At 39.9% G+C, this 72,089-nt stretch overlaps 1 protein-coding gene across 1 annotated transcript; it reads right to left on the bottom strand.

The window, feature by feature from the left end:
- Positions 1–23,653: 23,653 nt before the first annotated feature.
- On the bottom strand, positions 23,654–53,567 carry ANXA5 (annexin A5). Its single transcript, XM_010346717.3, has 13 exons — positions 53,463–53,567; positions 53,181–53,224; positions 42,330–42,414; positions 40,624–40,718; positions 39,367–39,480; positions 37,641–37,731; positions 34,471–34,550; positions 33,948–34,004; positions 28,676–28,769; positions 27,678–27,773; positions 25,608–25,666; positions 25,252–25,374; positions 23,654–24,184 (listed from the first exon to the last, which is right to left on the bottom strand). Exons 2-13 carry the CDS (start codon positions 53,187–53,189, stop codon positions 24,122–24,124), a joined length of 966 nt encoding a protein of 321 aa, XP_010345019.1. The 5' UTR covers positions 53,190–53,224; positions 53,463–53,567; the 3' UTR covers positions 23,654–24,121.
- Between the last annotated feature and the right edge of the window lie 18,522 nt (positions 53,568–72,089).

Raw genomic sequence — 72,089 nt, 5'->3', positions numbered from 1 at the left:
GTATTTTTAGTAGAGACGGGGGTTTCACCATGTTGACCAGGATGGTCTCGATCTCTCAACCTCGTGATCCACCTGCCTCAGCCTCCCAAAGTGCTGGGATTACAGGCTTGAGCCACCGCACCCAGGCTGTGGTTTCTGTTGTCTGCAACTAGGTCCCCTCCCACTGTCTTTTTATTTTTTTCTCTCCACTTAGAACCTGAAGAAAACTAACACTACCTCTCCGTGAACCTATTTTACTGAAAGAAGAAAATTCTAATCATTCCCATTTCTTCGCATTACCCTCCCCTTCTCTGGGATTTCCATCACTCCCAGAGCATTCCATGTAAACTGGACCTTTTTAGCTGATGCTTTTCCCTTGGAATCCCTTACTCTTGTTTAAAAAATAAAAATCTATATAAAGAGAAAAAGTCAACCTATATTTTCCTAACTGCTTTGGGACTTTGTAAAAGGTGAAATGTATAAGCATGTTAGTATCTGGAAAGAATTTTTAAAGCTCCCCCTCTGCATTCCACTGTTTTATCAAATATTCTATGTCTTGACTATTTTGTATTACGTATATCTATATTTGATTTACAAATTCATAACTGTGAAGGTAAAATCAATTGATATCACAACACCAAGAGCCATTACCACTTTTGCAATAGTTTCTCACACCTGAGCTGCTTTTAAGGTATGATTTAGTTAAAGAGGACCAAATGAAACAGACCAGAAATTCAGAGGGAATTATGGTCCTCTTTCTGTGACAGTGCTTCCTTCATCAGAGAATATAGTAGAGTGGATATTTGTTATACGTTGAGGCTGCATAGCAACCGTGCACATCCTTGCAGTGTATGGGAACTTGTTGCCACAAAAAGCCTCACCTCTCCAAGGTAAAGGTCAGCAAATATCTTTCCCTAGTCCCTAGCAGCCAGGACTCAGACAGTGAATGAGGGTCTTGCCCATCACCTGGTCAAGACAAAACTAACAGATGAAAAAGCTGTATAAAATTCACTCCTACAAGGGAAATATGATGTGACAGACATTCACTCATTTTGAGGAGACCAGATGGGAATACTCAAGGCCAGGTAATAGTGAACTGCCATATCTGAGTCTATCAGCACCAGAGTATGGTTTGAGCAATTTCCTGGTAGTCCAAACATACCAGAGATTTCTATGACCCATACAACTCATGCTAATAAACTTATATTCTGCTATAACTAGTAAGAGAAGGTCCTTTTGACAACAGATAACCTTGAATGATAGTAGGAAAAATGCTCACAAAATGAATTGTTTTATTTTATTTTCTGTAGAACAAAGAAACCTACCTTGATATGAAATACCCAATCCTAGTATATAAAGTATACTCAATAGTCCTGCCTACATAAAATACCTCAAAACCACAAATAAGCATCATTTATTATGGTGATAACCATCTCTCAGATTGCAGGGGGTTTTAAAAACATTGAATCTCACTGAATTCTGTTTGCATTCATCTGCAAGGAAGAGAACTAGTAGCATTGTTTAGTCTGAATTGAACCATGCAAACAACATTATGTATTTTGTGTGATATATTGTGCCAGCAGTTACAGTTTAATAAATCTTATTCAATAACTTTTGCACTGCATCAACCTTACGGAGAATAACCTTTTACAGCACTTGCATCACATTTTTATTTGTATAAAATAAAAACAGAACTAAAGTTTATTTCCTGTAAACCATTTTGTGAGTCTTTTTGTACACTTCCAAAATACCAATAGCCACTTTATTATTTTTCTTTTGCATTTGTTAGCATCTTTGAGCCACACCAATATTTAGGAGATTTATGTGGTATCTGAAACTCATTATGATTTTGTGTAAACATAGCTCACCCATTTCTGTATAGCTCATATTTCTATGCCAAGGCAAAGACCCAATAGGGATCATTTTTCTTTGACAATTTGATTTAGCATAAAAGAATATATACAGGCATTACACCTGTAAAAAGAAATTCCATGTAAATAATAAATATTAACCCCCCCAATTTGGTTTATATTTTCATCCACCTATCAAAATTTCACTGCCATTCCCTTAATTTACATTCTTACCAGTTTGGTCAGGATTCATAGTTGCAGACAATAGAATCTTCTTTATCTGACTGATGCAAAAGGAAATAGTAAGTGATATGAATAGTTCACAGAATTGTTAAGAGAGCTGAGAAAACAGACTATGATGATTTCATTAACCACAACACAGAACTAGACCTCTTGGTGAATTCCTACCTTGACCCTGCCTCTACCCCTGTGGATTTGTGGCTGAATTAGTGAGCTGGTATTAGGGCTGTTCCTATGATGACAATTCTAGCTCCAGAATTACATCATCTCTTCCACTCTTCTCCAACAAAATGTAGCCCCATGTCTGCCTCTCTCCCTTGTAACTCAGTTCCATATCAGTTTTCTGTAAGGGCAACCACACAAAGGATGGACCCTAATGCATATATATATATATATATATATATATATATATATATACACACACACATATATGTATATATATATACCACATTTTTATTATTCATCCATCAATGCACATTTAGGTTGCTTTTGCATTTTGTCTGTTTTGACCAATGGTGCAGTGAACATGGGAGTGCAAATATTTCTCCAAGACCCTAATTCCAATTCTTTTCGATAAATACCCAGAAGCCAACTTTTTGCACGATTTGGTGGTTTCATTTTTAATTGTTTAAGGAACTTCCACTCTGTTTACATAGTGGCTGCACCATTCTATATTTGCACCAAAGAATGTAGAAGGAATCCAATACCTCAACATACCAACACTTCTCAGCTCTTGAGTTTTTGATAAAGGATATCTTAAAAGGAGTGGGGTGATATCTCATTGTGGTTTTGATTTTCATTTCCCTGAAAATTATTCATATTGAGCATTTTTTCATATTGCTGTTGGCCATTTGTATGTCTTCTTTGTTGGAATTTCTTTTCCAGTCATTTGCCCATTTTAAATTGAGTTAAGTTTTTGCTACTGGGTTGTCTGAGTTTTGTATATATTTTGAAAATTAACCCCCCCCATAGATACATGGTTTGCAAATATTTTCTCCCATTCTGTAAGTTATCTTTTCACTCTGTTAATTATTTCCTTTGCTATGTAGAAGAATTTTAGTTTGATGTGGTCTCATTGTCTATTTTTTGTTGTCATTGCCTGTGCTTTTGATATCTAAGAAATCATCACCAGGATCAATACCATGAAGCTTTTCCCCCATGTTTTCTTCTAGGACTTTTATAGTTTCCTGTCTTACATTTAAGTTTTTAATCCATTTTAAGTTGACTTTTGTTGTGATGTTAAGGATCCAACTTTATTCTTTTACATGTGAATACCCAGTTTTCTCATCACCTTTCCCCATTGTATATACTTGGTATCCTTGTGGAAGGATTATCCACAAGTTGTAGATAATGTTCCATTGGTCTACAAGTTTTTTTGTTTGTTTGTTTGTTTGTTTTGTTTTTTGTTTTGTTTTGTTTTGTTTGAGATGAAGTCTCTTTCTTGTCACCCAGGCTGGAGTGCAATGGCACACTTGGTTCACTGCAACCTCTCCTCCTGGTTTCAAGTGATTCTCCTACCTCAGCCTCCCAAGGAGCTGGGACTACAGGTGTGCACCACCACACCCAGCTAATTTTATATTTTTAGTATTGATAGAGTTTCACCATATTGGCCAGGATAGTCTCGATCACTTGACCTCATGATCACAAAACTGTTTTAATTGCTGTAGCTTCATAATATATATTGAAATAAGGATGTGTGATACCCCTAGCTTTGTTATTCTTTCTCCAGATGGTTTGGCTATCAGGGTCTTTGTGATTCCATATGTATTATAAGATTTTTTTGTCTATTTCTATGAAAAAAAAAACCTGCTATCAGGCTTTTGATAAGAATTGCATTGAAACTATAAATTGTTTTGGGTGGTATACACATTTGAAAATATTAAATCTTCCAATGTGTGAGCATAACGTATATTTCCACTTATTTGTGTCTTCTTTAATTTATTTCATCAATGTTTTATAGTTTTCACTGAACAAGTCTTTCACCTCCTGTTAACTTTATTTCTAAGTATTTCATCTTTTTTGATGCTATTGTAAAGGGGATTATTCTTCTAAATTTCCAACAGTTTCTTGTTCAGATATATAAACACTACTGATTTTCGTATGTTGATTTCACATCCTGTCAGTTTCCTGAATTTGTTTATCAGTTCTAACAATTTTTGTGGAGACTCTAGGATTTTCTACATATATGATCATGTCATCTGCAAACAGAGATAAGTTTACTTCTTTCTAATTTGAATGCTTCTTATTTCTTTTCCTTGCCTAATTGCTCTGGCTAGAACTTCCACTACTGTAGGGAATAGAAGTAGTGAGAGTGGACATACTTGTCTTGTTCTTAGTCTTAGAGGAAAATTTTTCAACCTTTCACCATTGAATATGATGTAAGCTATGGGTTTGTCATATATGGCCTTTTTTGTGTTGAGGTGTGTTCCTTCTGTATCTAATTTGTCCCAGTTTATCATGAAAAAATGTTGAATTTTCTCAAGTGCTTTTTTCACATCTATTGAAATGATAGTGGTCTTTAATCCTTCATTCTGTTCACATGCTGTATCGTGTTCATTGGTTTGCATATGTTGAAACATCCTTGCATGCAAGAGATAAATCCCACTAGGTTGTCATATATAATGCTTTGACAGGAAGACTTTTATTCTCATTTAATAGTTTAGAAAACTGAGGCTCACATGGTTAAGCAAATTTTAACCAGAATCTGAGCATAGAAGGGAGACAGAGGAAAAAGAATATAAGGGAAGATAGAGAGATATGTGGAAAAGATGAGGGAAGGCAGGAAGGCAAGAAAGGGAAAGAAGGAGCACATGTTACAGGAAACAGAGAGGTCTAGGGAAAAAGAGAGAGAAGAATGATGGGAAGTAATCTTCCATACTGCACCGCCTCCTACCAGAGCCTTATCCCCAGCTCCACAGTGCTAGAACCATGCAAGCAACAGAAACTCATGTGTATGCTTCCACAACCTGCTACTTCCTAAGCCTTTTGCTAATTTATCAAAATGTACTCTTTCTTAAAATACTATCAGCTTGTAAGTTTGACATTATTTTCAAATACAAAGGTTAAAATAATAGTCAACTTTAGTAAAGAAGAACTTTGTGAGCAGTTTTCAGATCCCTGGAACTTGTCAGCCTCTCCACTTTTAAGCAGAGCTGACCCTCCATCTCCTTTCAGCTGCCTTTTGCCTCCTGCCTCATGTGGTCCCTTGGTTGCCCCAGAACTAATTACAGCATCCCACCTGGATATGGCTCCTGTGCACTGCTCTGAGGTTCTAGAACTTTCCCTATTCTCATTTCTTCTGTTAAAACAACCCCCCTGTGTTTCGTAGCCAGAAGACCTTCCTCTCTGGCAGTGGAATAATCATGTAAATCAGTTTTTGACAGCCTAAAATGCATGCCTCATTTAAAACAACATTAAGAGATAAGATTAATGGAAATATAACAGCAAGTATAGAAGCCAAGAAATATTGTAAGTAAACAGACCTTTTGCCATGTCCCAAATAATACCACATTTATACCTTTACTCTCTCTTTAACAAAACTTGTTTTGCTGGAACAATAAACAGGTGTAAGAAAAAGGAAAACAGTAGAGACTCTATTTAGCATAGTGTCTCAAAGATTTAAAACTGACATTATTTTCAACATAATAATACATTATGTGAAAAATTGAACAAGCTATTTTTAAAGACAAAAATCCTACACATATTTTTTATATTGAAAACAAACAAAAATTCATTTTACCAGATCTTTTATTCCAGAAGCTCTTATATAACCTTATGTGAAAAATTGTTCTAGGGCTTCTCACCTGTCTTATGAAAGCAACTCAGCGACAACAGCTAAACCCTTATTTTGAATTTTGAAAGTTGAACCAAGAGTAACATTAGCCAATAACTCACCCAAATAAGGAAATAAACAATAATATTTCCATGTAACTGTATAGAATACCCAGGGTATAAACAAGCAAACAAAAAAAAAAACTCCTCTGACTACATTAAGTAATAAGTGAATTATTATAAGGATATGGATATGCTCAGAATTTAGGCAAAATTAAAGAATCAGTATCAGAAAAAATAGAAAGTAGGCAGCTTTGACATAGTACTGGGAAAGAACTGACAGCCTCTTCTGCTAGAAAGAATGAATTCCAGTGTCCTTACACCATTTCTCCTGCTCACAAAATTCCTATTCAACAGCAGGGCTGGAAAGGGGGCATCCAACTACTCCACTGGGTACTTTGAGTGACATCTACCACACTGATTCCAATGGGCCAGAGGCCGAGTATTGGTTTCCTATAGCTGCTATAACAAATCACTGCAAATCGGGTAGCTTAAAGCAACAAAAATGTATTCTCTCACAGTTCTAGAGGCCAGAGTTCAACATCAGTTTCACCGGGTTGAAAGCAAAGTATAGGCAGGGGCTAGGCCTCCCTCTTAAAAGAATAGACATAGTTTCATCTAGGATAATCCAGGATAATCTGCCATCTCAAGATCTTTAATTTAGTCCCACCTGCAAGGTTTTGTTTTGTTTTGTTTTGTTTTTTTGGTTTTTGCTATACCAAGGAACAATCACAGTTTCCAGGGATTAGGAGCTTAATACCTTTAGGGGAACATTTTTCAGCCTACCACTGGTAAGCAGAATGTAGGTATTGGCATCAAAAAAACAGGATAATCAAAAATTGGAAGCAATAAAAATGCCCTTCAATAGGTGAATAAATGAACAAACTGTAGTACATTCATACAACAGAATACTATGCAGTGGTGAAAAGAAATGAGCCATCAAGCCATGAAACACATGGAAAAAAGCCATAAACACATGTTAAGTGACAGAGCCAGTCTGAAAAGGCTGCATCCCATATGATTCCAATTACATGACATTCTGGAAAAGGCAAAACCAGACACTAAAAAGATCCATGGTTGACAGAGATTTGGGGGAGTGAGGGAGAATAGGGAAGGGATAAACAGATGAAGCACAGGTAACTTTTAGGGTAGTGAAACTATCCTGTAGGATGCTGTATGGTGCATACATGACATTATCCGTTTGTCACAACCCAACTGTACAGCATAAAGAGTAAACCCTGATACAAATTCTAGACTTCAGTTAATAATGTTTCAATACTGGTTCATCAATTGTAACAAATGTATCATGCAAATACAAAATGTTAATAATAGGGGAAACTGGGAAGAAGAAAAGGAAGTATTTAAGAATTCTCCGTATATTCTGCTCAATTTCTCTGTGAACCCCAAGCCACTCTAAGTTATAAAATCCATTAACTTTTTGAAAAAGAATAGAACACATGCTGAGCAGCCATAAGAATAATAATAATAATTTCTGATAAACTGACTTTCAAAGTCAAATTCCATTACGGCCTCCAAGCCAGCTGGGTCTTGCCCCAATTCTCATGAAACAGTAGACAAATCAGTAAACGTGTTATTATATGATATCATGAGAATAAAGATATTACAAATACCTAGAGTGTTAATAATAAAAATGTAATATCATTTATAAAATCATTTAAGTAGTAATACAAATTTTACCGACTTTTCTCGCCCAAGTTTACCTCTGTGAGAAGTGTTAAATATGAGAAGAAAAGGCCAAAACAGAAATCAAAAAATGGATAAATCAAAAAATGCTTTTCTCATTGCTTGTTTTTGCCAGGTTTGTAAAGATCAGACGGTTGTAGTTGTGTGGCATTCTTTCTGGGGACTCTGTTCTGTTCCATTGGTCTATATCTCTGTTTTGTTACCAGTACCATGCTGTTTTGATTACAGTAACCTTATAATATAGTTTGAAATCAGGTGGCATGATGCCTCCAGCTTTGTTTTCTGTTTTTTGTTTTTGTTTTTGTTTTTTGCTTAGGATTGTCTTGGCTGTGCAGGCTCTTTTTTGGTTCCATATGAATTTTAAGGTGTTTTTTCCCAATTCTATGAGGAAAGTCATTGGTAGCTTGAAGGGTATGGCATTGAATCTATAAATTACTTTGGGCATTTTCACAATATTGATTCTTCCTAACCCTCAGCATGGAATGTTTGTTCACCTGTTTGTGTCCTCCCTTATTTTCTTAAGCAGTGGTTTGTAGTTCTCCTTGAAGAGGTCCTTCACACCCTTGTTAGTTGTATTCCTAGGTATTTTATTCTCCTTGTAGCAATTGTGAATGGGATTTTTCTCATGATTTGGTTCTCTGTTGTCTATTAAAGAGGCAAGACTAGGCTTCATGGTGTTGCTTTTTTTTCTTTTTTGAGACAGAGTCTTACTCTGTCACCCAGGCTGGAGTGCAATGGCACAATCTCAGCTCACTGCAACCTCCACCTCCCAGGTTCAAGCGATTCTCCTGCCTCAGCCTCCTGAGTAGCTGGGATTACAGACACGTGCCACTGCGCCCAGCTAATTTTTGCATTTTTAGTAGAGACCGGGTTTCAACATTTTGGCCAGGCTGGTCTCGAACTCCTTACCTTGTGATCCACCCACCTCGGCCTCCCAAAGTGCTGGGATTACAGGTGTGAGCCACCGCACCCAGCCTTTAGGCTTCATGTTTTAACAAAAAACACAGAAAGCCTACATAGCAACAGGACAGTGTTCTTGACCACCCAGCAGCGCCTCCTAGTAAGCCCAAGAGATGGGCCTAACCTCCAGTGTAAACAAAAAAGACACAGAAAGCCTACCTAGCAACCTGAAGGAGTTCCTGGAAACCCAGTAGCAACTCGTCAGGCAGACAACCTCATCAAGCAGCTCGCTGAGATCAGAGCTAGATAAATCCACAAAGATGGGAAAAAGACAGCACGAAAAAGATGAAACCATCAAAGACCAGAATGCCTCTTCAGTTGTATAACATTTCCTTATGTGTACATACTATACTTTATTTAACCATTTCCCTAGGGTTTTCATTTAGATTGTTTTCCATTATTTGTTACTATGAATAATGTTACAGTGAACATTTTTATACATAGATTTACATCTGTATTTCAAAGTATTTCCTAAGGTCATTTCCAAAAACTAGAATTACCATGTCAAGCAGTATAAATATTTTAAATCCAATTTCTCTGCAGAAGGGTTGGACTGATTTATTCTTTCATTAGGAAGAAATGAGAATGCCTATTTCACCTCATCCTTAGGAGCACTAAACATGCTTGCATGTTGTTCCCTGCCTCTCCTTCTCTCCACCCTGTCCCTCTCTCTCATCTCTTTCAAGGGTTCTGATGCAAACCTTGATCACTACTTAGTCAGGTACCAAAAAATGACTTTTTATCTATAAGAAATTCTAGATGAATTAGACCTTCAAAAAGAAAAAGCATTAGACAATAATAAATTTAAAATATCCCTGGATTTGTAAAGAGAAAAATAGAAGGGGAAGGAGAATAAAACTGTAGCAGACACTAACTAGATGTTCACCAAACATATGTTCTCTTCTAAGCACACAACAAAATTCCATTAACTAGTCTCCCTTACAGCTGTGTCTATAACAGAGTTCTAGTTAATGGAATGTGAGAAGTGGTGCAAGCCAACAAAACTTCTCACACCTCACCCTGCTTTCTCCATCCATAGGCTAAAGAAAGAAAAATCTAAGGACATAGAGGACAGAGCCATAAAAAGAAAGGAGCCTTAGTTCCTAAATGATTACATGAAATTCCCTAAATGATCACATAAAATTCTTCCCATCCAGAAATATTCACATTGAAATGAGTGAGGAATCAATTTTATAAGGTTAAGTGCCTGAGAATTCTGGATTTAGATATTAACAGCAACTGGAATTGTTTACCTTAACTATTACAAAGTATTTATTGAATAATTACTATATTCTAGGTGCTTTGGTAGATGTGTTTCTTAATGTTTTTTCTATGTAATACTTATAGCAATTTTATGCAGTAGTTCTTATTAGTACCATGTTGAAAATAAATGATTTGCCCAATTAAACACAAGTGATTGGCCCAAGATGGAAGATTCAGAATTTAAATCTAAGTTCCTTCGATGGCAAAAGCCATGCTCATCACACTGTCTCATGCTGCTTGCTGTGTTTCATATACAGAGGCTATATAAAATACATAGGGACTATGGTGCATTCATTCAACAATCAATCATTGAGTGCCTACAGGTTCGGTTTTTTTTGTTGTTGTTGGTTTTTCTTTTTTTCCACATATATATGGGGGCCTACATCTTCTCTTCTCTAAATTATGTTTCTTATAATTATAGAAATTGAAAAGTAGTCATTTATATTTAGCTAATGTCATAATAAATTGTCTTATATTTTAAATATGAAGGCCATGTATTTATACGTTTTGAGTGAAGGAAAGTGAGATGAGGCCGTAGAAGGGCAGAAGAGAGATTCCTTCTCGATAATTTTCAGCCTGCACTCCACTTCCAAGTCCCATAAGGTGCCCTGGAATATGGCAAGGCCTTTGATGCAGTGGTTGATGGGAAGTAATAACAGATGGGGAATGCTGTGGAGCTGCCTGCCAAGTGAACCCCCCAGCAAGTCACCACAGCAGACTGTTGAAATGACTGTGGCATGTTTTAGGCTGCCTGTGTGCCTCAATAATAACCTACACAAATTTAGCAATCCAGTTCCTAAGGAGAAAATAATCTGTGAATATACACCTTAAAACTCCAAATTTACAGAGCAATGTCTCTCATCAAAAATTAATTGAAGAGACTGGGCATGGTGGCACACAACTGTAATCCCAGCACTTTGGGAAGCCAAGGAGGGTGGATCACCTGAAGTCAGGAGTTCAAGACTAGCCTGGCCAACATGGCAAAACTCTATCTCTACTAAAAATACAAAAATTAGCTGGGTGTGGTGGTGCACACCTGTAATCCCAGCTACTTGGGAGGCTGAGACAAGAGACTCTCTTGAACCCAGGAGACAGAGGTTGCAGTGAGCCAACATTGCACCACTGTACTCTGGCCTAAGTGATGGAGTGAGAATTCGTCTCAAAAAACAAAATAATAATAATTTTAGAAATCTTCCTTTTATGTCCATCTTCAGCTAATTATCAGCTAAACTATATACTACAGATGCTTCACATTTGCCCCACAACACTAAGATGCAGCCATTTCATGCTATTCTCTCTTTTTAAAAATCATATTATGTAAGAATCCAAATTCCACTTCTTCCATATTAATAAAAGATCTCCCCAAACTTCATCATGCTTTGTGAGTTACTCCCCTTCCCTTGATATCACACAAGAAACTGACAGGGCTTATCCAATCTCATTAAAAATATATATTGTAAGGGCTTCTAAGGTAATCAGTTCATCTTTGTTCTCTGAAAAGATACAAGTTTGGATGATTCACACGCAAGGGCAGCTCCAGAACACTCTCATTCCTCAGTCCCCTACTGCCCAACCGCATCAACGACCTTGCGGTCTTCCGAGGTACTTCATGGGAACTGGGACTGGGATACAAAGCAATCCTTCAGAAAGGGCCCCACTGTACTCTCCCTGCCATCCCAGGCTTAGGGCTCTATCTCATCTTCTCTACTCAAAGCCTGCCTTCCTGCTCAGAGGTAATACTACATAATCCCCTCATCCTACTTCCAATCCTACCCCTCAAAACTCATGAACCAGAGATGCTTCTCACAGCTCAAACCTAGGGGAACGCAATGACAACCTTTTCTTTCTGGGTGTCAGTGAGGAAATGAGATTTTAATTCCTTCCTGGTGAGAATTCAGCAGCAGCAACGAAAACAGAAAAAAACATGAAAGTAGTAATAATGACCCTTTCGTGTGTGTGTGTGTGTGTGTGTGTGTGTGTGTGTGTACAGAACCTAGCAATAGACATTGATAACATAAAAGTAGTCATTTTACCTAAGATTGTATTTTAATAAAGATCCACGGGAATCAGGATCTTCTCAGCATTATTCATTAGTAACAACCCAAGAACGGTCTGCTTCATTCATCTCACAGGCAGTCCCACATTTATTATTCAGCAAGTATTTGTCACATGCTTTCCACATGCCAGCCATGGCACTGGAGGCTAGGGATGTAGAAATGCCCATGCTTGAGCATTTCCTCTGCCCAGGTGTACTTTCACTATTATTAACTCATGTAATTCTCAATGAAGTGCACTAATATTATCTTCTTTTTATACATGAGGAAAATGTCAGAGAAATCAAGTAACCTGCTAAATTACCTGCTGGTAATTGGTGGAGAAGGGATTCTAACTTAGTTGGTCTGGCCTGAGAGCCATACTCTTTTTCAGTATCCTGAGATACATCAGATATTTCTGTATAGCACCCATATTAGCAGAATGATTGCCAGACACCCCATCCACATCCCCCTGCTGAACCCTGGGGTTTCCCATTCCAGCACCCCTTTCCCTTAGACCCACCTCACTCAGATGCATCCCAGCCTCCAGGATCTCCAATCAAAACCCTGATCTGCACTTCCCCAGGCTAAATAAAGACCTTTAACACCCTAAACACTAAAAAGATTTTTGTGGGCATTCCGACCTATATGTACTGAAAAACACAATTTAATATTTTGAAATGATATAAGCTTAACTACATAATAAGAAAAATCATTTCGTTCAGGCCAGCCATGGTGGCTCATGCCTGTTATCCTACCACTTTAGGAGGCCAAGGCTGGGGGATCGCTTGAGCCCAGGAGTTTGAGGCCAGCCTGGGCAACATGGTGAAACCTTGTCTCTACAAAAAAATACGAAAATTAGCTGGGCGTGGTGCTGCACACCTGTAGCTACTCGGGAGGCTGAGGCAAGAGGACCACTTGTGCCTGGTAGGTCGAGGCTATGGTGAGTCACATTTGAGTCACTGCACTCCAGCCTGGGTGACAAAGTAAAACCCTGTCTCAAAGAAAAAAAAAAGAAAATCATTTTGTTCTACATTTTTAGATATAAAAATTATGTAAAAGTTTATTGAAGCTGAATCAACATCTCTTCTTTTTCTCCCTTTTGCTCCCCCTCTGTCTCCTATTTAGCAGGCCCAGAGGGGAGGCTGCTCCATTAGACTGAAATTACTTTAAGCTCTTAAGCAGGGATTACTTTTCTTCACAAAAAGAGATGATCCTCAATATCAGTGATTATCTGTAACTTCTTGAAGTTCTTATGACTTTTAAAATTCTACCTGGCTCTAGCTGTTATAACCATTGTTTGCTTAGTTTTTTTTCTTTTAAACAGGAGAAATGAGAATACCATGACCTTAGTCTTCTGTGGAGTTTTTGGTTTATGTCTGCAAAACACTGGCTCTGCTTGATGATAAAGGTGCTCATTACCTTAGTTAAGAAGATAAATATATATATATATACACACACATATATATTTACTTATTCTTTTTATGTGTATATATAAAAAGCACAGATATATATATACACACACAGTCCATAAACAGACATACAGTTTATCTATGAAGGTTCTGGGGTGGGGAGACAATAATGAAAACAATATTTTTTGAGACAGAATCTTGCTCTGTTGTCAGGGCTGGAGTGCAGTATGCAGAGTATATATATATATATATATGTGTGTGTGTGTGTGTGTGTGTGTGTGTGTGTGTGTGTGTGTGTGTGTGTATAGAGAGAGAGAGAGATGGAGTCTTGCTCTGTCACTAGGCTGGAGTAATCCCAGCACTTTGGGAGGCCAAGACAGGCGGATCACGAGGTCAGAAGTTCAAGACCATCCTGGCCAACATGGTGAAACCTTGTCTCTACTAAAAATACAAAAATTACCTGGGCATGGTGGTGCGTGCCTGTAGTCCCAACTACTTGGGAGGCTGAGGCAGGAGAATTGCTTGAACCTGGGAGGCAGAGGTTTCAGTGAGCTGAGATCGCACCACCATACTCCAGCCTAGCGACAGACGGAGACTCCATCTAGATAGATAGATAGATAGATAGATAGATAGATAGATAGATAGACAGATAAGATAGATAGAGCTACACCACTGCACAACCTGGGCAGCAGAGAGGGATTCCATCTCAAAAAAGAAATTGTTTTCATTATTGTCTCCCCATCCCAGAACCTTCATAGATAAACTGTATATCTGTTTATGGACCGTGTGTGTGTGTGTGTGTGTGTGTGTGTGTGTGTGTGTGTGTGTGTACATATATACACATATATGTGTGTGTGTTTGTATGTGTGCTTTGTATATATAAACATAAAAAGAGTAAGATTTTTCAGCTTCTAATGACCAGTTTTCACCCGCTTAGGAGCGACACTGCCCCCACTGAGAATGTGTAGATTGCACGATGTATAAAACTGGAGGATGTTTTAGTCCATTTGGGGGGCTATAACAGAATATCATAGACTAAGTAGGTTATATACAACAGAAATTTATTTCTTACAGTGCTAGAGACTGGAATGTCCAGGATCGAAGTGCCAGCAAATATGATTGCCAGTGAGAGCCTCTTCCCTGGTTCATACATAGTACTTTCCAACCATGTCTTCAGATAGTGGAAGGGGCAAACAAGCTCCATGAGGCTTGTGAATAAAAGCGCTAATCCCGTGCATGAGGCTCCACTTCCCACAAGGTCCCAATTCCTAATTATCACCACTTTGGAGGTTAAGATTTTAACATAAATTTGGAGAGACACAAACATTCAAACCATAGCAGAGGATGATACCAACAGATGGGAGTAGGAAGTATTTCTGTTGTCCACGTAAAAGCCCAAACCAGCAGAGAGGATAAAGAAGACAGGGCCTAATGAAAGAAAATACGCCCGATCAGAACAGTTTGGAGGTGGACTGAGCTAACAGCAGGACAGTCAACCATGAGGAAGGACAAGGAAGTGCTCTAAAGAGGTGGCCACCTCAGGGGAGGTGCGGGCAGTAGTTTGCACTGGGTTTCCAGGAGAAGATTATGAGGTCCCAAGGAGGCAGACAGCACCCACTAGCAGGGAATCTGAACTGGAGACTGGAGCCTGAGAGCCACAATCATCTTGAAGCTGCGGCAGATTCACAAGATTGCCAACCGGAAAGAGGAGAGGTTGACACAGACAAAGCTGCTAGAAACAGAAGCAAGGCAGAAATTAAGTCCTAGGAACCCAGGCCACAGGGACAAGAGAAGCTCTGATTTGCAGACTAATCTGGGACCCAGAGATGGGCATTCAGACCTGGCCCACAACCCAGGAGGACAACTGGTGATATTTGGTGAAGGGGGTACAGAGATGGTTAACCATGACCTTCTTTATGACAGGCAGACTTGGCCTAGTAATAGAAGTAAGGCTGAGTCTTCAAGAAAGGAAACATACTGGTCATACAAAGGAATCTAGGGATGACAAAGGCACCAGAAATTTGGCAGGGTTGGCCAAATGGCAGAAGAGGCTAAACAGCATGGGCTCTTAAGAAGTCATTTCAGGCCGGGCGCGGTGGCTCAAGCCTGTAATCCCAGCACTTTGGGAGGCCGAGGCGGGTGGATCACAAGGTCGAGAAATCGAGACCATCCTAGTCAACAAGGTGAAACCCCGTCTCTACCAAAAATACAAAAAATTAGCTGGGCATGGTGGCGCGTGCCTGTAATCCCAGCTACTCAGGAGGCTGAGGCAGGAGAATTGCCTGAACCCAGGAGGCGGAGGTTGCGGTGAGCCGAGATCGCGACATTGCACTCCAGCCTGGGCAACAAGAGCGAAACTCCATCTCAAAAAAAAAAAAAAAGAAGTCATTTCAGAACATCCGGTTCAAGATGGAGGTCTGAGTCGTGGACTCAATTACATGAGAATAATGGGGGTGAAAAACACTTCTAAGAGAGAGGAAGGAAAGCCATCAGCACAAGGGAGAGGTCATCAAATTTTCGAGAAATGGAAAGCTAAGAAGTGGCGACTGATGAAGACCTAACCGGAAATACGCAGCAAAGAGACCGCAGATGAAGGGAAAGTTCTCTCCAAAGGCAGACGCACCGTTTATCTGTGCTCTTAAAATTTCATGAGAAGTAGCGATTAGGGGAAAACTGTCTATCCGTGCTTTGGTGGGGGGCAATAATGAAAAAAATGTCTGAAAAATACTGTGATAACATTTGCCAGTTTACTCTCCAGACACCATTTCTGCCATGTCTCCACTTGCCCAGGAACCTCCAGTAGCTCCCATAGTCCGTCACCGGAAGCCCCAGTTCGTTGTTCTGTCGTTTAAAGCTCTTCCTGTTTTGCCCTCAGCCAAAGGGGGACGGTGAGTTCCGGCTGTTAGTGTCCACGCGAGCTGGTTGTTTAAAAGAGCCAGTCGGCTCCTCCGCTCTCTCATCATGTGACCTCTGCACAAGCCAACTTTTCTCCCGCTTCTGCCATGAGTGGAAGCAGTCTGAGGTCCTCCACAAATACAGATGCCAGCACAGCGCTTCCTGTACAATCCTTGGAATCCTGAGCTAAATCAACCTCTCTTCCTTATAAATTACGCAGCCTCAGGCATTCCTTTATGACACAAACGGACTGAAACAGCCCCCCACACATGCTGACATTTTGAGGCCCCCAGAATGATGGCTGTGCAGCAAGCCTAGAGAGAAATCAGTGCAATCAAAGGATGGAGACTCCAGGGGGAAAGTTTCAGGAAGAAAAATATGGATAAGGTGCCATCAACATTCCATAATGCTTGGATATTACAAACATTTAAGAAACAATAAAGGCAGGTGTTGTGAGGGTGGGAAGGACAAGTATACAAGAAGGGGAATGAAATCATAAGGCACAGCTGGGTTAGCTATTAGTCAATTATCTAAACATTTTTATTCCTAACTGCAGAACCTATATGCTGACAAAGCACACAAGACTTACTTGGGATCAGAGAATATAAACAGAATCAACCCTAGCAATCTCAAAGCAGAATTACAGGTGACGTGTTAGAAAATGAAAAGAGAAGAGGAGAGATGAAGAACCATCTCTAGTGCTCTAACTTTTCAAAATGAGTAGATCCTTTCTATAGATATTGGAACAAGAAATAAAAATGCAAATATATTATTTAAAGTTACATAGGTAATGAAAAGAGGAACTAAGAACAGTCTCAAGTCTGCTGAAGAAGGTAGAAGAGAAAATGAAAGGTGAATGGGGTAAATGAGTTTAACCACCGTTTACCATGGCAGGAATCCAATAGAAAAACCTGAAATGAAGGAATGAAGAAATCATAGTTTATGCATATTATTTATAAGTATGGATAGAACTACCTAGAACAAATAAAAATGGAAAATGATAAAAGTGTTAAAAAGAGTTCCACACCATGGGAAATGAAGTGGGAGTGGGAAGCTGAGAGATAAGGACTTTTCTTTTTCCTAGGAACACTTTCATACTATTTAACTTTTTAAACATTTGTATGTATTACCTTTATAAAAATAATAAAATTTTTCTCTAATAAAAGTAAGTCATTTGTATAATTCAAATACAGTAATTGGTTCCAAAAATAGGATAGCAGCAGAAATGGAAAGAAGGGGTAGATGGAAAACACAGAATGAAGAAAGAAGTGTCCAGACTTGATCATTGATTTAACGCAAAAGACAAAGAAGGATGAAACAAAAATATTCCCAAATATTTGAATCTGAAGCCTTTTACTCAGAAGGTTCTTTAGAGCCACCAAAAATAGAAAAATTAGGAAGGCATATTTGTCTGTGGGAAATATGATGAATGTACTTTGAGCCATTTGTGTATGAGAAGATAACGGTAGCAATAAGTGAATTTACATTTCTAAAATATTTTTTTATTTCAAATGTCAAAACCTAGCTGGCAAATGGATTCTGCAGAAGGGAATATTTTTTCTTATGTGTTCCTGCAGCTGTATAGCTCATTGCTTTCAGGGAACACAATCGAGAGACATATGCAACATTCATAGAAAAAATTCTAAAGCTTTACAAAAGAGAGACATATTCCGTGCTCCACTGAAGGACTGGGAGCAGGAGAGAGGGTGGGAATCAGACCAAGGAATATAAACCAGTGCTTTTAAAAACAAAACTGAATGTCCTAAAATGAGAATATAAAGTGATTCTAAACCACCAAGCAGCAAATGACTAACCAAGAAGATTAAAATCTAGATTCACTTTTTGTCTGAGTGTTGGGGTCAGGAAGATTTTATAAGATTATCCTGTGATAACACAGGAACAAAAAAGCAAACACCACACGTGCTCACTTGTAAGTGGGAGCTGAACAATGAGAACATATGGACACAGGGAAGGAAACAACACTTGCTGGGGCCTATTGAGGGAGGAAGGGGGATGCGGGGAGAGCATTAGGAAACAGAGCTAAGGCGTGCTGGACTTAATACCTAGGTGACGGGTTGATAGATGCAGCAAACCACCATGTCACATGTTTACCTACGTAACAAACTTGCACGTCCTGCACATGTCTCCTAGAACTTAAAATAAAATAGAGTATCCTGTAATGCTGAAAAAAGAAAAAAAGTTTACTATAAATAAAAATGTAGTTGGAAGGTAATGGAAGTAAACCTATGCCAACAGCACCACCCGCTGGGCACAAAATAGACTGCCCAGACTTGGGATGTATACACACACACACACACACACACACACACACACACACACACACATTCTCTCTCTCTCTCTCTCTCTCTCTCACACACACACATACACACACACATTCTCTCTCTCTCTCTCACACACATACACACACACACATACACACACACACACACACACACACACACACGGAAAAACATCCACAGAAGTTTTTGATAACTAAAATTAAGTTCTAAATCAAGTAATAAATTGTTTTGCCTCATCCATCTCATCTAAATTAACTGAAGGCATATTGTTTGGAGGTTGTACTTCTGCCTAAGACATAGAAAGTTGGAATGAGCATCACTTTTACCCTAACAAAAATAAAATGGTGTGTATGCTACAAAATCATGGTTCTTGAAATGATCTATGCTAAGCAGAAAAAGCTTTCCTCACCCACAAAGATGTATGAACATCTTTGTCGTAGTTCCCAAAACTTGTGAATGTGCGATCTTACATGGCAAAGGGGATTTTGCAAATGTGATCTTGGGATGAGGAAATTATTTTGGATTACCCAAGTGGGTTGAATTTAATCACAAGTTCCTCAAAAGAGAGAGAGGGAGGAAGGAGAGTCTTTCAGAGAAGGGGATATGGTGACAGAAAGCCAATGTCAGAGTTAACCAATTGCTGGCTTTGAAGATAGAGGAGGGCCATAACCTAAGGAATGTGTGCAGTCTCCAGAAGCTGAAATAGGCAGGGAAATAGATGTTCCTGAGAGCACACGGAAAAGAACATGGTCCTGCCCACACCTCTACTTTGGTCCAGTAATAGTAATTTTTGGACTTCTGACTTTCAGAACTATAAGATAATCATTTATGATAGTTTAAGCCACTGTGTTTGTATTAGGTATATATATCTGATATTTATATAGAAAATGTATATATATATATAAAGCACACACCAAATCAATGGCATCTAAAATGGTGAATCTTTCCCAGGATGGTTTTCATTTCCTTTGTCCAGATTCATCAAAGCAATCATGTATCTATGGCAGTTATCCCCTTATAAAATTTATTTCTTAATAAAACTTAAAAGTTGAAATTACTTCTTGATCTATGAGCTGCAGAATATATGTTGTGTTAGCAGAACTGAAAACAACATTCAGGTCCTCCTAAATCTTCGTCAGAGCTCTCAAGTGACAAGGAGTATTGTGAATGTACAGAAGTATTTTGAAAAGAATTTTTTTTTCTGAGCAGTGGATCTCAAAAGTGGGCTAAAATATTCAGCAAACCATGCTATAAACAGATGTGCTATCATCCAGGAATTGTTGTGCCATTTATAGAATGCAGGCAGAGTAGATCTAGCATGATTTTTAAGGGCCCTAGGGTTTGGGGAATGGTAAATGAGCATTGGCTTCAACTTAACGTCACCAGCTGCATTGGCCCCTAGAGAGTCAGCCTGCTATTTGAAGCTGAAGCCAGGTGTTGATGTCTCCTCTCTAGATATAAATGGCATCTTCTAATAGAAGACTGTTTTGTTTACATTAAAAATCTGTGGTTTAGTGTAGCCTCCTTTATCAATTATCTTAGCTGGGTCATCTGGAGAACTGGCTGCAGCTTCTGCATCAGCACTTTCTGCTTCAATTTGTACTCTTCTATTGCAGAGACAGCTTCCTTCCTTAAACCTCATGAACCAAAACCGCTAGTTTCCAATTTTTCTTCTGCAGCTTCCTCACCTCTCAGCCTTCGTATAACTGAAGAATTAGGATCTTCCTTTGGAGTAGGCTTTGACTTAAGGGAATGTTGTGACTGCTTTGATCGTCTATCCAGACCACTCAAATTTTCTTTGTATCGGCAATACAGCTATTTCACTGTCTTAACCATTTATGTGTTCAATGGAGTAGCACTTTTAATATTCTTCAAGAACTTTTCCTTTACATTTACTCACAATTTGGCTATTTGGCACTGGTAGCCTAGCTTTCAGCCTGCCTTGACTTTCGGCATGTCTTCTTCACAAAGCTGAATCATTTCTAACTTTTGATTTAAAGTAAGAGATGTGTGAGTCTCTTTCTTTCACTTGAACACGTAGAGGCCATTACAGGCTTATTAATTAGCCTAACAACATTGTGTTGTCTCAGGGAATAGGGAGGACCAGAGAGAGAGGGACAGAATGAGAGAGATGGGGGAACAGCCAGTTGGTGGAGCAGTCAGAACTCACATATTTGTCCATTAAGCCCACTGCCTTCAATAGACATGGTTCATGGCACCTTAATTATAATACTAACACAGAAGATCATTGATCACATATTATTATGTACAAAGATAAGATACATAATAATGATGAAAAAGTTTAAAATATTGCAAGAATTACCAAAATGTGACACACAGATATAGTGAGCACATGCTGTTGGAAAAATGGTGCTGATAGACTGACTAGATGCAGGGTTGCTACAAACTTAACAATTCAGTTAGAAAAAATTATTGGCAAAGTACAATAAAACAAGGTGTGTCTGCATGTACTAAGGAGACTAGATCTTTGTTGTATGAACTGCAAATATTTTCCCCAGTTTTTCATTTGTCCTTTAAATTTCCTTGGCGGTCATCTCCCTCCCTTCCTCCCTTCCTCCCTTCCTCTCTTCCTCCCTCTCCTCCCTCCCCCCTCCCTTCCTCCCTTCCTCTCTTCCTCCCTCTCCTCCCTCCCCCCTCCCTTCCTCCCTTCCTCCCTCTCCTCCCTCCCCCCTCCCTTCCTCCCTTCCTCTCTTCCTCCCTCTCCTCCCTCCCCCCTCCCTTCCTCCCTTCCTCCCTTCCTCCCTCCCCCCTCCCTTCCTCCCTTCCTCTCTTCCTCCCTCTCCTCCCTCCCCCCTCCCTTCCTCCCTTCCTCTCTTCCTCCCTCTCCTCCCTCCCCCCTCCCTTCCTCCCTTCCTCTCTTCCTCCCTCTCCTCCCTCCCCCCTCCCTCCCCCCTCCCTTCCCTCCTTCCCTTCTTCCCTCCTCCTCTTTTCCCTGCTTCCCTCCTTCCAGGCTTACTGCAGCCTTGTCCTCCCGAGCTCAAGCAATCCTCTCACCTCAGCCTCGCAAATGGCTGGGATCACAGGTGTGTGCCACCACATCTGGCTAATTTTGTTTTTTTTTTTTTTTTTTTTTTTTTTTTTTAAATAAAAATGGGGTTTTGCCATGTTGCCCATGCTGGTCTCAAATTCCTGTGCTCAAGTGATCCACCCACCTCAGCCTCCCCAAAGTGCTGGAATTACAGGCATGAGCAACTGTGCCTGGTCTTCCTTCCCTCTTCATGTGGTTTTTGATTTTTAGATAATCAAAAATAATTATCTTTTCTCCTATGGCTTCTGGATTTTGGGTGATAAAAAGGCCTCCCACTTCAAGATTATTATGGGAGTTATGGGACTGCACCACTCAGATCTCCTTTCAAGAAGACTCAGTTTCAAGCTGTGAAAAATGTGGGTTGTTGACAGCTTCCAACTCTTAATCTCCTTCAAGTTTTGCCTCAGCTTTTCAGCTAAGCCAAGCTCTTCTCCACAAGACACTTAGCCAATAATTGAGCAAGGTGGTGGCACAGAGCCCAGGCACTTCTGTCTCACACAGGGCTCTTTGCAAGAAATCTTTGCCTCAGAGTTCCACATGGGACTGGTGGAGATTTGGTCAGGTCTGCAGGGCAGTCTGATGACACCCCTTCCCCAATCCTGCCTTCTGCCTGTTTCGTTCAATAGACCTGTTGCATCCCTAACTCCATCTCAGCATCTGCTTCCCAGAGAACCTAAAAGCCACAGCTGTGATGAAATACCCCCATGCTTCTTTCTCGTATGTTTATGATTTGATTTTTAAGTTTACATCTGTTTCATTTTGAGAGTTACCTGACATATGAGGTACAGAACCAGCCTTATATTTTCCTGGATGGCTGCCCAAATGTCTTCATGCCATTTGTTAGAAAAAAACACTATCTTTACCCAGCAAATTAAGGCCTACCTTTAATATATACTAAATTTCCAAAGGACTTGTTTCCATATCTGAACTTGCTATTTGGTCTATCTTTCTGTCTATTCATGCTCCAATATTATGCTGTTTCAGCTATTCAGGATCTATAGTCTGATTCATGTAAAGAATAGTGCTCCCTCACTACTCTCTTACGTTTTACAAACAATTTTTTTTTTTTTTTTTTTTTTTGCATGGCGTTTAGAATCAGCAAATCTAGTTCCACAAAAACTTACTTGTCTCCCAATAAACTTACAGAAAGAGCTAGGAAGAAGGTCACTAAGTAGATAAATATAGCAAATGGTTTTTGTGTTTTTTAATTTTTTATTCTTTTATTAATAAATTTTCAGATCTATTAATTAGACCTACAGAAAATATAGCAAATGTTAAAGCTCACTGGTTGATTTCTTTTGAAGTTATGACTTATATAATCCAGGGCTTATATTTAAAACACATTGTATATTTTAGAGAACATAACTCTTTGAAACATATCATCTTCCATATGAAAAATATAAGCAATTGATTCTCAACTTGCCTCTATATCAAAATTGCCTGAGGCCTCTCAAAAAAAAAAAAAATCCAATGTCATGTATACACAATTTTTAAGATTCCCCTGGTTATTCTGATAAGCATCAAAGGTTGTGAAAAGAATATTATCACTATTTTAAAGTTTTCAAAGGAATATTAGTTCATTTTATTTAAAAAATCTTATTAATGGCAATCACTTTGCTTTAAAAAAAAAGGCATCGAGAAGGGCATAAGTACAAAAAAAAATGACACCAACTGTAACGGCAATTTGAAAACAGAAAACTGAAAGGTAAATATTAGAAGAGATCAATAAACTGCTTCTTTCTAAAAAAAAAAATACTTTTTTATTTATCTCAAAGAAGGTGACAGATGGTAAATGGAGGGGAAGTTCACAATAGGAAAGAGGAAAGAGAAAGGTAGTACTTTGAATTTTTGCATTAAGTTTTATAACTAGCTTTTCTACTAAGCAAGTAGCACCACAAGCATTGGTTTAATAGATACCTAAATAAACATGGTGCAAATAAACCGGAAACTCCTTCAATTTTCCCTCTCTTCCATACTAAATAGGAAATTCAGTCCGTGGTGTTGCATTTCTTATTGCCCAAAAGACCAACTGTAAATTCAGTTCTCAACTAACACCATTGTTAATTATTAGCTTAAAAAGAGATCATTGTTAAATACATAAATTTAACAATAAATCTAAACACACATGCACACATAATTCAGGGGGAAATGTTTATTTTTCATTAATCTTTTGAATACAATCACCATAATTTTGCCAGTTTAGTTTAGTTGCAAACTTGACTAATAACATTTCCAGGAGTTCACAATTTCAAGGCTAAGATTCTGATTAAGGTATCATGGTTATAAATGTAATATAAATGAAGTTTTTAAAAAAGGCTAAAAGCAATCTGGCCTCTTAAAGAAAAAAATATAAATGGCCAGGCATTAAACTTAGTAACATAAGTACACTTTAATACTACAGCAGTTGAAGAGATAGTGAGATCTCCACCAGAGATCAGAAGGAAGCACCACTATTTTCTTCTAAGATGAGTATGTGTTGGTGGAGAGCATGCTAGTGTGAATAAGGCCATGTGTCAAGCACTGGCATACAAATGCAGCTAGAGGTGCTAAAGGAAGGCAGTGGGGCGGTGCAGGCACACAGCAGAGAGCTCTTCCCCGTGACACATTAGTCATCTTCTCCTCCACAGAGCAGCAGAAGCGCTTTCTTATAGTCCCCAGATGTATCTCCCTGAAACCAAATGTATTCCATTAACCTCCATGACTCACAGAAGCCATAGAAAATTTTAAAACTAACAAATGACTGGCAACAAATTTTATTCATAAGTCTCTTCTCCCAAGTGGGTAATCTGTGACCTTCACATCAGGAATGTTAGGCTGGGAGTTTCCTACCAACGTAACCTCAGACACTCAGTATTCCCTCTGGTAACACAAAAAACAGGGAAACTTGAACAACTATATTTAAAGCAAGCCTTCTAAATAGATTTCTATCACTTAGCATATATTGGCTAACATAGGCAGTGCTGGGGCTGCGGGGCTGTCATGGCTCTGCCTCAGAGACAGAAAGGCAGGACATGCTTGCATCTGCTTATCTCACATGCACACATGCATGATAAATTAATGTTTCAAGCTACGAGTGCATGGGTAAGCTCTCTAGTGTCCTTCAGGCCAGCCACACCACATGCACACTAAACTAAAAGCTTTTGCTCAATTGAAATATTGTTTTGCACATGGTCCACATTAACCTTCACCAAAAAGAAAAAGAAAAAAAGTCAAAAGGCCTTAAGCTAAATGTAATTACAGGCCACAGAACACCTTGTTTTAAAAAGAACAAAAATGATACTAATACCCAGGAGCTCCTTACTTACTCCCAATATGATCTGATTGGCTCTTTCCTGAATTAGGAACCAGCATCAGAGATAAGGTGATAACAGACAATACAGACAGGAAAAGCTGACATGAAATAAAAGAAGGACTAATAAAGACAGCTGGAACTGATAAAAGACAGAAAGAACACATTATTATCATAGCCAAGGGGTTTGGTTCCTTGAGTCATCTGTCACCAGTATTAAATAATGCTTCTGAGTTCACCAAGAGCCACATCAATACCCATGCTTTCACTTGGCAGCCATCAACTCTACTCCAGGAAATATGCTTAGCTTTTTAACTCATTGCTTTAATCATGCCACTAAGATTTTAGACTTAACACAAGAATCAGGTTCTCCTATCCTTGTCTTTCATGCGACAAACTGGTCTGTTTTGTATTCCCGAACATAATTTGAAGAAAGGTTCTACTACCTTAACCATGGAATAAAGAGAGGTGGCAAAATTCTTCCTAAACTCCTTCCTGATGTTAAACAGATCAATCTCACTCCTGGACACCATGACTCTGATGAGGGTATGATCATCTGTCCCAGCTCCCTTTAAAAAAAAAAAACAAAAAGAAAGAGGCACATTGCTTAAAAACTTCAAATAAAGGATCAAATGCTCCCAGGTGCAGGTGAATCAATAAAGTATAACAATTTAGTAGAAGTGGGCTGAATGTTATAAGAAGAGAAAAATTCCCAAGCTCTATCATCCAAAACAAACAAAGATGAAGAATAATAGTTAGAAAGAGAAATGTATTACATATAAGATTCATGGTATTAACTTACCTTCATAGCATAGTAGAGGGTCTCTGCAAGGTAGGCAGGTATACTTCGAATAGATTTCACTAAGAAAATAAATAATACAAAGGTCAAATGCTATTCTGATATGAAAAGGATTAAGTAATTTAAAATCAAATGCTGCTTCCTGCTTATAGCTCTACTTCTATAAAAACATAGAAGTACCAGAGGCTAAAGAGTTGTAAGCTTATCTGATTTCCTCAGTCATCAAGTATTCTCTTAGACACTGACTTGGGTTTTCCTTGGAGTTTTGAAGTCTGCACAGAAAGGCACAGAGAATAAGGGCACAGGTTTTTTCTATGTCCCTCTGTTCTGTGAGGACTTTTCAGACACTGCAGTTTGGGCACCTGGGTTACCATAATACCACAACCTTCTTCATCACCAATAAATCATACAAACCCCTCGGAATGTTTCATTCCAAGACATTCAAGCAAATAATGCAATATTACTATGCTATCTAATTTGTTTAAAACTTTTGGGCAATGTTCCTGTACTCTCTATATATTCTTTAAATCAATAATTCACAGAACAGCATGAGATTTATCCATTTCGGTATAAACACAGATGAAACAATATCAGAAAGGATATCTTCTCTGAACGTGTATATGTTGAATGTAGGTTGGGGCTACTCAGACCTCAGTCTGCCTAGCTTCAGAAAACCTATCACGAAAATTCCTTAATATACAAAAATAATCTTTGTATGGGGAGATTTCTTAATTCTCCCTTTTCTAAGTCTTAAGAAAAACAGCCACCAGTAACTGAAAATGTCATAATTTGTATGCGTATTCTAATTAGGGAGGACCTATCTAAAAGTTTTCTAGTAAAAGTTCATTAACTGCGTACTCAAGTAAAAGGCTACTTTTAGAGTTGGTTCATGCAGATCTTTAGCTTATTCTCCTGAAGACAGAAAGCACAGAAGTGTCAGCTCAGCGCCAAATATTTGCAACAAACAGCAGACAGAGGCTCACCGCAGATCCATATGAAAAAAAGGACCACAGGAGTCACAAACTAGATTCTCCCTAGCTTTGGAGAGTATATAATACCGCAATCAACTGCACTGATTCAGTTCTTCAATTTTTCCAGATTATTCTGAATATTTAATTAAAATAAAACTAAATTATTTAATTTGAAAACAACCATCATCACATCTTCTATTACACCAAAGATACTCTTTTTTTCTAAACCAGATGACAATTTCTTAGTTTGCCTCAAAGCTGAGAGAAGAGTATTCAAAAGAACTCTAGGGCACTGGTAATCTCAGCTACTTGGGAGGCTGAGGCAGGAGAATCACTTGAACCCGGGAGATGGAGGTTGCAGTGAGCCGAGATTGTGCCATTGCACAACAGCCTGGGCGACAGTGCGAGACTGTCTCCAAAAAACAAACAAAAATAAAGAATTTGAGAATTCTACAGGTATCAGAAATAACATTTACAAGCCCCTGAGATAATGTCCACAACCTTTCAGGTTCATCAAGAAATAATATTTTTAATGCAACTTCAAAACGATTTTAAACAATTATCTTAGTATTTCCATAGGATTCAGATGAACTAACCAGACAATATTATATTTCCAACATCAAAATAAATTTCTGAGCCGGGCGCGGTGGCTCAAGCCTGTAATCCCAGCACTTTGGGAGGCCGAGGCGGGTGGATCACGAGGTCAAGAGATCGAGACCATCCTGGTCAACATGGTGAAACCCCGTCTCTACTAAAAATACAAAAGATTAGCTGGGCATGGTGGTGCGTGCCTGTAATCCCGGCTACTCAGGAGGCTGAGGCAGGAGAATTGCCTGAACCCAGGAGGCGGAGGTTGCGGTGAGCCGAGATCGCGCCATTGCACTCCAGCCTGGGTAACAAGAGCGAAACTCCGTCTCCAAAAAAAATAAAATAAAATAAAAAAATAAATTTCTGAATTGGAAATTTAGAAGTTTGCTTCATCCGAATATCATATCAAGCTCTTCCCTTCATACCTAGGTGGTTATTTTCAGATGCAGCCTCAATCGAATAAAATACTTTAGCTCTTATCAACAAAAATATCAATACATTGTAAATCACTTACCAACAGCAAGGAGTAGTTGCTCCAAATTGCCAGAAGTCTCCCGGTCAATGGTTTCCTCAATTTGAAATCCTGATATAGTCATATACTTGTCAAACACTAGAAAAAATGAAAACGATTTCCTAATCACATAGGATCACTCTTTTCAGAAAGAAGACATTTACTCTGATTAGGTAGTGTCCTACCGAACACGAATCTCCCCTTCTTCCTTGCTGACTGAACCTGTGCTCAGAGCCTCAGCATGCCCAACCCTAAGCAATGGATTGCAAGCATACCTTGTTCACTGATTTCCCAGCCTCCTTACTAGTTGTAGCCAATGAGACCTAAAGGTAAATCTACTGGAGGGGATGCTGAGAAACCTCTTCACTTATAAAAAGTGATACACAGATATGACTAGTTTACCCTTTCCTTTCCTTCCTGCTATGAAAATAGTTAAGTTTGGAGGTAGAGCAGACATCTTGTGATAATGAAGAAATGAACATGAGAAATAAAACCAAACTAGGGATAATAGAGAAAAAAAAAAACAAAAAAAAAAAAAACAGAAAGATCTCAGGTCCTGCCAAATCAACCACGGAATCCCACCTCCGGAAAAAAGTCCAGTTTTTAAAGCCATTATTAGGGTTCTCTGTCACTTGCACTAAATTCATTCTAAACTAACATCAAAAGTGTTGATGACTATCCAGAGATGAGGCTGTGGGTACCAAGCTCTAGGAGGATATACTTATAGTGAGTTGCTGCTCAGTGATATGTGACTATGAGAGGAAGAATCTAGAGACCTGATCTTCCTTGCCACCCTCCCATAGTGAAAGGTGGACTAATGATCTCTAGTTTGTAAAAGCTACAGCAGCAAAGAGAATGTGAGATTTCTCCAAGTCACCAGAAGGAATAAATACAAAAACTGATTCATTCACTAACTGCCTGCTACATAGCCAGCACACTGGCACACTGTACTTTCCAAATTTACCAATGTATCTGCCCCATACGGATTTTTTTTCACTCACCCTTTCTCAAATGAGACACACTTCGTGTTCCAAAGATGGTAATAAACTTTTCTTCATCTGTCCCCCATTTAAGTTCTCCAGCCTGAAATAAAGCCTGCAAAAAGTTCAAACTCAATTAATGAACTGTTCCTCCATCTCATTTCCAGGTTCTTAATCATACTTGCTTTTTACTCCCTGAATAATTCACTTGATTCATCTTATATTAATAGTTTTATTTCTAGTGTTTCCTATTCTGAAACTCAGCTCACTGAGTTTAGAGCAACTTTGGAGCTTGCCACTGAACTGTGCCACAGAAGATTAATGGGTCCAAGCAACAACGCACGGCAATGCTACAAGGTTACATGTTCCCAAAACGTCTGCCATAATCTCTACTCTTTCAGAAGCAGCAGTACAGGTCAAGAGAAAGTTATGACTCCCTCACTGTTGATACATCTATTTACAGACTGGGAAAGGATTTAACTGGAAGCTAAGTTGTCTGCCTTTTCTGTTTTGCTTGTTCTATAGTTGTTCAATAGCACATGATTAAGAGTACACTTCATATTTTCTCTTCATAACTGAGATTTAACCAAGGCTAGCTATAAAATGTTTTTGTATTCCCAAAGATCACAATAAACTTTTTAAAGGTTGTAGGTATAGCACAGTGTGTGGCATACGGAAACACTCAATAAATAGTGGTTGACTCTTTTGAGTGCCCATACTTCCTTTTTGACATGGGAAAAAAATATATGCTTTCTTGTGTTCACATAACTGCCTAAAAAATAAGCTTATACACAACATCAACTCTGAATCCACTTATTGAGATGTAAATAATTTATTAAAACCAAAAGAATCAATCTTTCCAATGATTACACTATCCTTTTATTCATTTCAAACTAAGTATACATATTAAAGCAGAAGAATGGAATTTGCTGAGGTTGCTATTTGCAGTTGGCCTTACGCCCCCAAGCAGTAATCCAAATAAAGACAGGAAGTAAAATAATGGGTTTGGATACAGATGTTTTGATCACAGTATGCTTAAAAACATAGATTATGGTGATAAAGATCTACTTTTTATTACATTTCTGGAGAATAAGAAAAAAATGAGACGTATCTTTAAAGTCAATTTTAAAAATAATTATTTTAGTCATAAAAATGAATAATGTCAATTCGGTCATGTGAACATGTTCTTCAGACCTGAAAAGATAGTAACTATGAAAATCATGCATGTATCTAAACTTTAGAACTATATCATGATGACACAGACCTTTCTTAAAATAACTTTTAAAATCTAATTACGAAAACAACACAAGTTCATTGAGAAATTTTGTAAAAAAAAAAAAAATAAGAAAATAAAGGTTGCAGGCCAGGCATGGTGGCTCAAGCCTGTAATCCCAGCACTTTGGAATCCTGAGGCAGGTAGTTCACTTGAGCCCAAGAGTTCAAGACCAGTCTGGGCGACATGGCAAAACCATGTCTCTACTAAAAATACAAAATTTATCTGGGCATGGTGGCGGGTGCCTGTAATCCCCGCTAATCCCAGGAGGCTGAGGCAGGAGAATCACTTGAGCCCGGGAGGCAGAGGTTGCAGTGAGCTCAGATGGTGGCACTGCACTCCAGCCTGGGCAACAAGAGCAAAAAGGAAAGGAAAGGAAAGTTAAGGGGAGGGGAGGGGAAGGGGAAGGAGAAGGAAAAAAGGGGAAGGGGAAGAGGAAGGGGAAGGGGAAGGGGAAGGTGAAGGGGAGAAGGAGGAAGGGAAAGGGAAAAAAAAAGTTACTATTAATATCAATATCCTGAGGGAGCCGGTTGCTGCTTCCAGTATGTTCCTACATGCAGATAAAATATTCAAATATATTAACACCCAAATGGGTGAGGGATGCATCTTGTACAATATCACAGACATTGATGCACACACTTCTTATCAACTGTTTTAAATGTCTAGAAATCTTCTCTAGTAGGTACAGGAGTTAAGCCTGTATAGGAATAATTAGTGAGATGTCAACTATTTTTTACCATAATCTTTTAATTTTCTTGGGAGAATTATGTTTGGGATCAATATCTATTGTAAAACTACTATTAAGTAATACACAATAATGGTGATGGCTTCTTCATATAAAACAATGATATTTAACAGTTTTGTTTCAATCTAATATGCTTTCTTCTAAAGGAGAATGCCCAATATTCATGGATCCATCTGGATGAGGGACCCTTATATCCCTTCCTTCAGCTTTACAGTTCAGCCTAAGTATAGTCTGATAAGCCCTGGTTCAATGCAAAGGATAAGGCTTTCAGTCAAAATAGATGTGGTCCTTGTTCTTATCTGCGAGATCTTAGATGGACTACTTAACCTCTTCAGCCTCAGGTCCTCACAAGCAGAGTAGGAATATATGCATAGTCACTAATGGAGATTATATAACCTACATAATGCTTTGAATGAACAATGTCAGGTACTCAGTAGCAAGTGCCCGGTAAACTGCTTCCCTTCTCCTTCCCCCTCTTTCCTCTAAGAGTTCAACTCCCCCTCCAGAGAAAGCACAAAACAAGGACTTACTGGGGAAGAAGATAAAATCTGTTTTAATGCATTAAAAATATTAAATCCGTTTAACACATGAAAAACTGTTAAAAATTAAACTGGATTATCTACAAAATGTTCAGTTCCCAAGTGAATGATTCACTATGGCTTATCAAACCTCTCAAGTAATAGAAATCCTCTTAGTGCCAGGTATCAGTAGAGAAAAAAATGCAAAAGCTTATGAAAGGGCCCTTTAGCTGTCTCAGCTTACTCTCAATTAAGAAATCTCAAATTCTCACTAGTGATAACAGTCTAGCTGCCCTTGCTACGAGGTACAAGTTGGTGTGTTCCTTTTTATAATGCTAAAAGATGATTTGTTTTCAACGGGTTTATTAGTTAATAACAATACATTTTAAAGAATCAAAAACTAACAGCCAGTGTAACATGTTCTGTGTTGCTCCTGGTCACTGGAGGCTAAGAAAAGCTTGGATTCCATTCAAGGGATATTTTAAAGTAACTCTATAAAGCAGTTTTCACATATACAGTCTCACATGCACTCTCAGGGTTGTGAATGGTTATATCTACTGCATGACAGGTAAGTGTCACCTATACAACCTCGGCAATCAAAGTACCAAGGATGCAGGCATTACCTGAAGAGTGTGTTCAAAATGCAGACTCCCAACCCCCACCCAGACCCACTGAATCAGAATCTGCAGTTCAAGGTACCCAGGTGCTTCGCAGGCCCGTGAAAGTCTGAGCAGCAGTGCTATCCAGTGAGTGCTCCGAGGAAGGAAATTATGAAAACAAGGTTAAAATGTACTGTTTTCCCCTCAGGAGCCTCACACTGCCGCAATGCTCTCATTACATCACTGACTATGCTGGGAAATCTGCCCTCTGTTCAAAAATGCAGGCCTCACTGCAGACATCTGAGAGGACTAGAGTTGGCTTCTTACACTAAGACCGCTGAAAAGCTCCCAGAACTCTTATCCTACCCTTGAGAGTAGGAATGACAGAATCAGCACTGTCTCTTAGCAAAGCCACAAGCAATGTTTGGAAAGCAGTAAGATAACCTCAGTACTGAACAAAGCTCCTAACAGGAGTACAACTTTGTAGGGCTGCTCTAGCCCTTTCCCTGAAAGAAGGTGAAGTTAAGCTGTAACTATGCTTGCAATCAATATTTAATAAATCCTTTAATGACAGAGAAAATCAGAGAAGGTGCTAATATTCAAGAACACTGAATATCTTACAGTGAAATATTACTATTCAGATCTTATAGTGAAATATCTTACAGTGAAATATTAATATTCAAGAACAATGACTATCTTATAGTGAAAGAGAAAGAGCTTTGGGGTCAGACTGGCCTGGTTAGGAATCCCAACTCCACTGCTATTCAGTGGAAGCCATGAGCTTATTTCCCTATTGATAAAAGGGAAATTGCCCCTCTCTGGTAGAGTTAAGTGCTCATTCATTCATCAGTTATTTACTGAGCACCTAAACTATCCCAGAAGCTGAGGATACAATTGAACTGACAGCTCAGAGTGCCCAGGAAGGCAGTCAAGTAAATAGGTGGCTTCCAGAGAAGGTGGCAAGAACTGCGACAGGAAGCCTGGGGGGCTATGGTTTTCCCTATAAGGGGCACCTAACTCTAAAGTATCTAAGCTGAAGACTGACTCTTGAAGAGGACTCAGGTAAAGCGGTGTGGGAGGGGCAAGAGGGCAGAAACAAGGTATGTGAGAGAGGCTGGAGGCATAAGTAAAGACACAGATAACAAAGGGGCTCATAACCCATTCAAGAAACTGAATGTTATAATCAGAGGCTGGACACAATTAGCTTGCATTTTCTAGGACAAAGTGAAGCAAGCGTCAAGTACTGCAGAGAGAGCCCTCAGTAAACATTCAGTTATTTTTCTCTCTCCAGCTAGACAGAGAAGACAGCATTTTGCAGCCATTCTAAAATCAACCTACCCAAAAGAATAACCTCTCTCCTCTTTTCTGTTAGCAAAGTGTGATCACATACCCAGAGGTTGTTCCAATGCAGGTGAATATGGCTGTTCCTTTTTCAATGATATGTGATAACCAACCAAGAATCGGATATTCTCTTAACTGAAACATGTAATCAGAAAGAGGTCTATGACTGGTGGTTCTAGGAACCTAAGTAATTCCTTTATTACCAAATTCCAGTTTTCAACTCTCATGTTTCAAATTTCCTTTCCTGTATTTTAATAACTGTTTTATTAACCATACTGAGCCTTTATAAGGATTTAAAAGTTACTTAAGTGGAAATTTTCATTTGGAGTCACTATAAAGCAGCTGACAAAAGACCAATCCTACCTAAAATTCTGTCAAAGGAAATGCAGAGAAATTTCCTAATACCAAAATAACTTGTCATCTCTTATAACACTACTTACTGTTAAATAATTTATTCTTTCTTCATTTTCTCCTGCTAAGACATCCACTGTATAATTGGCAGTAGAATTAATAACACCTGTTTTCTTTTCTTGTAAAATTCTCTATTTTGTGAATGTTCAATAATCACCAAAAATAAGATAGATAGTTGGAACTCATATAATATATTTTATTGCATTTTAGCTTTGGGGTAAAATATTTTCCTGACCAGATCAGAATAAGAGAAAGCTACTTATGTAGGTGTTATGCAATGTAAAGAACCCATTAACAAGATTGTCACTAGAGGCTACTATAACATACATTGTGATTTTTCATTACCACGAATTATTTCTTCATTTCTACAGCATAATGAAGTCATCATATCCTGGGCATCACTCACCTGAGCATCTTGCTCAACTTGAGCTTCATCAATTCCAGCATCAGGGTCTCTGTTAGCCTATGAGAGGTAATATATCACATTACTGAACTATAGAACATTCTCATTCAAAAGGAAAAGTGGTTCCACCTGATGGTTATGCAATAAAACTCTTTCTCTAGGAATAATATGCTTTTATTAAGATCAATCCTGCACTATTTCCCATTGTCATCATACAGCACTGTCTAAAACCAATATGGCCCCCCTGATTTTAAATTCTATAAAAGGAACAAGATACTGCTATCATTCTATGAAAGAAACAAGATACTGCTATCTAAAACAAATGTATGAGTTAGCTATTAAGAATTTAGACCAGATATGCTGAAATACAAACAAGCACAGACGACATACCGCCAGAATCACTGCAGCAGGAATCAGCAAGTACCAAAAATTATTAAAAGAATTTTAAGTGACCTTACTTCACTAGATTCAGCCCAGTTCAATCTCAGGCTTTTTAATCAAACCGTAATTCATCTCCACCCAATACCTGAAGGAGAACCACCAACATCCTCTGGTAGTACCCTGAAGTGTCCCCCACCACATCATCTTCCAGGCTTGAGCCATATTCTGCAACAAAATAATTTCATACTTATTTACATCTTCTTTCAACTAGAAAAATAATCTTGCCCCATTAATCAAATGAAAGAGACATAAAAGAAGAAATATTGTATTTGGTTAACATAAATTCCCTCTATTCCATCTCTGAATGCTCTAAGCAAATCCTTTCAGTGAGTAGTTGGAAAAAAATGAAGTCTCCTAAAGGCCCTCAATTCAAACTTAAATCAAGACTCAGCCATTTAGAAATTCTCTCGACCAATGTAGTCTTTAATCTATAGACACATCATGGTAATGGAAAGTCTCCTAAATACAATTAATCAAAAGCTTAAACTTTGTTTTGCTTTCTTTCAAATCTTTTTCATGGTTATTCTCCTAATGTCTTCCATTCTCCAATGTTCTAAGATTTCTTTAGGCATGGCCATCACTCCCCCTAATAAGATATTTTTTCTCTGCAGAAACAAAGTTAACTCTGAGAGACAGCAATGATATTCTAAAGTATGGCCCCTCCTACCTCTATTTCCAGCTGTTAAACCTAAGGCCATAAAAAAGGGGAGAACTGGGATCTACAAGAATCTACAAGTCTTTCTCACTACTCTCGAATAGTTGCTATTAAAGGAAAAGAGGCCTTCCTCTAAGGTATTTAAATATTTAATCATTATGTGAAAGCAAGCGAACTTTAAAAGCCTGAAAATTCTATTTTAAAAGGCCCAGAAGAGTTACATGTTTATTTTAACCAGTTACCCAAATACAAAACCTTGTAGGAATCTTTAATTCCTTCTTCTACACCAACACCTGTATACATTAACCATCAAATCCTGTCACATGTTTCTCCTGTCCCTGATTTACCCTCCTCACACCTCTCACTAACCTGGGTTGGGCCATAATTCCTAAATACCTAGCTTACATCCCCACCCACATAACTACCCCGTCTTGAGTCAAGTCTCCTTCCTCCCTCAACTGTTCCTTCAACACTTCACTGCCCATTCAGGAATTTACAGTGCCTTTGCATTAGGTCCAAAATCCTAATCCAGTCATGCAAAACCATCTACACCCGAGCCTAACGTCACTTGTTCCATTTACCTCCAGCAATGGACGTGCACACATCCTCCCTGACAGCCAAGCTGTCTCCATCCCTCAATACACTCTCCACAGTCCTGTCTCCATGCCAAGACAGGCAGTACCTCAACTAAAAATACCTTTTCTACCTACCCAAAATGCACCTAGTATTTTTTCCCAGCTTTATTGAGTTATGATGGACAAATAAAAATTGTATATATTTAAAGTATACAACACATTTTGATGTATGTGTACATTGTGATTACCACAATCAAGCTAATCAACATGCCTATCATTTCATATAGCCTATATTTTTGGGTGTGGTCAGGACATTTAAAATACACTCTATTTGCAAATTTCAAGCATATCTTTTACTACAGTCACCATGCTGTACATTAGATCCCCCCAACTTACTCATCCTGCCTAACTAAAATTTTGTGAGCTTTGATCAATATCTCACCAGTCCCTTCTCCCATTCACCATGCCACCCCTATACACCCTAGCAAACACTGTTTTACTATCTGTTTCCATGAGTTCGATTTTTCTAGATTCAACATAAGAAGTGAGATCATGCATAGCTTATGCCTTGTGCCTAGCTTGTTTCACTTTGCATAATGCCCTCCAGGTTTATCCATGATGTTGAAATGACAGAATTTCTCCTCTTTAAGACTGAATGATACTTCTGTGTGTGTGTGTGTGTGTGTGTGTGTGTGTATTCTTTATTCATCTGTCAATGGACACCAAGTAAACTTATCTAGTCTTGAGAGTCTGCTGCATGTGTGATTTGCACCTCGAAGCCTCTCTAACATCCAAAGCTATGATGACCTCTCTCTTCTGAATGCATTGTTGCATTTAACATTGTTGGTATTTTACTTTAGTTTGAATTTTATTATCCTTTAACAATTGTAGTCATTCTGTCATGTAAAGCCCTGAAGAGACTGCATGCAAACTGCTCACACCTTTTGTCGCTCATGACAGCCAACACACTGCCAGACACACAGCCAGTGCTCAATTACACAGCTGAGTAGGACGGACCACACAGTTATTACCCCCTATCAGCACACCATTTGTAATCCAGTAGCACAAAGGCTCTCATCAACGTCAACATCCCCAGAAAAAGGTCTTTGAATAGTACATCAAATAAAGTTGAAAGTTGAGATACATGTATCACTTCTGCCTTGGTGGCTGGGAACTTACTACCTATAAAAAAGAGAAGCAGGTGGGAGAGATTCCGCCCTTTAGAAAGGTAATTATTCAGTTGCTCTAAACAATCACAGTGTTTTGACTTGCTGGGTTAACAAGGCTATTTCTAAGATTAACAAACAAATGGCAAGATGCAGCCCCTACCAAAAGACACAAGGCTTGGAGACTGAGCTGAGAAACTGGATAGCATGACCCTCTCAGGCAGAAGAGTCAGCTACAAGAAATCTTGTAAGAAAAGGACTCCCTACCTCTACCTTTTTTTTCATTTCCTTGATTCTATTCATGGGACATATTTTAGACTGAAATGTAGATTTCTGTGCATGAAAAAGGCACACCGGAAAGAAAAATCAACATGCAGACTATTCATTCAAGCACTGCCATTAGCTAAGACAACATACATTTACTCAAATGTACTTTATCAACTCTGATGTGGGAAAGGGTTTAGGTTTCTTTTCCAAAGTTCGAAAAGTACTTTTTATATAACTCCTAAATTTTACTAATATAAAACTAAGTTTTTTTAAAGAAAGAAAAACCATTTTTACCTTAATGTTAACATAAAGACAACCGGTGCATCCCTACCCTAATTGCAAATCCTATGCAAAAGTAAACTCCATCTTCAGTAGCAGGTTCTTATAAAATATTAAAATAGTAGAGAATAACAAGGCAGTCTTTTCCTTACTGAAGGAGAAAAACAGCTTGAATTGCAGGTCATTCATTCATTCATTCATTCAACCATCATTTGCTGCCTGCCTCCTGTACCTACAAGGACTACATTCAAATCAGAGAAATGAAGGAAGTGACAGTGGAGGTGAAGGCAAAATGTAACTCACAAACATTTACCTTCTTCATAAACTTGTTTTATGGCTCTTAGTTCTTCAGGTGTCCTTGAAGCAATAATTTCTGTCAGTACTTTTTCATCTGTTCCAGCTCCCTGTTTGGAGATTTTAATAGAGAAAACTTGTCAGTAAGATTAAAAAGAAAGTTATCTTCCCAGAATAGATGTTACCCTAATTGCATGGCTATATCAATATTATCTAGTATAACATGGACTTCTTCGTATATGAGTTCTATTAGTTATAGAAATAAGAAATGTTAAATAATTTTCTCTCCAAAGACCGTTTTATTCTTTTTGTCTAATGGAAAACAATGTTTATCATATATATGTGTATATACATATGTGTACATATAAATAACCAGTTACATAGATTTGTAACTTTTAATTTGATCAGTTAATTCTAGTTTAAAAGTAAAACATCTTAATGAAACATGAAGTAATTTTTTAAAAACTGAAAGAGTAAAAATGAAAACTTCACATAAATGTACATGGAAGAGCACTGATACTTAAATGATATGCACCTCAAAAGATAAACCCCTGCCCCCCAAGTTAAGTGCTGTGCAGTCACAAGGGAATTTTACATCAAAGGTAGCAATAAATACAGCATTGCCTAGTTACTAGGAATTAGAACAGTAAAAAGGAATTGCAACTTGCTTTCTGGATTTTTGAAAAATCATTTTAGTTGGCTTTCCTTTTTCTGCTTTTAAAAATCATATCTGTATCATTAAACTAGGAGATGCAACAATACGGCTGAACTAAATTTTTTAAAAAGACAGCATATTTAAGCCTTATTTTCTTTCTATTTCTGTATTTTGCCAAAAATTAAGCACTGAAAAACATAGAGTTAATTCTCTGGCAGAATTTCAACTACTGCTGACATTTCAGAAGCACTTAGTAAGAAAGTATTTCTCTCAATAACCTAAGATTTTTGTTTATTCCAAAAGAATCACCATAGAAAAACGAAGAGACTGAGCACAAACTAGGCCCTATGGGGATGACCCTTCTCCTCCCTCCACTCCATAAGTAAGAATCCTTGAGAAACATTCTTTCCTTGTTAAATCTCAACGTGCCCATTCAAAATCTAACCGCTAATAACTGAACTGCATCCTGTCCCATGAGGCTAAACAAATGTGCCAATGCTGTCCTACTTATACAACATTCCAAACACCAGTCAAGGGAATACACATTTAGTTTTTGCCGCAACTGAAATTATAGTTCTCTGCAATAGGCTTACACTTAAAATGAAGCAGCTTACCAGCAACTTCATTTTAGTGTTTAGAAGAATAGGAAAGAAGGAATAAGTATGAGAAAATCTTTGTCTTGAAAATTCTCTCTGAAGCTTTACCGTTTAACCTAAAATGTTAAGTAATATTATTGTTCCCTAATCAGGAAATTTTCTATTTAAAAAGATAAAATAGGTCATCTGCAATATTTTTTAAACACTCTCAAAATCAGAAGATAGGCATGAAAATAAAATACAAGAAGCCACAAAAATATTAAAATTTTAAATAGCCAGTATTATTGAGTTTAAATCTGCCAAAAAAATGAAATGGCACACTTGTAATTTTCTCCCTCCTTCACTGCTGATTGCCTCCCAGTTTTGTTTTCCAAGCATCTCTCACTGAAATAATCAGCTAAAATTTTTAAAATACAACAAATAAGATGAAGTCGTTACCAAAACAACATAATACTATTTATGACACAAATGTTCCTTTCACTCATCCTTTTTACCTTCAAGGCGTGCTTCAGTTCATAGGCGTCATAAAGCCGAGAGGGTTTCATCAGAGCCACGATTAATTTTTCGAATTTTCCAGTCAGTTCTGATTTCAGGTCATCCAGAAGATCCTAACTCACAGAAAAGACAAACTTGTTAACCAGCAGAAACTGTAATGAGATTCTTCTTCTTAAATATGAATGACAGCCCTTTGCTCTAATGAATTCTTTATGTTGCTGTCTCCAAGTAGAAGGCCCATGAGCTAAAGAAAATCCCATAACCTTGAATAATACACCTTTAACCTGTGACCAACAGCTTAAACTAAGGCAAACCCACTTACATGTCAAGATGTTTGTTTTTAAAAGATGATTTTCTTAAATTGAAAAAAAATGAATACCTTAAAAGTAGGCTAAGAAGATTTTATTTTAAAAATACTATTCTGAGAAACATACCTTTTTTAATTCTAAAAAATAATCATATAATGAATTTTTACAAAGGACATTTAGTCTCTCATACCCAAATAGAATAAGTTTTTCTTTTCTCTCAATATCTAATAATATTCAAATACATAATAGATTACAGTCATTATTATGACTCCTGACCACTGAGAAACATTTGTTCCTATGGGGAAATTATATATGTAATTATGAAAAAAATAAAACAATATTTCCTACACACAAGTTTCAGCACACCACACAACTAGAAATGGTGTTTAGAATACTTTTTTGCTTTGCATTTGTTTTCTCAATTAAGTGACATATGTTTTCAGAACAACAAGACTACATTTAAGTTTTTCATGCATGCACTAATTCATTTAGTAATAAATTTAAAATTGTTTGAATTGTTACTCAAATAAAAGCATTTAAATCAACTAATTAAAAATCCATTAGTTAAAATCATGACAAGAGGAACCATGACTTGTGACCATGTTAAAACAAAACATACTGTAATACAGGCTTACACCTAGAAAAGAGACAGTAAGACATGCATGTGAACGTGAGTGAGAAGCACAGAGGAAAAGAAAAGGGAGATTTCTCACCACAGGATCTTTTGGCACCTCTACAGCATTAGGCAAGGAAAAACAATTACGTGAGGATACATTGGGTGAGCACTGTATCCCAAGAGCTGATAATTTAGAGTGGAAAGAAACAGATAGAGGGAACTCGGAATCACAAAATAAATGATGCTTACAAAAGAATACCAGTATATTTCAAATTAGTCTTTTAATTGATAGCTGTTCCCTCATTCTCTCTTGGGATGAAGTATGGTCTTACCCTGCCAAACAGAGTCTTAAAAGCCTCAGAGATTTTCTGGCGCTGAGCATTACTTCGGGATGTCAACAGAGTCAGGATGCTCTCCTCATCTGTGCCTGTAATTGGTTAATAATTACATTTTGGCTCCTGCGTGCATACTTTCCTAATGATTTTTACAACCCACTTCCCAGTCACCTTATTTCCTTGCCTCTCCCTATGAGAATATATAATATATTTTATGGCAGGCATGGTGGCTCACGTCTGTAATCCCAGCTCTTTGGGAGGCTAAGATGGAAGGATTGCTTGAGGCCAGGAGTTTGAGACCTGCCTGGTCAACATAGTGAGATCCCCATCTCTTAAAAAAAAAATACATACATACATACAGACAGACACACACACACACACACACACACACACACACACACAAACACACACACACAAACCCATATATGTATACACACACACCCCCACATAAATGTTTTACTCAACAGTTTATTAAAAATTTATAATACATAAAATGTTGTTTCCAATATATTCTATCCCCCATTCCCAATGTATTAGAAAGTAGATGGAAAAATACTACTGCCTTTTAAAAGACTTAGTGCACCTAGTTTTTCATGCAACAGATACTGAAATAAGTTATTCATAAGGCATAATGTGCTAGGTGTTACAGGGGATTGAGAGAAGAGAAAGATAGAGACTCTGGCGTGAAATTACAATTTAAGGTAGAAATATAAAAACCCACAAATAATTATGAGCTAAGGCAAAATGTGATAAGTGCCTCAGAAAAGGTCTAGGTGTTAAATGGGATTCAAAGAAAGGTCTCCTAGCTGATAGAAGGGGGAAGGGAGTCTTGGAGAATGCCTCACGGAGAACGTGACACCCAAAACAGTCTTGAAGGATGGAAGGATTGTGAAAGGCAGTGATGAAAGGAAGGACAGCTTTTAGAATAAAAGAAAAGCTCAGCAGTGGGGAAGGAAATATAGGGCTTTCATAAACAGCAGATAAGCCAGCATGGTTGTGTCTGAGAATACATTAAGCAGAAACAGGAGATGAGTCTGAAAAGGTGGGCTGGATACAATGGAAGGACTTGAGGGCCAGGAAGCACATGAACAGTAGTACAAAGGAGGCTGAGCACAGGAGATCAGTGACACATGGGAATCCTTTAAATGACTGGAAAAGAGGCTGGGGAAAGAGAAGAGGCTTGCAGAATGAGAATGGAATAACTGATTGGAAACAGAGCTGCTAACATGCAGGGACGGCTGCCTTATGGACTCAGGCCTCTACCAGACAGGTGAAGATGACAAGCTGAAAAGCAGAGAGGCTGAATTTAACTGCCTGTTGAGTTCTAGAGACTGAATATTAGGGATGGTTTATAGCAAGCTTGTCCAACCCACAGCCGGCAAGCTACATGTGGCCCAGACAGCTCTGAATGCAGCCCAGCACAAATTCATGAACTTTCTTAAGGTATTATGAGATTTTTTTGCAATTTCTCTAAGCTAATCAGCTGTCATTATGTGTGGCCCAAGACTATTCTTCTTCCAATGTGGCCCAGGGAAGCCAAAAGATTGGACACTCTTGGTTTATAGTATTATTTTATTATCTTAACATATCTCTTCTCCAACAGATTTCAGATCCAAATATTCTAAAATTATTCTTACTGTAATTAATGACTTGTTTGGAAAAACAAATACCACATTTTTTTAGAAAGAGGAAGCTAAATTTACCCAGGCCTTTCATGGCCTTCCGAAGAGTTTCTGCATCAGCTCGCTCATCAAATCCAGGGAAGTCAGTCACAGTGCCTCTGAGAACCTAATTCAGGAAACACAGTGGTATTATTCATATCATGACTAATACGACAAAGCAAATAACATACACAGGAAGCTGCTTGCTATAGATCATACTTAGTCATTAAATAAATTTACCATTTGATAAGATTTATGAAAGTGAACCATTTACAATGAGGATTGGCAGGACCGATTCAGCACAAAAGCTACCCTGATCCACCTGCAATACCATCAGTTGGATGGCTGGCCCCCTCTTCCCTGTGACCAAATCCCACCAACACCTCCTGGTTCACAGAGGGCACTTCTTTACAGGCTCCCTTCAATTAAGTCTCACGGCATTTTGATCTACAAGAATACAGAATCCACATTAAATCTTAATGCCCTATCCTGAGTACTCAATTCTAAGCAATGCTCTTATTACATGCCTTTTCATGTAAGTCCTGTTTCCGTATACTTACATAGGGATTTTAAGACAATCTAGCAAAGCCTGAAATGATACTTGATAGTTCATGTGCCAGAAGAATACAAATCTTTGAATTTAGAACTTTATAAAGGTGTATTGGAAGACACTCTTCATAAAGCTTTCTGTTACACATTACTTTATCATAGACATACACTGCTTTTGATAATTAAAATATCTTAATATTTCAAAAAAAGTTAATGATAGAATTAGATCCTTAGAGTCAGAAGGCTTTACTAATACTGAGCCATAAATGTTTATCTCATGCTAAATGGAGGCTCCCTGCATTTACATTACTAATAAATGTTTTTGTATTTCCTCAAAACTCATGCTAAGGTACCATCTACACTGAGAAACAAACAGCTAAAAGGACTGTAAAGCTAGCCTAGTTTACAGTCTTATGCATCTTATAATAAATGCACAAAAGCACAGTCACCAAAAAGAGGGAAAGTTTCTTTTCCACCTCAGCCTCCAACTGTTGCATATGCCAACAATAACATACCAATGAAATTTTAAATGATGACAACAGGAAGAGACAGCCATGGTGAAGAACTTCCCCTGGACAGTGGCAAGGTCAGTTCAGTGGCCTTCTCTCTTTAGTGACACTAAATTAGACTTCCCAAAAAGTGACACTCATGGATCCAGGAGAGAGTGACAAAGACTCTCTCTTTGGCCCACACTTTGAACAGGCTCCCCTGAGCCCTCTTCTCAACTAGTCCTTATCCTTGGGCCTCCTTTGCCTGCCTAGCAAGAATCTTGCCAAGTCAGTTTAAGAAGGATATCCCTACTCTTGGTAGCTGATCACCCTCTGTTATGAACTTAGTATCTGTGACCCCTCAAAATTCATATGTTGAAACCCTACTGCACAACATGATGGTAAATCAGAGGTAGAACCTTAGATGAAGTCATGAAAGCAGGGCCCCCAAAATGAGATTAGCATCCTTGTAAGAATCCGGAGACAGCTGACTTCTCTCTGCTCTGTCATGTGAGGCTACGATCATGTCTAGAAGACAGCCCTCACCACACCCGACCATGCTGGCACCCTGAGACTTCCAGTTACCAAAACGGTGAGAAATGAATTTCTGCTGTTCATAAGCCATCCCGTCTATGGTATTCTGTTACAGCAGCCCAATGAACTAAAGCACCCTCTATATCTGAGCAATTTCCTCATCCCCACCCAGAAATCTTATCATCCTGGCCTGCCTTCAGCAAGAATCCTATTAAGTCAGTTTAGCACGAGTCCCGCTAACTTGATGTTTCCTCTTTGTAACTTTCCATCCACTGACCTCACTCTGCTTGTTGGCTATAAATCCCCAATTGTCCTCACTGTATTTGGAGTTGAACCTTATCACTCTCCCCTGTGGTAACAGTCATGACTTATATTGTAATATTCTTGACTAAGGTCTTCCTTAGCATCAGAATAACTTTTTCTTCAATTGTAGTCCTTACCATTGTTCAAGAAGAGAAGACATAGTGTTCTTTCCTCTGAACAGGGTCAGCTATGACAGAACTTATCAGAAAACCTGACCTCATGAAGCCCCACATGACCTTAACTCCTAAGTCAAGTGGTATGAGCATGAGACCAAAAGAATACAATTCAACAGAAAAAAGAGGTGTTTCCAGGTTGATGTCCCGGCCCCAGGCTGTTGAAAGCACCACTGGCAGCAGCTTTCACTCCCTCTGACCATCAGCTAAACAAGGGACTGTGGCCAACTAGGAAAAAGGGAAATGGGAGCCTCTCTCCCACTTGTCTCGCGAGAGGTTATGAAACTAGGCCAGAGCTGTTCATTCCACCAAGAGGGAAATCCACCCACAGCCAGGCTAGTCTCCAATTCCACCCCATCTAAGGAGTGCACATACATAAAGACCAATAGATTCCCTGCCATTCATTCTACAGCTTAATCCATATGAAACTGAATGGTTGAATACTGACAACTTCGTATGGTTCAACATAATTAAAAGGAGAAATCAGTAAGATTTGAGATGACGACGCTTCAACACTAGCGTGAGTTAGGAAAAAGTTGTTTCTCTTAGATCAAATTATAGCTTCTCTTTAATAAGCCCACTTCAAATTGATCAATATCAGTGTAAAAATGAATGCACTCCACCAGTTTTCTTAATGTGAGAATTTAGGACTGAATGCCTTTGGAGTTCATCTGCTTTTTCACTCATTGACTCAACCATCTTTTGAATGCTTCCCACATGCAAAGTATCAGACTAACCACTAGTTAAAAGTGAGGATCCCTTACGTATGAAATGGCAGGCATATAACTAATCAAGTGCAGTAGAATATGTATACACAGAGGCTGGATTAGGGTAATGTGAGCACATCTGAGAGGTCTATATTGGGAAGTGTGAAAAGAGAAAAACTTCAGGAAAAAAATTCCAAAAAAAGTCTTGAAAGTTGCCGGTGGATTTGCCAGGCCAATCTGGTACTTTTGATAAAGAGTTAAGTATTTCAACAGACTGGAACAAGCAGTTAAGGTTGAAATAAAAACAAGGGAAAGGTCACAGTGAGGGGAGGGGAAGGGTCTAAAAGCCATGCTAAAATGTGCAGACCTCATCCTGTAGGCAACAGGAAGCCACGGGAAGACACTCAAGCAGAAAAGAACAATGTCAACTCTGCACAGCAATATGCCTCTGGCAGCAGTGGACACAATGGAACGGACTGTCCAAGAGTGGTAAGAAGGCCACTTAGAAACTAACAACACAAAGAAGGAAAGGAAGACATAAACAAAGGGACGAAAACAGGCCCTAGGTAGACAGAAACTATTTAGGACGATTCTGTTTTTTGGATGGGGAAGAAGATGGCTGGCTTTGCATTTCTCCATAGCAGGCCTCTGAGTTGTCAGCATACTTCGGTAGAGGCTGGAGGCCACCATGCAAGACAATATTAACGAGGTGGAAAGACCAGAGGAGAAGGAAAGGGAAGGTGACCTACAATCAGAGTGGCAGCTAGTATCCACAGAGTGCAGCAATGCGCCAGGCACCGTGCACACAGCTTCACATAGATCATCTCAGTGAAATCCCATCTTACAGACAAAGAAACATACTGGCTCAGAAAGGTTTTAGCAAGTGAGTCCTCCAAGTGACCAGCAAACAAGCAAAAAGCAGCGATGGGACTTGAAGCCACAGGACCTTGTCTACACGACCCTCCCAAAGGCAAGAATAAAATCCAAGGAGGGTGATGGTATGGAAGCTGAAGAAGACAAATGTTCCAAGAGGAAAGGAAGAGGAGGCAGTGTCCAATACTACAGGAAGTCAAGGAAGAGCTAAGACGCAAAGGGTCCCCTGGATTTAGTAACTAGGAGGTCTTTGATGGCGTTTATCAGCCTGGCTATAGGACTCTCAGGAATGAACTGAGGGAAAGACTGTCTCAATGAAACAATAGTTTATAAACCAGGCTTTTAAAAACACAGTTTAAAAAAGGTTGGTGGGGTGGATTGATCCAGTTTGTAGGCTATGAAGAAACTTCTGGACAGAGAGGTTAATAACAGGGAGAGTTTAAAAACAGAAGAGACATGAGGGAGTTGCCTAAAGAAAAAGGATATCTGAATATCTGACACCAGACACTGGAGGAAATTAGGTGAAAGATGAGTGGAAGAAAAGCATCTTAAAATCTTCAGTTGTATGAAGGAACAACTGCCGGTTCTCTTTTTGAGAGCTTTCTAGAAATTGTGAAACACTTTTGCTACATTCCATACAATCAGAGTCACCCAACAAGGGTAGCAAAGCCACGTAGCAGTATTAAGAGACCAGATGTGAATTAGAGAAATGAGTCATAAGGGCAGAATCCTTGTTTGGACATCCTGCCCAAACCCGCTCACTGCCCACACAAACCTGACTACAAATGTGACTTCAAATGACTCACTTAAGAGGGCTTCCCCTGTTTCCTGGAGTCCCCATACTTTACCCAGATTATCACCAGCCCTTAAGTAGGTACTATTCCCTCACCCATACTCAGTTCATCCTCAGTCCCCTTCATTTGTTACCACCAATGCCTTATGAAGAGAATTATAATATATTCTTAGATAATACTTGGCCAAAATATACAATTCACTCTTTTAATTCTCACCTTCAAAAATATCCATGCTTTAGGTCTATAATTTTGTTGGCTTTTTTTTTCTCTAAATGAAAAAGTTCTTTACCCGCAAACACTAGGTATGCCAAAATAAAATGAATAAAACCAACCAAACAACAAGGGAAGGGCTGCTTTTCTAGACACAGAACTTGGATATAAATAACAATTTCAAGTTTAAAGATGAGAAAGTATTTGCCTGTCTGGAACCCTTTAAATAAAGCTTTCCTGAAGACGCAGAAAAGGACTAAGCCCTCTTTGTCCTCCAGTTCCACATAATCAATATTTACTCAAATACCTCTCCCCCTGCACCCCAACATTCTACCTAATACTAACTAGGAGCTGGAAATCATGAAGAAAACCACTAATAGCAACTGCTAAGCTGCTGTGCAGTGATTTTTAGGGGTGGTTCTTCTGAGGCTCAGGTTTCCAAAGACCTTGGAGCCACTCCAAAAAAACAGTAAGCTGGGAAGACAATTGCCTCCCCACTCCATGTAGGTACACCAGGGCCCTACCTGATGTACGAACTAGAGGCCCATTAATATTTCCCGCAATAACAATTCCCACTAATGAGAAAAAAAAAATCATCGCTGTACTAAGAAAGAAACAAGAAGAGCATGAAAAGAGGGAATGTTAGTGTGACCTGATAATGCTTTGAGCTGCAAAGTAAAATAAATATCGGGGAAAAAATAGGACCTCCAAGAGGACTGAGAAGTACAAACACATGAGATCAGAGACATGCCCTCAACCCGCAACGCTAACCCTTGCTCCAATCCCAACTTAGAAACAGTGAATGTTATACGTCAAAGTGTTAAACTCCAACTGGCCTGTTGCTTCTGTGTAACTTCCTTTCCTTTGCATGCTCCTTCTTACTTGTTTTTACTTCTTTTCATTGGTCTATCCATCCTACTACCTTTGACCTGTATCTTAAAATCAAATCCAAGAGAGAAAAAGTATCACTGGAGAACAGATTAAGTTGTTTGCATCATGACAGAAAAAGAAAGTTTTGATTAAAAAGTAAAGATTAGTAAAATAATTTACATTTTTGTTGTGTATTTCTTTAATGCTCTGTGTTTAATGTTGTGTCTCTTTGCCAGTGTCAGAATGACTTCCCTTGGCAAACATCAATACAATGGAAAGGTAAGTTGTGTGCTCCTACAAGTCGCCCAAGAATAACTCCGGTGATGTCTTGAGTGAGTTAGAGTAAGCAGGTGGCACTGACCTCCCATGAGTTCACATTAGAGGTCAGAGGAAAGTATTCTATTTTACCAAGTTGTTCCACTGGGCATTTCATAAATAACACTTGAAAAGCTCTAACAATAACTGATTTATTCACACCAACACTTCAAAAACAATCAGGGGTATGGAATTCTCATATTAGATAAGAATGTACACAGAGTCACAACTTTATTTCCTTTTGTATCTAAACAAGGGGCACAAACCTAATGAACGCGGCTGATCCTAGAAAAGGGTAGGAAATAAGCTAGCTTCAAATCTTTTTTAGTGATGGAAAGAAATAAATAATATATAAGCAAATGGATCTGGCTAGGCTCGGTGGCTCATGCCTATAATCCAAGAACTTTGGGAGACCAGGGCACCAGAGGTCAGGAGTTTGAGACCAGCCTGGGCAACTTAGTGAAACCTCATCTCCACAAAAAAACACAAAAATTAGTCAGGCACCACCACATTCCACTATAGTCCCAGCTACTCAGAAGGATGAGGTAGGAGGATCACTTGAGCCCCGGAGGCAGAGGTTGCAGTGAGTCCAGACAGTGCCACTGCACTCCAGCCTGGGTGACAGGGTGAGACTCTGTCTCAAAACAAAACAAAGCAAAAAACAAACAGAACCTATAGAAATAAAAGAGGATTTAGCAGACTTAGAGATCATATATACCTCACTATGTACCAGATAATGCCACCTAAGTGTTTTATAAGAAACTCAAATTCAACAAATCCTCTACTGTTTCTTCCCTGCTTCAAACCTGCATTTTTTCCTATAAAAAAAAAAAAAAAAAAAAAAAGACCCCATAATCAACCATGGTCAAGCAAGCCAGTCCTCTTGACCCTCCCCTGATCCTCCATCAGTGAACAACTACCCCACTCAAGTACCAAATTTGTCCACCCTCCCCGACAGGTCTCTCTTATCTGAAACCTAAGATACTGCCTACTTTAAGCCTTTGAGGTCTCACTGGGATTACGATAACAGAGCCTACATAATTTTCCAGTACTCGGCCTCCCTCTCCCCTCTCTCAACCCCCGCAACTCCACCACCCTGTCTTTGCATCTTCCAGAAATGCAACCATCACATTGGCCCCAGGGTGAGCTTTGTTAAATATAAATCTGATGATGGCACACCTCAACCTGCAACTCTTTGATAGTGCTCCACTACCTATAAAATGGTACATATAATCTTTAGTGCTGGCTCCTGTCTACCTATCTGGCATCCCTTTCCAAGTCAGGGCTTAATTTCCCTACCTCACTGCAGCTTCACTTCATCATGCCAAATGCTTTTATATCCCTAAGTATTTATTTGCTCTTGTTGCCTCTCTGTATAATGGCTTCCCTCCTTTGTCCCATACAAATGATGCCAAATAGGTAACCTCAATTTCCTCTTCTGTGAAACAAAAATAGTAATATTTATTTCCAAAACTGTGTTATGAGGACTAAATAATACATGCAAATGACTTAGCAATGCATCTATTATATCAATAATTCTTAGATCCATTTCCCGTTGTACTCATGTTTAACAATACTTGGCACATAGTGAAAGTGCAAAAGCCTCATACATTCACAAATGCATGCACTGATGAAAAAGAGAACAGTTAAGAACTAGTGTCCAGCTGGGCGTGGTGGCTCATGCCTGTAATCCCAGCACTTTGGTAGGCCAAGGCAGGCAGATCACCTGAGGTCAGAAGTTCAAGACCCGCCTGGCTAACATGGCAAAACCCTGTCTCTACTAAAACTACAAAAATTAGCCAGGTGTAGTGGGCACATGCCTGTAATCCCAGCTAATCAGGAGGCTGAGGCAAGAGAATCACTTGAACCCAAGAGGCAGAGGTGGCTGTGAGCTGAGATCGTGCCATTGCACTTCAGCCTGGATGACAGAGTGAGACTCCATCTTGGGGTTGAAAAAAAAAAGTCACCAAAGAAATGAAGCCACCAGGAATATAATTCCTTGCAATTAATCAATTGATGATATGTTTACATATTATGCAAATACGAAACTGAAAGACTGGGTCTAAGAAGCACTTAAAGCAAAGGTCTTAGGAACACATTTTTAAGAAACAGATGCATTTGTGAAATTTTAGAATAGTACGAAGGTTATAGGAATAAAATGTACTTCAGGAATGAATCTATGCTGTAAAAGTATTGTTATATTTCTGTCATTAAAAGAAAGCCGACTGCCTACCTCTAGCTGGCTTGATCACCTATGTAGGACCTCCAAAGAGAACTGAATATTAGATAAGGAAATTAGGGTTTGCTGAACGCCAATGAATTGATCAGCGCCCTAAAAAGCAGCCAAATGGTTTTAGACCTAGTTATTTCTCAGCAGCCAGAATGAAGATAAGAGTCAAAGAGATAAGGAACTGAGAGAGATCACCAGGAGCAGCAAAGGCCATGGGTAAACAGGTAACCATGGCCTACAATCCTAAAAGCGAACATTAGCTCCAGAGCCTTGACTTTAACAATGAATGGCATGGGCTGGGCGTGGTGGCATATCCCTGTAATTCCAGCAATTTGGGAGGCCAAGGTGGGTGGATCATGATGTCAGGAATTCAAGACCGCCCCTGGCCAATATGGTGAAACCCCGTCTCTACTAAAAATACAAAAATTAGCCAAGTGTGGTGGCACACACCAGTAATCCCAGCTACTAGGAGGCTAAGGCAGGAGAATTGCTTGAACCTGGGAAGCAGCGGTTGCAGTGAGCTGAGCTGAGATCGCGCCACTGCACTCCAGCCTGGGAGGCAGAGCAAGACTCTCCAACTAAAAAAAAACAAAACAAAACAAAACAAAACAAAACAAAACAAAACAAAACAAAAAGAATGGCATGAAAAGATACAATCAATACCCAGTCAGCTTCCTTGGAATGAGTCTCATCTCAAATTTACTTACTTACATTTATCCTGCTTGCTCGGCACAGGGCTTTTTTTTTTTTTTTTAATTACTATAATAATGTTAAACCAACCCAAAAGATTTCTGATCAAACCTTGTAACTTAAACATATATCGTGGAGATAATTCTGATATTTATGAAATTTCTAATGAACAATTACGTAATCTAGTTTTGCCTTCATGACATTCTTACTGCTCAGACGCCCCACCCAGCTTTAATACTAAACATTTTAACAAAGTGTTTTACTTTCATGGTTTCCAAGAGTAACTAGTAACAAAAACAGAACAAAATTTAACACTCTATCTTTTTTAAACATTACTTGTAACTTATGATAAGTAAAAACTGCAGTTTTGATAGAAAACAGTTTGGTACTGTATTATATTGTCATAGGGCTCAGGTACATAATTTTATATGCAAACCACCATTCTCCTAGGTGTTGTATACACATGGGCTTTATGATACTAATAATTCTTTGAAATTATTAAAATTAATGTTCACGACTGGAGAATGTGTTCCCTTATACTAACTGGGTAAACAGTCCACACAATGAAAAGGAATTGATGGACCCTCAGGCATCACTGCGGAACTTAAAAAAAGAGACTCAAGAAACCGTCAAATGAGCAAAGATAGAGAAAATTATTATTCAATGTTTGCTTAATCGTCATGCAATCACCACACCAGCATATCAAGAGAGGAAAAACATTCCTCAGAAAAGTTAATTCCACATAAAAGTATCCTTTCTATGGAGAAGAACCTAAACCAAACTTTCCACTTGAGGAATGAGAATTGGTTTACTGCAACATTTAAGTGCAAAGAGGAAGTAAGAATGGGCGCACTGTAAAAGTTTAATGAAGTAACCAACTCATCTTAATCCACCCATTTTCACTTGGAAAGGACCAAGAAACCTTATTCAATTTTGATAAGTCAATCTGATAAAAAGTGAACTACAAATAAGAGACAGCATTGTTTTAGCAGTTAAAACACTTCTTTTAAAAAAAACCATCTGGATTCTGACAAGCCAGTTAGATTGACAAGATCTGCGGAATCAGTTTTGGAGTTTTTAAGCCCTGATATCTTACAAAACACTGTATAACATCCTCAATTTTTAAAGACCTTAAACTATTTTCTCTTTCCTACATTTTTGAAAACATTAATAACAGTAAAGAAGCCAGGCATGGTGATATAGGACTGAAATACCAGCACTTTGAGAGGCCGAGGCGGGAGGATCACTTGAGGCCAGGAGTTTGACACCAGCCTGGCCAACATGGTGAAATCCGGTCTCTACTACAAATGCAATATTAGTCGAGCGTTCTGGCACGTGTCTGTAATCCCAGCTACTCGAGACTGAGTCACAAGAATTGCTTGAACTGGGAGGCAGAGGTTGTAGTGAGCCAAGATCGTATCACTGCACTCCAGCGTGGGCGACAAAGTGAGACTCCGTCTCATAATAAATAAATAAATAAATAAAATTTTTAAAAAGGGAAAACACAGTAAAGAAAGCCTGCATAGCCTGCATTAGATTATCCATTTCTGAAACCGTCCCAAGGCAAATTCAATTGAGAACTCGTTACACGAGTTCATTGCTTAAGAAAAACAGCGCTTGTGTTTAATCTTCTGCATAAAAAAGAAAAATCAGAGCCTACAACCAACAGTTTCTTTTAGTAAAACTGGGCTGAGCAACTGGAAAAAGCCAGTGCTCGATCACAGTATTAAAATCCTTTGTGGAAAAAAAAAAAGAAAGGAAGTCAAGGAGGGGGGAAAAAGTGCGTTCGCCTCACATGACCACGATGAGCTGTTCTCATTCTCGTTCTAATTTTAGTGACTCTCTGGATTTTGGGGAAGGCCCACTTTTACACATTCACTCATGAAAAGGGAGCGCACACAAATCTGGCCACGTCACCGGCTGCTGCGCGCGAGGGCAGCTTGGTGGCGTCGGTGCCGGTGCTCCACGGGAAGAACCGGGACGCAGGAAATGGGGTGGGGAAGCCAAAGGGAAACAAGAAAGGTGGAAGCGATGTCCCCAGAGCAGGTTCCGTTTTCTCCTAAACTTTTTTGACTTTCAGACGAATTCTAAAAGTCCCTCATCCCAGCATACAAAGTTGTGGGTAAATCCAGCGCGGGGCGGGGCGCACAGCCTTACCTGTGCCATGGCGCCGAGTCAGGTTAGGGGAAGGTGAAGCAGGACTGCAAGAGACGAGAGACCTCCGGCTTAGCGCGCCACTCGCAGCTCGCGCCCTCCCCAAGCGCAGGTCGGCGGGGACGCGGTGGCGTCAGACAGACCCTGGGGCCCCGCCCACGGGCCGACCCGCCGTCTCGCAGCTGCCGGGACCACGCTCAGCCAAGCGTCCGCGCGAACCCAGTGCCCGGCGACCCGCTCCCCTCTCCGGAGGGAGCCCCCTCCCCGGGCCAGGCGGCCACTCACCCAGACCGTGGGACCCAAGTGCCCCGAACCCCGGGGAGAGCGGCGGAGCGCGGGGCGGCGGTAAGGGATGCGGACGCCCAAGGATCCGGCAGCTGCACCCAGACTGATCCAGGCAACGGAAACGCCAGCGGCCCCGCCCCGGCCCTGCCCGGCTTGGCCCGGCCCACCCCCGCCGGGGCCTAGACCTCAGGCCGGCTGCGCCAGCCCGGCCCGCCCCTGCCCGGGCCTCAGCGCGCCTGCGTGGGCGCGGCTCGTCCCAGTTGGTCTCCCGGGGCGCGGATTGTCCCGCGAGTCCCGCGGGCCTGGGTGGGGCGCGGTCGCAGCGCTGCTGGAACCCGGAGGGGGCGCCGCTCCCCTGAGTGTCCAGGGAACCGCCTGGTCCTTGCACCGCGGGAAGGGCGTGGGGAGCTGTCCAGGACTCGGGGTTTGGGGGTGTTTGAGCCTCCCTGCCGTCTGTTACCGCAGGAACCTTAGCCTCACTCGGGTGCTCCACATAGCAAGCAGTGCGCGGGCGTCTTTTTGGAGGCGAGACAAAATCATTGCAGCTAAGGACAGCGCGCCTTTGACCATGGGATAGAAAAAACGTCAAGGGAGGGCCGCTTCCCAAGTTGTTTTTGTTTCTGTTATGTTTTGTTGTTGTTTTTAACGCCAATCATTGCTTCCTAGATGGCCCTCTCTTAAATACACAGCCTTCTAGTAGCATATTTCAAAGCCTCTACTTCCAGTTTCTGTTTTGAGAACTAGCCTAGAACTTTACTGACTTAAATTTGAGCCATGCCTCATATTGGTTCAACATAAAATATGAGTATGTGAGAGAGAGGGGAGAGGAAGGGAGAATCTACAGCGTATTGTACTAGCATGCTGCTGTGTTCTGTGAAAGGGCCTTATATGCAAAGCAGCCCCCAAATGCGAAGGAACCAAGCCACTAAAGAACAAGACAGACAAATCCAGTCTGTCTGGATATTGGAGGATATTGTAGACAGAAGCGTGGCCTTGGGCGGCAGCAAGCAGATAGATTTCTCAGCTGTTACTCCCCAGACTCTGGCCTTGTACGGCAAGGAAACAGTATAGTGCTCTGTGCAAGACAATTAAAAGCGGCTCTCCAGAACAGGTGAGAATGCTGTATGTGTCATAGCCTATAATGTGTGCAATAGCATCAAGGTTGACATGTTCTTATGCTGAGGGCAGTTTTTAAAAAAAAAATCCTAGGAATCAGGAGGTATTCATGAGACTGAGGTTCATCAAAGGTCGACATGGCAGATTCACATCCAGGATATAATCACTTTTGTCTCTACATGCTGAGAAAGAAAAAGTAGAAGACACAGTGACTTTCTCAGATTTACTGGTATGGGGAGGGAAGGTGCCAGGGCAGAAGAGGCAAGAGGACAAGTTTGTGACACTAGATGCAGTGTTCTAGACATACGCTAGAATGAGAAGTGCTGAGTGCTTCTCAACATGGAGGTTAAGGGTAAGAAATAAGGAGCAAGTCTTCTTTGAGAATGAGGAAGAATTAAATGGACAGCAAGTGTGGTTCTTTGTATAGAAGTTCTCATTTGCTTTCACGTGTGAACCACATGCTTATTCCAGCCCTGCAAAGTCACAACAGAGTGGTTGTTGTCTGGAAAATGAGGCAAAATTGCAAAGTATGTGGAGCTTGGCAACCCCGTCACCCCCACTCCACTGGCAGGTTGCCTTTCCTCTGGGAGCCTCCTCTCCACCAGCTTAGCTGTCTGCTCAGCCTCAGGCTCTCCCCAAGTCAGCACCTCCCTGGGCTTTTTTTACAGGCATTAATATATGTGAAGGCAGCCCTTTTCTGAGCATCTGTCTCTGTTGCTCTTGCTTTTCTACTTTCTCCCTTCCCGGCACCAAAAAGCAGGTCCTTTAATCTTGCCTAGAGCATTCTTCTTTCCCACCCACATCCACCCGAACTCCGTTTGCTTTTCTCACTTTCTACTCTTACATTAATGGAATTAAACAGGACCTCAGAGATCCTATAGGTAACGATTTTATAGGGACATTGATTTTATAGGGACATGAGACTCATCATGGGTTAATAACTTGCTCTATGTCCTACAGCCAAATACTGACAGAATCGATGAGTTATTGGACCCAGAGTCTTGGTGTACCCCAGTTAGCATTTCTTTCACTCTCAGTAATATCAGTTTATTCAACTCCTACTCTGGACCAGGCACAGGTTTAAGCGCTGGGGATAACACAGTAAGTGAAACAAAGGCCCTGCCCTCATAGGTCATACATTCTGGTGGAGGAAACAAACAATAAACTAATATGTCCTGTGTGATGTGTGCTGTAAAGAAATAAAGTGCTAGAGAATGGAAATAAAGGGAACACTATTTTGCAAAAATGATATGAAGCCATTTCTGAGAAGCCTTGAGCATAAACTTAAATTGATACAATTTAATTGTACTTGACAACTACACACTGAGCACCTGTGGAAAAGCCGTACCAAGAGTTTGCACATTAATAGTATAAATAAAGCCTGTATACAGACACTACAATGAGAGACAGACTATAAATCATGAAAGAAATGCGTAGAATACAATCAAAATGTGATTCGTTTCAGAGGAAAGAGCTAATGTTTTGTCAAATGGTGGACACGGCATTTGAATTAGGCTTTCAAGAGAGGATATTTTATCCGACTATGAAAGAAAAAGGGTGGTCTGGTTAAGTGAACTGCAAAACCAAAAGAAGGAAAGGATCTCTTTGTGTCTGTGTGATTTGAACTGTCTAAAATGGCTGGAGTGGAAGGTACATAAATTGGGATTGCCACATAAAGATTCTGCTTTGAATCATGTATCTAACTGATGGATTTGGAACAACTGATATTCCTAACTATTGAGTGTTATAAATGATAGGCACTCAGGAAATCTCTTTCACTACCTCTTGTCAGCCTAATAACAGAGAGGGAGACTTTCTAAAAGGAAAATGATATTTATTTGGGAATGGGCATTGCAGTGGGAATATGCATGCCATATTAAACTATTTTGTGTATTCAGGGAGGAAGACAAAGATTTTTCAAGGAAGAAGGAGGAGGGTTACATCATTGTTTTGAGATAATTGTCTTTGGCTATAGTAATCAATAACAAGAGTGGCACCAGTCCAATGTTGTACAGGCAGTTGCGGGCATATGTCTCTGCAGAAGTTCTGTGTGTGTGTGTGTGTGTGTGTGTGTGTGTGTGTGTGTGTGTGTGTTTGCAATGGCCTTTGTCCAAAGTTGTGGTTTTTCAGTATTTTTCAATAGTTCTTGTTATCAGGCATTTATGTATTAGAACTCTCCCTTCACGGCCTTCTCCAGCCATTTGTCAGGAATTTGTCTTGTGTTTTAACACAAGTGACTCCATTTTAATACTGACAGCTTTTACACTCTTGAAATCAAGTGTCTGTCATTCATCCCCCAGTGTCCTTTATCGGTGTCCAAATGTCATCTTTAGAATCGCTGCCAGATTCTCCAGTTGACTCTGATCTTCCTAATTAAACTTTCTCTTCCTATACATTTAAAATTAAAGTTCTTTCTCAGTGTATTGTCTTTGTGTTGTGTTCATCATAAGTACTACATAATAATTTTGGCTAGTTTGTTATACTATTCTTAGATGTAAATAGTGAGTTTCAGCTGTTTCCTATGAGACACTCAGGTCACATTGGTTTTCTTTTTATTAGAGACATATACCAAATGCAGAATACTAATTTACAAACATGCTTTTGAAACTCTATTTGTTAAATCAGGATTTTCCCTATTTCTCTCAATTACTTGGATCATTCAGGAACTAGACAATTTATTCTAAAGAAGTCACTAAACTTCTTTGCATTTTAGTTTCTGCATCTCTGAACTCTAATATTTTAATCATATATTCATGGCCCTACTGTTCCCCTTGATTATACTAACACATAAAAAGGAGAAAATGAGTTACAGGTTTTTTATAAATAAGTACAAAATAACTTTAATTTTAAGAGAGTTGGAATCCTGTTTTTTAGAAAATTATAAAATTTTCAACTATACTTTGAAAATTGTTTTTGTTTAATAAATACAATTGTTGCAAATTATGACAAGTTAAGAAGAAACGATGGCAGGAGAATGAATTGCATGAAGCAGAAAAAACAGGAGAGAGTGGCTGAAGAGAAAAGTAAGGGCTAGATACAAAGGGAAAGGAGGAACATCATCTTCCAGACAAGATCTGGAAAGACCACACCCTCTGAAGACAGTTGAGTTCAAATCCCTACTCTGCTGCATACCAGGGATGTGACTTGGACAAGCCATGTGATTTCTCTGATCCTTGGCTTCCTTATCTTGAGTAGAAGTTAGTTTCAAAGAAACTAATTTGTGAAACTGCCAAACAAATTGTGAAAAAAAGGTTGGTTCCATTCCCCCATGGCTCTTCTTTCAGAATCCCTCATCATTCTCAGCTCCCGTTCTGATGATTAAGGACCTACCTTCATATTAAAAGCAAAAATAACCTCCTCTGGACCCACTGCTCCACTGCAGCAGGACCTATCCTATTGCCAGTTAGTCTCTCAGAGACAGCAGGCCCAACTGCTTTAGGCCAACGTGATGTTTCTTGGTGCCGTTCCCTTTCTGCCTGCCAAGTCTTCCTCATCCAGAGTCTACCATCAATGGCTTCTATCAACATACAGCAACATACAGCTAGCCGAGACCCCCACGCTCTACTCTTCTCTCCACATGCAGGCCCTCTGATAACCATTTGCTGGTGCCAAGAACTATAAAATCATCTGGAATTTAATTCAAGCCACCTATCTGGCCTCAACTCATTCATGTCTTAAAGTCCCAGGGTGAGAACAGACATGGGGCTGCCGTCATCCATGTGCTCTGCCAAGCCTTTTTCCACCATCACCTCTATATCCCAGCAGTGATACTGGAATGTAGCTTTATTCTAGTGGCTTCCCATTCTTGCCCTTTAGATTTAAAGTGGTTGCAGTGTCCCTGGAGAAAAAAGGTCTCTTAGTCTGTCCAGGCTGCCACAACAAAACTGCATGAAGTGAGTAGCTTATAAACAACAGAAATGTATTTATTATACTCTGAAGACTGGAAAGTCCAAGATCTAAGTTCTACAGATTTGGGGTCAGGTGAGGGGCTTACTTTCTCATAGAGAGTCATCTTTACTATAGCCTCACATGGTAGAAGAGACCAGCCAGGTCTCTGGGGTCTTTTTGTAACTGGCACTCTTAGTCTATTTTTCACTGCAGTAACAGAATACCACAGACTGGGTAATTTATAAAGAACGGAAGTTTATTTGGCTCACAGTTCTGGATATTGGGAAGTCTAAGAGCATGGCACCAGCATTCGGTGGGCCTTCATGCGATATCATCCCATGGAGGAAGGCGGAAAGTGGAAGGGCAAGCACTTGAGACCAAGAGAAAGGGGGCCAAATTCATCCTTTTTATCAGAAACCCACTCGCGAGATAACTAACCCACTCCCATTCATGAGAACAGAACCCTCATGACCTAGTAACCTCTTAAAGGCCCCACCTCTCAACACTGTTACATTGAGGATTAAGTTTCTAACACATGGGCTTTGGAGGGCACATTCAAACCGTAGCAGGAACTAATCTTAATCATGAAGTGGAGTTCCCATGACCTAATCATCTCCCAAAGGCCCTACCCCTAATGCCATCACTTAGAGGTTAGGATTTCAACATGTGAATTTGAGAGGGACACATTCAGACCATAGTAACAGGTCCAGGTATATGTTCAGAAACTCATCCTGAGCTAACAGTGCTATCACCTTATTGAGATCCACGTTCTCACCAAGAAATTAAAAGCAGACACTCCTAGGGAGATTTTCAGTTTTAGATGTGTTTCCATTGTTTTTATTCAAAACATTTGTATTTACAGTAACATGTAAATCAACTTTCCTAGGAGGACACTGGAATGTAAGTCTTGGGTAAATAATTAGAATATCTCATAGGAATCTATCATGTAGAATTTTTAGGTGTGATTGAGATTCTCAGCACTATTAATAAAAGAAGCAGTAAAGGCTGGGCACGGTGGCTCACATCTGTAATCGCAGCACTTTGGGAGGCTGAGTGGGTGGGTCACTTGAGCTCAGTAGTTAAGTAATTAGAGACCAGCCTGGGCAACATGGCAAAACCCCACCTCTACAAAAAATGCAAACATTAGGAGATGTGGTGGCACATGCCTGTAGTCCCAGCTACCTACTTGGGAGGCTGAGGTAGGAGGATCACTTGAGCCCAGGAGGTCAGGGCTCCAGTGAGCTGAAATCATGCCACTGCATTCAAGTATAAGAGACAGACTGAGACCTTGTCTCGAAAAAAGAAAAAAAAAAGAGAGAGAGAGAAGGAGCAATAAAAATGCTGATCATGCTTGTGAAAGGGCAAGTATCCTATGTCTCTTGCTTATTGCTGAATCCCCAACACCTAGCACAGTGCACATAGTAATACATTAACTCACCCATTCAAAACAGTTTATGAGCACTAGGCCAGGCATGGTGGCTCACATCTGTAATCCCAGCAGTTTGGGAGGTTGAGGTGGGCGGATCACCTGAGGTCAGGAGTTCGAAACCAGCCTGGCCAACATGATAAAACCCTGTCTCTACTAAAAATATAAAAATTAGCCAGGTGGTGGTACATGCCTGTAATCCCAGGTGCTTGGGGGGCTGAGACAGGAGAATCACCTGAACCCAGGAGGCAGAGGTTGTAGTGAGCTGAGATCATGCCTCTGCACTTCAGCCTGGGCTGTAGGAGCGACACTCTGTCTCGGAAAAAAAAAAAAAAAAAACCCTCATGAGCACCAAGTAACTGCTCATAAAATGTTTTGAATGGATGAGTGAATGTATTATGAAGGCATTATAGTGTAGGGTTATTGGGTTTTTTTAAATGAAGCTTGCTATTAACTGCAAACTTTATATTAAGAAGGATATGAAAGGAGATATGAAAAGAGTTAAAAGGAAATTTTGTAAGAGAGAACTTTACCAGGGGAATAAATGTATTCTCAGATAGCATTCTGAATTCTAAAAAGAACTCATTCCTGGTTAGGTAAAGTTTCATTTTATGATCTTACTAGTGTATGACCTTGGACAATGATTTCATTTTTCCTTATTTGGTATGGTGGTTAAGATTAAATGTGCTGACTTGTTTAATGCCTAAAAATAACAAGAAGATGAGTTTAAATTTCTCACCCCTCTTTCTTCTTCCAAAAGCTCTCACCACTGAATCCCACCTTCATTTTCCATGCTGATGATTCAGTCCCCACCCATCCCACTCAAAATCTAAAATTAGCCAGGATCAGTGGCTTGTGCCTGTAATCCTAGAAACTGAGGAGGCTGAGGCAAAGAGGGTCACTTGAGCCCAAGAGGTTGAGGCCAGCCTGCACAACATAGTGAGTCCTTGTTCATAAAAAATAAAATAAAAAGTTTAAAAATCAGGCAGGCATGATGGTGGATGCCTGTAGCCCTAGCTATCTGGGAGGCTGAGACAGGAGGATTGCCTGAGCCCAGGATTTCAAGGCTGCAGTGAGCTATGATTGCCACTGCACTTCAGCCTAGGTGATAGAACAAGACCCCATTTTAAAAAAAAATTATAGGCAAGGCAAAGTGGCTGACGCCTATAATCCCAGCACTTTGGGTGTCCAACGAGGGTGGATCACTTAAAGCCAGGAGTTCAAGACCAGCCTGGCCAACATGGATAAACCTCATCTCCACTAAAAAATACAAAAATTAGCTGGTCATGGTGTCACACACCTGTAATCCCAGATACTTGGGATTCATGGGAGGTGGAGTTTGCAGTGAGCTGAGGTTGAGCCACTGCACTCCAGCCTAGGTGACAGAGCTAGACTCCCTCTTAAAAAAAAAGAAAGCTGGGTGAGGTGGCTCATGCCTATAATGTCAGCACTTGCACTTTGGGAGGCCAACATGGGTGGATCATGAGGTCAGGAGTTCAAGACTAGACTGGCCAATATGGTTAAAACCCGTCTCTACTAAAAATACAAAAATTAGCCAGGTGTGGTAGTGCGTGCCTATAATCCCAGAGCCTCGGGAGGCTGAGGCAGAAGAATTGCTTGAACCCAGGAGGTGCAGGTTGCAGTGAGCCAAGATCACGCTACTGCACTGCAGCCTGGGCGACAGAGACTCCACCTCAAAAAAAGAAAAAAGAAAGAAAAAAAAATTAACTCCCTCTAAATCGACTGCTATACTACTGTATGCCCTACCTATCATCAGTCAATTTCTCAGCACCCACACATACCCCTAGCTCACTGCAATTCCTAGGACCAGTTTGATGGTCCTCTCAACAGTGGTATCTTTATGTGGAATTTTTATCCATTCATTTAACAAATGTATTGTGCATGAAGCCCTGTCATTGACACCGAGAATACAGTGATTCAAATATACATATATATATATATTCAGAATATATATAAATATATATAATATACATCTATATATAAAAATATATACAAGAATGTATATATTTATATGTCTGTATACAGAACCTATCCAATTAGAACACTCAGTCTAACATGTTAAGGGAGAGACAGCAGAATTCTGTTAACATAAGAAGTATGAGACAAAGCAGCAGGTGTAAGAAGCCATATTAGCTCATTTCTGCTTGCCAGCATAATTTTATAAAGCCCCTGACTCTGTGACAATGCACAGCTCTCCAGAAGGTGCTTTGAAGACAAAACAGGATACAGCATATGGCCCCCACATGTCTTGCCTGAGTCACTGTGTTCCTTAAAAGATAAACGACCTCAGTCCTTGCCTTTCCCTATACATAAGATAACATCTGATGGGGAAGATAATATCTGATGGGGTTAGGGATGATGCTTCTGTAATCTATAGCCTGGTGCACTTTTACACACAAACCTTGATGTGGTTCTGCTTTAACGTAACTTATGAGAAAGTTTGACCTGACTTCGCAGGTACTGAACCCCCACCACCTGTATATAATCAGTGGGCTGAAATACAGTGCGGGAGCAGCCTGACAGAACTGATCTCCAGCTGTAGGCCTCAGTCTATCTCTCCAGAGCCACTTCTGAATAAAACTAACTTTAATTCTTCAAAAGCTTGATGTTTTTTCTTTTAGGCAACAGAAGAAAGAGACTAGGAAGTGAATTTCAGGAGGTTCCTGATTGTGATGGCTAATTCTATATGTCAACCTCACTGGCTCCCCGCACCCCCACCCCCATGCCCAGATATCTGGCTAAAAGTTATTTCCAGGCATACCTGTGATGGTGTTTCTGAAAGAGAATCGCATTTGAATTTTGAATTAGCGAACTAAGTAAATTAGGTAGCCCTCTCCAAAATGACTGGGCATCATCCATTCAGTTGAGGGCCAGAATAGAACAAAAAAGGCAGAGAAAGGTTGAATTTGATATCTGCCTTACTACTGAGCTGGGACATCAGTCTTCTCCTACCCTCAGCACTCCTGTTTCTCAGGCCTTCAGGCCTGAACTGGAATCCACACATCAACAGCTCTCAGACTCAGGCCTCAGAACTTTACCATCAGCTCCCTGGGTCTCCAGCTCACAGATGGTAGGTATGGGAATTCTTAGCCTCTATAATCATGAGAGCAATTCCTTGCAGTATATCTTATTATGTATATATTTCCATATCCTATTGCTTCTGTTATTCTGGAGAACCCCAACTTTAGCATTCTAAAGAAAGAAAAAATTTTTCTACTCATGCAACACTTCTGGCACCAAATGTGTGGAGTTTAGCCTCACATTTAGCAATTCTCCAACTCACCAGACACAAACTGGATGTCCTACAGTTCAGCTATGACACTAACTACCTGGAGCTAATGCATACCCCACAAGACTGCTGCCCCACCTTCAGATGCCTGTCACAAGTACCAAGTTGTCACCTGTAGTATAAACTGGGATTTCCCACAAACTACTCTTCAGGTTTGATGATTCACTATAACGGCTCACAAGACTTTGGAAACCATTTACTTACTTTTACAGTTTATTATAAAGGATGTTGCCAAGGATGCAGATGAACAGTCAGATGAAAATGTGCATAGGGCAAGGCATGGGGGTAAAGCACAGGGCTTCCAGGCCCTCTCCAGGCATGGCACCCTTCCAGCAACTCCATTTGTTCAGCAACCCAGGAGCTCTTCACAGCCTGTTGTTTATGATTGTTTGGAGGCTTATTATGTAGGCATGGTTGATTGAATCATTGGCAATTGGTGATTGAGCTCGATCTCTAGCCCATCTTTCCTCCTCATAGGAGGGGTGTAGGGCTCCAAGTTCCAACCCTTTAATCACATGGTTGGTTCCTATGGCAACCATTCCCGTCCTCTTAGAGCTACCTCTTTGGTATAAACTCAGGTATGGTTGGAAGGGGCTTACGAATAACAAAAGATGCTCCTCTCACCCTTACCTACCACCTAGAAAATCCCAAAGGTTTTAGGAGGCCTATGCCAGGAACCAGGAACAAAAACCAGATATACATTTCTTATTCTATCACAATATCACAGACATGCTGATGTAGATGCCAGAAGCCACAAACACAAGTATCCAAGAAAAGCCTGCACAGATGGGTACACATGTGTGGGGTGTGTGATTGTCCAGCCTAGAAGTCGGCCTAAGAGGCATCAATGCATGTGATGGAAAGAACTTAGCCTGGAGAGTCAGCAAGTCTGCATTCTAGTCTTGGAATGGCCAAGAATTTGCATGGTGAGCTTGGATACAACACTCCAACCTCTCCTGACCTGTTTATTCATAACTGAAGAGGTTCAACTATGACCCCAAGATTTTTTCAACTCTAAAGTGTCAGAGATTTTAGGATAGCCTAGCATCACCATTCACATGTATTTTCTGTGCATTAACCACAGTGCTAATTTTTGCCCTTTATGCAAACTTATTATTTGAGTGAGGTAAAATGAGGGCTCAGGGAAGAGGAAAACAGGGAGGAGGCATGTTGTCTGAGGAAGAAGACTCCCCTTCTAAAGGATGATGAAGGAAATTGGGTAATAGTCACTCTCTCGCACCCTGGACACTGGCATTCCCACTTGGATTCCTCTGTCCTTCATGTTTTCTCACTATCCATCCACATTGGCAGTAATTAATCCTTGACTTCATCCAAACCACCAGCCCCTCCTTTTCTACTCAGCCTACCACTCTTTCTCCTGCTTTCAGTTTCTTCTCTGTCCAACCTATGGCCTCAAAACGGAATCCTTTAATTTACCATCTCGTCACTGCCCTCACCCTCCTCACTCCAGTCAGTTCTCTTCACACCCAGCTGCCTCATACCCCAGCATCGCCTGCCCATAAGTGCCAGCTACTGAGTACCACTGGACACAGCCACATCATACCACAGATTGGCCTTATGACAGATTTGAGGTCACGATCAAGAAAACCAGAGCCAAGCAGAGGTTAAAGTGATGAAAACAAATTTTATTCAGGACTGTTGCAATAGGGAGAGCAGGACGTCAGTGTAGAACTGAGCTCCATTCTGAATGCACCAGGGATAAGTGGGAATGTATACAGTCAAGGAGCAGGGCATCGGTGGATAGAAAATTGCTATGAGGAGACATCAAGGCTGGGGGAATTCTGGCTGAACCAATCTAAGGGGATTCCTGCTGAAGGCAGGCCAAGGTGATTAGAGAACAGGAATGGTGAGGGGAGAGTTCTGATTATGTATCAAGGATGAGCAGATATCGAGGATGGGGGATTCTTACTAAACTGCCTTGGCAGTGTTACTGCTAAAACTGGATTTTGCAAAGAAGCGCACACGTGGGCCTAGGAGAACATTCAGAAGCCTGACTAATGTTTGGCCAAGCAAAGAATCTTTGTCAGTCATCAGCATTTCTTATCTACTGTTTATTCAGTATGTCCCTCTTTATTCAATTAGCTTGAACCCTTCGCTGTTCTCCTTCAGATCTCAGCCCTCACCTTTCCCCAGGAGGTGTTCTTAACTCTGACTTAACAAGCATCGTTTCCCTTATTTTTCATCTTACACCTACAAATTCATCTTTGTCCACATTCATTCTTACCTCCTTCTTTCTCGCTCAAAGGGTGAGAGGCCCCTCTTCCTGCCTAAGGTTTAAGGTTTATCCTCCAGGATTATGATTTGTTTATTTATTTATTTTAAGACAGGTTGAAGTGCAGTGGTGCCATTTCGGCTCACTGCAACCACAGCCTCCCAGGTTCGAGTGGGCCTCCTTTCTCAGCCTCCCAAGCAGCTGGGACTACCATGTATCACCACACCTGGCTGATATTTTTGTATTTTTTGCAGGAACAAGGTTTTTGTCACATTGCCCAGGCTGGTCTCGAACTTCTGAACTCAAGCAATCTGCCCACCTTGGCCTCCCAAAGTGCTCAGATTACAGGTGTAAGCCACCATGCCCCACCCAGGATCATGATCTTAATCTCCCGTGTATTTAAAGCTTTTCCCTCCAGGAGCTTCTTCCTTTCAGCCCAAATTAGCAAACCTATTTAAGCCAGGACCCTCTTAGCCACAAGTGTTATTTCAAATCAAGCTAGCTTAGATATAAAGTGTGTCTAGCAAGATCCTTAACTATAAACAGCAGAACCCATTCTAACTATTTCAGCAAAAATTATTAAAGGACTATAGGTAGCTCATACAATTTCTGAAAGAATCAGAAAATCTGGCTTGGTGGCCATGTAGGCTGGACAATGCCCAAATCACACTACCAATCTCTCCAGTGAAGAAGCCACCACTACTGGCACCACTGATAGGGTATTCCCACATTAAGTTCACAGAAATTTTAAAAACCAACAACAAGAGAAATAAAGAAAAATTGTGAAGGGAATTGTGATGACCTGCTCAGAGCTCTCCGTCTCATCTTCCTTTCTCATAGCCCACTGACCAGCTGTCTCCTTGTGGCAAGAATACAGCCATAGGGTTAGCTCAGTCTTGCCTTCCTCCAGCTCCACAAAAGCCATCTTTCCAAAGCTCAATTTCAAAAAATCAGATTGAGGCAACAAGATCACAGACTTCAGTGGCAGCCCCCACCCACGTGATCTAGTGCAAGATTTCCTGGAAGAAAGAAACTGCCTTTGCAAATTAGGGTTTCTCAACCATGGCACTAATGACATATTGAGCTGGATAATTATTTGTTGGGGAAAGGGAGTAGGGCAAGGGTACCTGTCCTGTCACTTGTAGGATGTCTAGCAGCATCTGCAGCCTCTACTCACTATTCACCATTAGCACCCTCCCTCTCCAGTTGTGACAAACAAAAGCGTCTCCCACATTGCTCAATGTACTCTGCTAAGCAAAATCAGCTGCATCTGAGAAGCATGCTACCCAGCCTGCCATGGCCTGATCATAGCAAACCACATTTCAAAACTCCCATCTCCAGCTCAGATCTCTCTTCTAAGCTCTAGGCTGATATATCTCCTTGCCTGCTACTCATATCTCAACCAAGATATCCCATAGCTAACTCAAACATGCCCAAACCTAACTCATCATTTTTCCTCCAAGACTAGCCTTTTCCCCACAGTCTTCGTCCTGGCTAAAGACAGCACTTTTGATCTACACCAGAATCTTGGCAGTATTTCTGGATCCTTCACCCTCACCTCTCCCTCTCCCATCACCACATCTAAAGAAATAGATTCCAACAACACGTTTCTTAGCTTGTATTAGCCTCCTTCTACTCATTTGTTTTGCAGGTTTTCCTGCTGGGCTCTTCATTTTTCCTCTCCCTAATTTACTTTCCAAAATGCTTTAATACTTACCTTTTTCTAAACACAAATATGATCATGTCATTCCATACTTAAAACTGACAGATTTTTATAGCAGATCCAGATTGCTTGTGAAAAATAGTCAAGATTCTGTAGCAAGGTGTACAATGACCTTCCTGAACTTTTCCATGTCTCTCTCTCCAATCTTACCTTCTTTGCAACCTCTGCTTTCTTGCTAAGAAATTAATGTAAAAATTCCTGGTTTTGCATTTGCTACCTCCCCTGCCTGCTTGAACCCCCTCTCCTACATGCTCAACTTAGTTCACCTGGGGAACTCCTACTCCTCCTTCAAAACCCACTGCAAGCATCTTCTTTTAATTTTTTTTCTCTTAAGGCTCCTCCTTGACCAAGTGTCTCAGTATCTTAACTGCAAGCTCATGAAAAACCCAGACCACAGCCACCCAGCTAGTTTGCTCCTGAATTCCTGTCCCACAGAAATTACGAGATTTAAAAAAAAAAAAAAAAGAAAGAAAAGAAAAAAAAGTTTGCTGTTTTAAGCAACCAAATTTGAGATGATTTGTTACAGAACAATAGATGACTAATCCAAAGTTTACTTACAGAGGTCAACATGACTGACATTCTAGACCCAAGTTTCAAGTTTAGGGTGCTCAGTCTTCCTAACTCAAGCTTCACCTGGGTTTCGAATGTTACCCATGACCATCTTTTATTTCTCCAGTTTCATTTTGAAACACAGTAAAAATTATTACTGTAAGGAATATTTTGAGTGGATTATCTAATCAATATTCACAAAGTAATATGCAAAGGAAGAGTTCTGAAGAAACTATTAATACTTATTATTTAGAGACTTAGGATGGGGATTGAAGGAGCATCAAAACAGTCTGCTTTGACCCTCAACTTTTTATCTTTCCAAAACTCAAAGTCTATGGGTATAAACAGAGAATCTAACTCCAACTTTTTAGATAATCTGCTAGGAATGTAATTTTGATTTCAGAAAGAAAACTCTCCACTATAAAGAACAGTTAGTTCTAAACCTTTCTATACAGTTTACTCATTTTAAAAATTCATGTGTTGAAGCAACTGAAATGTCCATCAAAGGAGAATAAATACATTGTGGTTTGTTTATATAATGGAATTGTGTCCAGCAACAGCAACAAAGAACAAGACAGTAAGGAATAATCTCAAAAACGTGTTCAGCAAAAGAAGCAGGACAGAAGAAAAACCTTTCTGTCTGATTCCATTTATACGAAGTTCAGGAACAGGAAAACTAAGCTACGATACTAGAAATCAGAGTTAGATGTTTTGGAGGATGGAAGGCTTTGGAGGGTTTTGAGGGTGAGGTTGACTAAAAGCGGGAGAGAGAGAACTTTCTGAGATAATGGGAAGGTTCTATATCTTGATTTGGATGATGGTTACATGAGTGTATGTATTTGTCAAATTTCATCAATTATAATTATGTTTAAGTAATTTGCGTTTATTAATTAAATTAAACATATTAATTTACGTTTATTAATTAAATTAAACATATTGGTTTAATTATGTTTATTGATTTACGTTCATTAATTATTTGTGGTTTATCAACAATGAATGTATTTATGCTTAATATAAATAAATTTATGTATGTATAATATAAATAAAATATATTATTTCAATAAATATTTATTTATACTTACATAAATACTTATGCTCATTTTACCGCATGGAAATTTTACCTTAATGTAAAAAAGGCAACATGAATAAATAGTATGTAATACTAAAATTAAATCACGTCTCCCTGTTGAAAGGGCACTCTTTTTGAGAAGACACAAGCAGGGCATTCAGAACATCAAACAGAAAGAGCTTCCAACATCACACAAGCGAAACAAAATTAGTGTTTCCAAATATTTTTCAGAAACTGCCTTTGGGAAGAGCAAACCTCAGCTGTTGGAGCCATGATAAATACCCTCTGATTCTGAGCACAAGCCCTGTCCTCTCTCCAGCTGGACTTGGTAAGAAAATCATCCCGGCTCGCCTTGCTCCGGAGCCTTCGCTCTGAAGGGAGCGCAGTCGGGGGCGCGGGCTGGGCCTCCCCGCTGCGGGGCGTAGCCCAGGAGATGAGTAAGCGGCAGTGGGCGGGAGTCACAGCGGTCCGCGGGTGACTCAGCGTCCAGGAATCCCAGGAGGCCAGAAAGAAGGTTTTGGCAAAGAAAGGAGGTCAGAGGGGAAAAAGAAAGAAAGAAAGAAAAACATTGACAAGGCCTCACAGCTGCTGGAGGGACAGATGTGAGCTGCTGCCGGGACACAAGGGGAGCGATGGGCACCCTTAGCCCAGACTGGGGAAGGCCAGGGGCCTCTGCATGACTGTAGGGAACCGCAACTGGGAAGGAAGAAATCGCGATCCCGCCCGACGAGGGGAGAATAGAAAAAGTGAAAAAGGTGGGGTTTAACTGAGGCAGAAGGCATCGAGTGGGGAGGAAATAATTTTGTAAAGAATTTGAGCATCTACCAATGAAACACAGACACCAGTTTCCTCACCTGGTCTCCAGGATCACTCTTGCCCTGCAGCTCAACGTCCCTTATGACTCACCTTCTCCTCAGGATGAAGTCCATCATCGCGATCACGGTTCACGGATCCTTCATCGTTTCACCTACGTCACAGATAGACACCTTTCAGAGATACTGAGTTTGCTTGGGAGTGCGCAGGGGATTTGCAAATCTGTGCTGTGCGAGCTGTGGGGCCCATAGGTATATCCAAAGAGATTGGGAGAAAGCTTATATAAGCAACAGAGAAAAGTACATGTGATTCGTTTTGAGGGAAAGGGAACATTGCTTACAGGGGCTTATGACAGGAGTTGATGCCAGTTCAGTAGTGGAGGCAGTGTCCAGAAAGTGTTCTTGTGCATCTGGCTGGCTAGTTTGAGAAATCCTTGGCAAATATAAAAGAATGAGATCGTGTCCTTTTCAGGAACACGGATGGAGCTGGAGGCCATTATCCTTAGCAAACGAATGCAGGAACAAAAAACCAAATACTGCATGTTCTCACTTATAAGTGTCGGAGCTAAATGATAACTCAATCACAAAGGGAACAATTGACACCAGAGCCTACTTGAGGATAAAAGGCAGGAAGAGGGAGAGGAGCAGAAAAAATAACTATTGGGTACTAGGCTTACTACAATGGTAATGAGAGAATCTGTGCAGCAAACACCCCTTTATATGCACCCCTGAATTTGAAAAAAAAAAAAAAAAAAAAAAAAAGTTAAAAAAAAAAAAAAGTCCTTCCCAGAGTTCTTGTTACAGGGATACGTGAATAAGAGCCCTTCAGGAAGTCTTTGTCATCATTCCTATCATAGGCATGTGTGCCTGAGAACCTTCCCTTCTTAGCCTCTTGGCTGTATTTGTTAGAGTTCGGCACAAGTGACTCCATTTTGATTCTGACAACTTTCACACATCAACTCCCCTTATCTTCTTAAAGAATTACATCTCCACCACACCCAGGCCCACCCCCAGTCCCCATAGGCTTCTCTCAGGTGGTAGCTTAAGTTCATTGCCTTGTTTGGAAGCCTTTCCTTACCAGTCCCCTTAATTTGGCTTAGGTACTTTTCTATGGATTATCTAGCACCAAGTACTTTCCTCTATGGTACCTTCCTCTAAGCTTTGCCATTCAGTATTATGGTTGCCTATTAATTTTTTTAACTATGTAATATTTAAAACTATAGAAATGTAAAGATATTTTGCTACCAATTCAACCTTGTTACAATTAAATGCCTTGTTAATTAAACCAATTTTAAGTCCTGCTGAAAAAAATGGCTAGCATACCTAGGCAATTGGGACCAGTTTCTCCCTCTAGAATGGCAGAGAAGCAGCAGAAGAAAGTCTCCTTTGAATTTCAGAATAAGAACTAGGTAAACAGAGAAAGCCAGAGGATATAAAGGAGCCTTCTAGATAAGAATTAATGTCAAGAAATACCAGAATGGACTGCTCAATGAGGAAACATTGCATTGCCCATGTCAATGGATGCAACACTGTCTTAGTCCACTTAGTGCTACTTCAACAGGATACCTGAGACTGGGTAATTCATAAGGAACAGAAACTTATTTATTGACTCACAATTCAGAAGGCTGGGAAGTTCGAGATTAAGGAGCCATATCTGGTGAGGGCCTTCTTGCTGCAGAAGGCACCATAGTGGTAAGAGAGAGATCAAGAGAGGGCCAAGCTCACTTTTATAACTAACCCACTACTGCAATAATGATATTAATTCATGCATAAGGGCAGAGCCCTCATGACCTAATCACTTTTTAATGGTTCCATCTCTTACCACTATTGCATTGGGGATTAAGTTTCCAGCATATAACTTCAGGGGATATATTTAAACTATAGCAAATCTGAACAGGTGACCCTGAGCATTATTAGATCCTTCCCCAGTCCTGATGCCTTGGCGCTATGTAAGCCCCTTGGTTTTTTTTTTTTTTTTTTTTTTTTTTGAGACAGAGTCTTGCTGTAGCCAGGCACTAGGCTGGAGTGCAGTGGTGCAATTTTGGCTCACTGCAACCTCTGCCTCCCAGGTTCAAGCAATTCTCCTGCCTCAGCCTCCCGAATAGCTGGGACTACAGACACGTGCCACCACACCCAGCTAATTTTTGTATTTTTTTAGTAGAGATGGGTTTCATCATGTTGACCAGGATGGTCTCAATCCCTTGACCTCGTTATCTGCCTGCCTCAGCCTCCCAAAGTGCTGGGATTACAGGCGTCAGCCACGGCGCCCAGCCAGTCCCTTGGTTCTTAAATGAAATCCTTGGGAAATCCCAAAATTGTCTGAGATTAAGTTTCTGTCACCCAAGTTAAGTGAGAGCTCAATATTGAAATTAAATTTAAAATATTAATATAAAATTATATTTTACCTACCAACGTTTCTATTGGTTAGTTGAATTTCACATACACTATACAATATGGTAATTCTGACTACCAGATACTTATTTTAAAATTCATCTCAAAAA

This window comes from Saimiri boliviensis, chromosome 3 (assembly GCF_048565385.1).
Source record: "Saimiri boliviensis isolate mSaiBol1 chromosome 3, mSaiBol1.pri, whole genome shotgun sequence".
Taxonomy (NCBI): Eukaryota; Metazoa; Chordata; class Mammalia; order Primates; family Cebidae; genus Saimiri; species Saimiri boliviensis.
This window is presented reverse-complemented; position numbering and strand designations above follow the sequence as displayed.

Excerpts from the sequence above, each read along its gene's own strand:
- ANXA5 (XM_010346717.3), bottom strand. Across the intron at positions 34,551-37,640 it reads AAAACAAGTTTATGAAGAAG|AATATGGCTCAAGCCTGGAA; the intron begins GTAAATGTTTGT and ends ATTTTGTTGCAG. Across the intron at positions 27,774-28,675 it reads TGTGTCTCATTTGAGAAAGG|TGTTTGACAAGTATATGACT; the intron begins GTGAGTGAAAAA and ends CATTTTTTCTAG.